The sequence below is a fragment of the Pararge aegeria genome, chromosome 8, assembly GCF_905163445.1.
Source record: "Pararge aegeria chromosome 8, ilParAegt1.1, whole genome shotgun sequence".
Classification (NCBI taxonomy): domain Eukaryota; kingdom Metazoa; phylum Arthropoda; class Insecta; order Lepidoptera; family Nymphalidae; genus Pararge; species Pararge aegeria.
Genome location: NC_053187.1, coordinates 19401999 through 19474087, shown reverse-complemented (window position 1 = coordinate 19474087; position 72089 = coordinate 19401999).

Sequence of the window (72089 nt, the reverse complement as noted above, 5' to 3'; positions counted from 1 at the left end):
AAAAATGCATTTATTTCAAGTAGGCCTAATATAAGCTCTTTTGAAACGTCAAGTCTGTCTGATTGTAGTGACTCAACCACCGGTTCGGAAGGCAGAATCTACCGAGAAGAAGCCGGCAAGAAACTCAGCAGTTACTCTTTTCCAACATCAACTATTTACGTTTCACATTTTACATTTTCTTTAACTACTATTGGCAGTTTTTTAATTTGCAAAAAAAAACTACCATTGACAGTTTTTTAATTCGCAGATTTAAAATACCATCCTATGATAGATACAGCATTCGAAGCATCCTTGCATTAAGAAGTTTATGATTTGTAAAATAACTTAACTAATAACTCAGGTCTATGTGAAAGTTGTTGACTCAACTAGTTAACTGATTTAACCGGTTAACTACTTAATTAATTTAACTGGTTAGTTTAAGTTAATTAGTTGGCTGCTGAACAAATTAACCTGGTTAAATTTTATGGCCGGTTCAAACGGCCAAATTGTACAGCACTAGTACTGTTTAATGAAACACACTTACAGCCAATTCACTAGGAAAAGAATTTGGTTACTTTTGTAAATTAATATTTTCGTGCTACCACCGCATTCGTACCTCCACGGACGAGGGATACTGATAAAAAAAATCGCTCGCAATGGACTGGTCGTGGTACATCATTGTTGCTTCCGATACGTGCTACCATCCGTGCCACCTCACCTTACACCATCACCCTTACTGCACCGCAATAAGTGCCAAATTCCCACGGCACCCGCTAATTAATGCCAAAGCCTCATATGAGACTTCCAACCTGGTCATTGATAAACTGACAGCCAGAAAAACTTATGGCGTCTCGAAAACTTTAATAAATGTTTATGTCTATTTTTTAGCCACGATCACGTACTGAATTATAAATTTTATAGTTTTTAAATTGATTGATATATTAGTTAACCGACTTTCAAAAGAGGCGAAAAACCTCAGTTCGTTGGGTTTTTAGTTTATATAACTACCTATACCGATTTGGATTAAATGTTTTAATTGAATAATAAAAAAAAAGTTCATCACAATAATATCTTGGCTTCCAGAAAGTAACGTCTGCTTCTATCAGATATTTTTATAGGGTCGTGGATAATATTATGGAGAATATCGAATTGATTTCATTAAAATTTCACTGAGTAGATAAAAAAGTAAAAAAAATAAAGATAAGTAATTTTGTTTGTTTGAATAAGCGTTCCAATCTCTGGAACGAAAAACAACATTCAACAAATCTGCACTTAGCCAGTGTGGTGTAAACCTTTGTCACTGTGGAAGGAGATCCAGGCAATGGGTCGATGATGATGATGATGCGAATACAATAACCAGAACCGAATAGGAGTAATCTGACGGCCGATTGGCGTAGTTTGCAGCGACACTGCTTTCTGAGCCCAAGGCCGTGGGTTCAATTCCCACAACTGGAAAATGTTTGTGTGATGAGCATAAATGTTTTTCAGTGTCTGGGTGTTTATATGTATATTCTAAGTAGTTATGTATATTATTCATAAAAATATTCATCAGTCATCTTAGTACCCATAACACAAGCTGCGCTTAACGCTGCACAGCAATCTCTTCCAGACAAGCAATGGTTTAAAAATAAATAGCTATAGATACATGTTATGTGGTAAAGTAAATATTATCCACACAGTTGTTTTAAACTGTTTCCCTGGGATAAGTTATGTTACTGTCAAGAATGAAGTTAATTGGTTGCTTAGTTTTGGTGTAAAGGAACGATAAACAAATAAACAAACCAACACACTTTCGCATTCATAATTTTAGTAAGGATAAGGATATATTTAGGATAGATTGACGCCTTTCGGCTTATTTTTTTTTAAATTACTTTCATGATTTTTATTATTTATTTCGTTTTATTTGGATTAAAAAAGATTGTTTTTTCGACCTGGGAATCGAACCCAGATCTCATAATCCGTAGTGGAACATTAATATTGAGAAGATTTTATGGTATCGTACGCTAAAGGTTTAAAAAATAACCCTTAGGTCATACCATTCGTTTTATTACCGTCCGTGCGAGTGATAGAGGCTTCGCAGAAGGCGCCTAATGAAGATCTTAATTGGGTGCGCGCGTGTGTCCTCGCCCTTATCGACTCGCTTGTATACACTAGCTCTGCACTGATGATACTTTCCTGGTACAACCTTATTTTGATCCATTTATCATCATCATCATCAGCTCATTAATATCCCACAGCTGGGCAAAGGAATCTTATCTTAATAAATAAATAAATAAAAATCTGTAGCAGATTTCTGATGAAATTTATGTAATCACTTTCACCTATGTACTTTAAAGAGCTTTTATACTAAATGAACACAAAAAAGGGGTTTATTTTGTAACGATAGTACAGAAAAGGTTGCTTTAATCATCAATGAAAGGAGTCATTTTGTAATAATAAATGTACAAGTAGTACAAGGGAAGTTCTATAACATTTTGCAATAAAAATATAAATATAATATAACTTTTTAATAAAAATGTATTAACAATCTGAAACGACAAAAACATAAATCGTTCTCTAAACAATATCACTGTGTATAGAGTAATACACGAATGTATTATCCTTCATGTTTGAATAAAGAATATCACGTTACGGCATGGTAGCAATACATTATAAACTGTACGGATTGCGCTCGCTGACACAAGCATACTCTGGCCCCGGGGACGGACACGATATAGTCTACGATAAGCAAAAAAATAACGAAAAAAACTCTTAAAACGTCACGCGAAACAACCATTACAAAATAACTCCGCCGTGTAGCTAGTGATTCGATTTACCGAACGCAAATAGGAGACGCGACTGACATAAAATCAATCCGCTGGCACGCGAGGCTTAACACCGAAATAATGTAAATTATTGCTCGTAAAAGTGTCATTTTCGACGTACGCGTGACGTCACGGCCAAGACTACCTTCCCGCCTGCCCACACGAAACACAACCCTAATACAATGCCAACAAAACTTAATATAGCTTAATACAATCGAAGTTTTCGAGAATGGAAACCAAGGAAAACCGTTGCGCTCCAAACTGCCCCCGCTTATCTTTGTCATCAGTAGACATATTTGCATGTCTAGCATATCTCTGTACCGAGTTTACTTTACAGTGTATCGGTATTATTTACGGTACCGTATCTCCACGGAAGTAGTCCTAGTGTATGTGGAACGTACCTACGTATCTTTAGACAGAGAGGAAGTGTTTAAGTTAACTTGAGTTTTTAATATGTCATGGACAACGGTTTTTACATCAACATCATTGTCACCACATTACCGCCCACTACAGGGTACGAGTATCCTCTCAGAATGATAAGGGTTGAAGCCTTAATCCACTACTGGCCAAGCGTGGACTGCACCCATGGACATGCAGGTTTCCTAAAGGTGTTTGTTTATACTTGACCGTCAAAGCAAATGATACTTAAATTTCTTAAACTAAAAAAAACTGAAGGACTTTTACATATTATGCATATATCCGTGGACTTGCAACCACACCTGTATCCCTAAAGTACATTTCATTACAAGCACATTCAAGTAGAATAAATATTATATTTTGTTTTGTATGGACGCCGTAAAGTTTTAGTTAAACATATTTGTAATAAACTGTCAAAATAAGAGAATTTCAGTAACATATTTATTACAATTTAAACCCGATTTCAAACACACACTACAGTTTAATCGCGAGATATGATGAAACCTAAGCTAATCGTATTTATTCACGCTAGATTATAAAGCAGGTATCTAATTTATATTATGGGTGGACCGTGGAAAGGAAATCCGATATTGCAAAGGCATTCCAGATCTTGGCGATGCGTATCAGAAGTAAGTAGACTTCTTATTATAAAACCCTTTTTTCCCCTTTCTTTTTTGTACAAAATAAGGAAAAACAGATATAACTACAATTCTAAAGGCCCTATCGCTTAATACCAAGCGAGGAATCCTTAGAATTTGAATAAAATACAATATTTGGAGACGCTTCGTAATTAAAAGGTAAAAAAGAGTTGGAAGAACGAGAGAAGTCGAATAGTTCTTGAGTATACTCGCAAAATATATTCTGTAGAAACCGATAAGAGACGTCAAAATATTGTGTTTAAAATAGGACAAAAGCTGTCAGGGCAGTAAACCTCAAACGTCGCGCATGTGTGTGTGTGAGGGTGTTTCGCACACAGGGATGATGAGACGATCATTTACATACGGCGGGGTGCCGTAGAGAGCGAGAGGGCCTTCCACCCGCGGGAGTTGGTCCTCCCTCGCGCGCAACAGAGATCACTATATTATTATCCTTTAGTAAAAAACGAAAAGTGGGCGGGGGATTACATTATAGTAGCGAAAGTAATCGATATTCTGTTTTAGTACGAGGCCGTTGTGCAGTTGCAGCCTAAATACGCAGGTTAGGTCACGGCACGGCAGGTCGGCAGGTGACGCGCCTGCCAGCCAGGCCTGCGCCGAGGGTGGCTTCCTCAGTACGCTTTACTGAATATTTACGACATGTGCCGAGACTCTAGTAGCTGCGGTTACGTCTGATGTAAGACGGGGCATTGTTTGAATATAACTTCGCTTTTTAAGTTCGATGGAATGAACTGTCCCTATCACGGCATGTCAATGGAAATTATATGAGCTACGAGTATGAAAGAAAGCGCTGTTTTAATTTTAATAATTACATTATTTACTGTTCAACTGTTGAATTATCAGATTATGAAAAACTTTAACAACCTCGTGTAACACAAGATATTTGCATGTTATCATTAAATAAATAGATTGAATTGAATTGAATTACAATTACTATTGTTTGACACAGCTTAGTTTGGATGTAAGTAACAATAAATTCGAGGACTATAAAAACATTTCTCTCTAATCTTATATGTTATACTTTATACCTTAATTACCTTAACTCTTAACCGCTTGAACATTGAACCATTTTAATTTTAAATACTTAATTAAGTTTACCCAGTAATGAATTGAACTTAGGACTTTCAACTGTAAACACTTAGTTCAATCAGAGAGGTCATCAAACGCTACATTATTTATCTTAAGTCACAAAATCGTCCCCAATTCTATCTATGAAACATTCAAGCAGAATGTAAAGGAGTTTATTAATTATTAACGTAAGGCGTTTTGGGCCAGTCGGATATCAAAGATGCACAGTTTACCAAACGATGCGTGCCCCATTTGCGCATAATTTCACTGTCCCTTGATAGGACCCATCGGTCAGACTATCGTTCAAAACGACTTAGATTTTATGCTACCCTGGTAGGTACTTTTCAGTTCCAATCGTAACGAAACATTAAAACTTTTTTATTTTCCTTTAGTATAAAAACGAACGAAGTCGTTTGGTGGAACCACCAGACAAATGGTCCGCCAACTCGCAATAGAGCAGCGTTGTGGGTTCTTTATAAATCCCTGCTAAGAATTAGTATGGCTAATGACACCACAATTTAGACAACGTATCTTAAAGTTTTCATCTTCTTAAAGTTACCACAAACCAGGCAAAACTTGAGAACGTGAAAAGATTATAGTTCCAAATCGATTTAGAATTATCAAGTTTGACTTTATATTTAGACTGCGACCGAAAAACCATCGCAAAATATGGCTATAAGATATCCTTGCCGAAATCTTAACCTAGAGACAAAATTGTGTCCAGAAGTAAATGGGCCGTGGGTCTTTTGCGCATAATTTCACACCTCGACCCTTCCCGGCCACTCGCTAAACGGACACAGACCGTGGAAGATAAACGGCTTGATTTTATGTCTTCCTAGTACCTAATCATAAATTTTAACTAGCCTATGCTCTCGCTTCTTCTCGCGCTGAATCTGGGTCAAACGGTATTTAGGTTCTAATTTACACACTTTGAAAGCAATATTTCAGTCTGATTAAGTAAATGAGTTTAGCCCGCTAATAACATAGCATGGTTTGTCTAAGCTTTGTGTTTCTCTCTACAACTAATTTGTCCTTTCAATTACTCATTAAGGAGGAATACTCATAAACATTCTTTTCGACGTTAAAATGAATTTCGACACGGCATAGTCTTTGATAAACACATAATCCTCACACTCTAAAACAAAACTCGTAAGTGTTGGAAAAGTTATTAAATTGCTAATCTAATAACTTGTTGTAAATATTTAGTGTTGAGCAATAAAATAATAAGTTATTTTACTGATAACTTAAACGAACATATAAGCGTTTACTTACGTTATAAAAAGGTGACATTACGTTGCATATAAATACGTAGCACGTAACACGTAAATCCGTGGCTACGTGACGTAACGCGGCGTGTCGTAACGCAAAAATGGCGGATATTTATATAGTGATAAAATCCATTTACGAGCCACGCTACAATGCGGGACGAACAAACTTTATTTCCATAGCTTTCATATCTAGAGGACCGTAGACGATAGGGATGGGACGATATCATCTCTGTGCTATCGATATTATCTATAAATATAAATAGGTTAGTCGTAAGAGTTACAATCTCAAAATTAATGTAAATTTACCAGCACTAAGTCACACAACTTTCTGTAACATTAAAATAAATCTTACATACGCTATATGATGAGACAATCAAAATAGGCTCAGTGTTTTTCAGGAAATTGATGGTAAGCCCACACACACACAACCGCGAAAATTTAACCGCGCAAAATTAACGCAAATCTCTCTCCGACGTGGCAAGAATAAATATAAACCAATATGACATATTTAGCATATGTCATATTGTTTTGGTGTTATAGGGTGCCTATTTATTTGCTTGTTACCCATGTTCGGCTGAACCTTGCTCTACAAACTGCGGTTTCATAAAATTAGCGCAAACATTAACTGTATAAAATTGTAAAGGTTTTGTTATTTCGTAAGCCATACCTAGATAAATCTTAGTCTATCCTAATTTTCAAATAGACTATCGATATTACGTTCCGTCCCTACCGTCTAAAGCCACCCTCAGTTTTTCCTTCAATTTTCCTTTTGCGATCTCCGTTCACTTAATTGACGAAGAATTTTGATTGGTCCGGGGTACCTAGCGGCCATATTTCTATGCATCCGCGACGTCGATTTTTTCTTTTCATTCCTTTTATACTCCGTCTCATTTATTATTCCGCTCTTATTTTAATGGTTAGGTTCGTTATTGTTGGGCTGCGAGGCCCGAGTCAGCATTATTCGCGTCTCTAATTGCTATCCGTTGTCGCCGGTTGGAGAGCTGTTGAATCGAGAGTTAGGCGTAGGTATTTTCCGTGTGAATTTTTAACTGTTTTTATTATTTAGCCTTAAAACACTGTCTTCTTTTTTTCTTCTTTTTTTATAGTAGTAATTAACGGCCCAATCAGTTGACCCGTTTGAAGGTGAGTGGAAAACCGTCGCTTATAAATGGAGTAACACTTTGCAGGGCATGCAAGGAACATGTCCTACAACGTGCCGCTATGTGTCTATCAAACTGAGGCGTAAGTGACAAACCTCGTGTGCATGTAATCACACTAAAACAATACTGATTTCCGGCATACGCAAATGAATCAGTATTTATAGGTCTATCGAGGGACCCACAGATATTTCAGTGGGTGCAAGTCCCTCATAGCTACTCCCAACGGTGTGGCAACCATTACCGCAACACATTACCCACTACAGATCACGGGTCTCCTCCCACAATGAGAAGGGGTTAAGGCCATAGTCCACCACGCTGGCCTAGTGCGGATTGGTGGACTAAAATTGTACTTCCTTTAGAATTGGGCGATTGATGGTAATAATTTTCATGTTTGATAAGTTAAAACTAATAATTATGTATTAATATTGGTTTAATTCAGGTAAAACCGATCATAATATACATGTTAAAAAAACAAGAAATAATAAGTATTTTAAAAGATCTAAATAAAGAATTAATAAATACAACAAAACTACCCCAATACACCTTACTCTTTGTGTTACATGTATTTCTTATTATTTAAGGTTCCCGACGGAATGAGGGTTCCAAAAGCGCCCTGATTTTGATTAGTGAAAACATCTAATAACAACTCCTCGCGGCAGACCTCGATACATTTAAATCCCCGATCGATCGCAGGCGAAGCCGCCGCAAGTAACATTTCAATCGCAGCACCAATTACTCGTCAAAGGCGGTACACTTGAATGGCCGGCTGATTAAACAGTAAAATGGCGGACGGATTGACAAAACGGCTGCGCGCGCGCCGATTCACTTGTACCCGCGAGGATGGCCTAACAAATTTTCAGTATGGCGGCCCATTGAAACGTCACGAGGCGCGTATTGTGCGGCTGTCCGTGCGCGCTGACTCTTACCCTTTGCGAATATCGATTCAAAACATTCCTTATCGTTAATTTATCGATTGTATCGCAACTTAAAACTTAAGACCCACAATTAAATTGTACTTTTAGTGACCTCGCTATAGTCCTTGGTACACTGTGACTGGATAAATAAGAGAAGAGGTTTATTAGGGAGAGTGTGGTCAGGAACTATTGGACCTTTACCATTTAAGTCGTACCACAATATATTCTAGGCAAGCGCGTCCCATAGTCGATGTACCTATGCAGTCATAACTTTGTTAATAAATATGAAATAGCCGGTTTACAATGAGACTATTATACGTCACTTTGTAAACCAGCTATATTTTTTATAAGACAATACCAATTGTGTAATATATAGGTATATACCTTTCTCAGCCGGTGTACCTATAGATATAAATAAATAAATATACTACGACAAAACACACATCGCCATCTAGCCCCAAAGTAAGTTATTATTTTTATGAATAATATTCATAAATACTTATAATTTACACATGTTGTGTGGTGAAAAATATTCATACACGGCCGAGTGGCGCAGTGGGCAGCGACCCTGCTTTCTGAGTCCTAGGCCGTGGGTTCGATTCCCACAACTGGAAAATGTTTGTGTGATGAACATGGTTGTTTTTCAGTGTCTGGGCGTTTATCTGTATATTATAAGTATTTATTTATGTGTATTATATTCATAAAAATATCATACAGCTATCTTAGTACCCATAACACAAGCTTCGCTTACTTTGGGGCTAGATGGCGATGTGTGCATTGTCGTAGTATATTTATTTATTTATTTATTATTTATCGCTATGTAGCGATAAGGCCACCAAATTGTACTCTCCTATCACAAAAAACCTTCATTCGATCCTATTATCATCCCACGGGCACCGGGCACTGGGCACCGGCGTCTACGGCATCGTACCGGTACAATCGCGTCTATAGCTACGGCCGAAACCTCTTAGTAGACCAGTGAAAAATCAGAAATTACAAATTTCAAAACTACTCCCGCCAGGAATCGAACCCGGAAACCTACGATTTATAAGACAACCGCAGCGCTCACTATTGCGCCAGTATTGTTGACAAATGTTTATTGACAAATAATTAATACCAAACAATTTTTGGCAACATTCATTAGTTCATTTTTGGAATTGAACCTAAAATATCGTAATTCTACAGCCAAACTTGTTAACTAAAAGACCAGGCTAGTATGAAAATCTAATTTGCAGTGCCCATACATTTGTCTTAGGGGAATCCAATTAACATAAAACCAGGTCAATAAAAGCTCTCCTAAATTCCAATATGGCCTATAAATGTCTCGCTGGAGGGGTGGCAAGAACTACAGGCTACGCGGTTCAAGAATCATTGAATTCTATATACATTAAGTAATTCGTTGATGGTCGGAGTTGACTTTTTATAAATTAGGCTTGCTTTTAACGTAGCTAACATGTTATTACGTAGCTAACCTGTGAATGAAATTATATTGTTAAAAAAAACACTATAAAACTTCAGTTCTATTTATATATTGGGCCCCATCATCATATCAACCATCTCCGACCCTCTACAGGACTCGGGTCTAGTTAGTCGGTTAAGTTCATCACGCTGGCCCAATGCGGATTGGTGTACTCCACACACCTTTGAGAACATTATGGAGAACTCTCAAGCATGCACGTTTCTTCACGATGTCTTCCTTCACCGTTGAAGCAAGTGATATTTGTATTGTTTAAATCACACATAACTTAAGTTAGAGGTGCTTGCTGGGATTTGAACTGCCCTCGAAAGTGAAGTCGAAGTCCTACCCACTGAGCTATCATTGCTTTTAATAGCCTATACGAATTCACTATTTGACTAAAGGCCTCTTCCAATGGGAGGGTTTGCCCATAAACACAACGAAGGCAGACGTGATGGTGATAGAGTAGTAGTAGCACAGAGAAAGCTGCCGCCAGCTCTGAGTTAGTCTCAGCCCTTAGTCGCCTCGTACGATACCCGCGGGAAGGAGGGTTTTTTTTTATTCCACTACAAGTTAGCCCTTGACTGCAATCTGGTGCTAAGTGATGATGCAGTCTAAGATGTTAGCGGACTAACCTGTAAGGAAGTATGGTAGTCATTTCAGTAATCGGTTTGTACGCGACATCGCACCGGAACACTAAATCACCTAGTGGCACGTTTTTGGTGGTAGGGTGGTAACTAGCCAAGGCCAAAGCCTCCCACCAGACCAGACCAGGGTAAGTTCAAAAATTATAAATTTTTAAATTGCCTCTTCTGGGAATCGCCTGGACCTCCTACTTCACAGGGCTCACCCTTGCGCCAGGGAGGTCGTCAAAGATTGGGGTTAACTCTTCTGATCCGCCATCACCAAGGCAATACTGTGATGTTAGTAAAATATTGGATAGAAGCAGGCGTTACTTTGCGGAAATCCATAATATATTATGTAAATGAAGCTTAACTTGCTAATAAAGCTTGGTGTAATTTATAATTACTTCAATCCGTATACGCCACACCAAACAGATCCTCGGCAATGTATCCTTTACGCACGTTTCGCACGAAACCGGAGCATCCTCAGGAGATGTTGACTTGACAATGAATAATTGTTAAAAATTAAGCTTAATTTTCATAGTGAAATATTGTTAACATAAGTCGCTATGCTAAAAATTTCAATTTCAGTTTGGACGAAGCCATATATTTACTAAATAAAAGCATTGCTCTATGAGGTATTTTTTAAATATTTTATTAAATTTATTATCATTTTCAGTGTTCCTAATACAAATAATACATAATAATATATACTTGGTTAGAATATATTTATTGAATGCTTTAACTTTTGCTTCACTAGGGAACAATGAAGATGGAATATAATCTCTACACGCTGTCAATGGCTTGGGCTGGCGCCACAGCGGCCGCGTGTCGAATGCTAATCGTGGCTAATCAGAACTGCGGGTACTGACGACCTGCGTTCATTCACAGAGCCAGTGTCAACAAAAACTGTTTTTAACACACAGCTACTTTTACAAACGAAATCTAAGTCAGCTTGGAAGAAAAGAAGCTCTGCGGTGGCGTTAAAACATTTCACACACAGATGGCCGATTGGCGCAGTGGGCCTGCTTTCTGAGTCAAAGGCTGTGGGTGCGATTCCCACAACTGAAAAATGTTTTGTGTGATGAACATGAATGTTTTTCAGTATCCTAGTTTTTAAATATCCTTATATTATAAGTATTTATGTATATTATGTTCATAAATTATGCATCAGTTATCATAACACAAGCTTCCCTTACTTTGGGGCTAGATGGCGATGTGTGTATTGTCGTAATATATATTTATTTATTTCACATACCTTAAAAGTTGTTTCGTGTAACGCAAGATAGAAAATATCAATTGTATGGTGTCAATACATAGTGCATATACACGGCCGTGTATATACAACGCGATAAATTGTACTCTCTTGATATGTATTTATATCTCTGTAACTACTTTTTTTCTTTGGTGTACAATAAAAGTGTATTCATTCATTCATTCATAGGAGACCTACTATTGTCCACCTGGCTTTAAGATTTTTCTGGTTAAAGATAAGACCGCTTTTTTCCACCTACGCCTTGTTATTTTTTAGCTCTGTGAGCGTGTGGCAAGACCCCATATTATAAATTATATTTGAATGAGTTGCGAGCATTCTGGGTTGTCAGTAAATCGGGTTGAAATTGAATTATTTTTGCAACTACCCGACTAAGATTGTTGAGGGTTCTTGTTAGAATAGAACACGCTTGCAACACACGTAGCTTTATGTTTAAGTTAACAAACGGAGATATCATTACAACCTCACAATTATACAAACATATATGCATGAATTTAAGAATTTGAATTTATCTATAATAGTCGAGCTGAAAAACGTCTTCGTAAAAGTTCAAAGTCTCATTTTGATAACTTTTTAAAGAACTTGAATTCGAAGTAAAAAAAAGGACATTGCAAGTGGAAAATAAAATCAGTTAAAATTTCCAATGATACCTCATTTCAACAAACCCAAAATTGTATTAATGAGATATATCTTAAATCCTAACCCTACACCAGGAGTTCAGAAAATACCCTTTTTAGCAGACTCTTATAATTAGCAAAAACAAATCCCATTCCCAAAATACATAACCAGTACCAAGAACAATAGTCTTATGTTCCGACTGGCGGGGAATATCGCAGCCTTCATTTCAGAGCTGAACTAATATTATTGCGAAGTACCCGCCGCGCGTCCCAGGTTCATTAACCCCTCCCCCCGCCCGCCGCGCCCCCACTCCAGCCTCCCCCCACTATGAGATAAATACCTAGTACGTTATTAAATGTGACTCGTGTTACGCTCTAGTTAAGGAGTAATGTCATATAGGTATCTAATGCTGTAGACATTATATACATGCACTACACAAATAAAAGCACTTCTTTTCTACATAAGATAAAGTATTATGTAATGATAATACATGTTAACAAATAGGTAAAGTGCATTTTCTAAATGCTTTTGAGTATATAGCAAATTGAGCTTAGAGTTCGTGAAATTCCGCAAAAACACTTGCTTTTATCAAAATGTGAGATGGTGATAACAAAAAAAAACACTTGGCCAAGTTTGTTGTGAGCTTCTTCTAAGACCAGGATGCGTTTGTAAAACTCGTAGCTTTAGTTTTAAGTTTACGAATATGGTTATCGCCATTATCTAACGACCGTGTATTCCTCATGTTATGAACGCATCAAAAGTGACACCACTTTCAAAATATGAAGAGTTAAAATAATCCCCCCGAATATCGTTGATATTTAAGAATCAGTTAGTTTTTAAGCAAAGATTTGCCGAATACTTTTGCTAGCTCGATATTACAGGGCTAACATCGCCGCCCACTGCGCCAATCGGCCGCAAAGCTGTTACAGTAGTTGCTGCGGTAGTTACAGGCATATGTGGCTTAACACCTACGCCTCAGATCGACGGACACATTGCAGGAGGAGTTCTTGGCATGACCTGCTTAATATTGCCTGCTTAATATGGCGCTGGTTTTCCACTTATCATCAGGTGGGCCATGGTACATCAACTATCACTATAAAAAAATGCCAATCAATGTCCCACTGTTGGGCACTGGCCTTCTCATAGCAGAGAGGGTTTTAGAGCATGGCGCCACAACTCTGCTTCCACGCAAACTGGCGGGCTTAAACGATTAGTTCAAGGTGTTAGTTATAATTACCAAAACCGACGGCTTAACTGTGCTCTATAGTACCTACCACAAAAATACTTAATTACCGCAAGCAAAGAACTCTTTGTTGAAATGGCTAGCTTCTAAAAAATCGTATCACGATTTTCCAGGGTCGATTACAACAAACGCCAGAGACACTGGCCAAAAAAACTAGTTTTATAACAAAAAATCGGAATAGAAGCCTGGAATCGGAAAATAACGGTTATTTGCCTATCGGCTCAAATTTCCGTTTCCACTAAACCTAGGCATCGCTGAAATCTAATGCCTAATAATGTAGAGATAGTAGAGATATCTATAGAAAAAAACGTTTCATCAACTCTTAGGATATAACTATTGGTGATAGGTTGATGTATTCCTAGGAATCTCCTTACATTAGGCGTTACTTATGTAGGCATTACATTGTTCGTCGGGCATAAATCTCTCTCTCCTATGTGAAAGTGTGCTCAGCATTGGGACTGAGAGTGACGATGAGATATCCGCCTGTCACCTAAACAGACAAATACTTCTCAAATTATCCGTATTACGAGTATCCGGCACTCAGTGGAGTCAAAAATATGCAAAGCGCCCGCCGAGCCCTTGACACCGGCCTACTTCAAGACTTCATTATCCCAAACAATGCCCGTTAAAAGTTGACACGCACACTAGCGCAACGAGTGTTTACAAACAAGTAATTAGGGTGTGTGGGGAGCGGACACAGAGTAGACGGAACAGTTAGACAAATGGAATCCACTGAGCGAATATTATATACTATTTTTGTCTTTACATGCTGACAGACGAACTCCATGACGCAGTGATAAACGCGTTGTTCCGATACGATGCCGTGTAATAACCAATTATGGATGTGAGTTAAATACAACATGTCTTATTACCAGGTGCGATTGCAGTCAAGGGCCAACTTGTTATTAAGGGAAATGGCATAACAATTTATCGCGAACAGAAAACACAAGATTAAAAAATGAAATTCATTATAACTATAGCGCATAAGCTTTAGTCAAGCTAGACGCTAGACGCTATGGCGCGTAAAACGGGTACCTCTCTATAGGATTACTCCATAGGTTTCTGTAGTGAAATCCATTAAAGAAGTAGATGGCGTAGATATTTGTTGTTGCTAAATGTTTGCTATAGCCAAATTTACTCGTCAACTCCTCCAACAGATTGGTTAGGACGGAACGATCCATGTGGTGCGAAACCTTTTTGTTCATTAGTGTCATAAAATGTACTCCGTGGTAATAAACTATTGGTTAGGGCTTCAGCCTGCCTTTCGGGAGGACCGAGTTCGATCCTTGGCGCACAACACTAACTATTCAGATTTATGTGAGATTTTTATTTAACCCTTCTTAGGAATGTTTTGAGGGTGGAATAACCACCACCAGTGGCATGCTCAGGGTTATTGACCAGGGTAGGCATAAAGAAGGAAAGTGGCATAAAATCCTGCACCTTTATGAGTTAAGTAAATTTTATATTGCTTGCTTTACCCGTGAAGGAAGATATCGCGAGGAAACCTGCATGCATTAGAGTTCACGCTAGCGTTCTCAAAAGGCGTGTGAAAGCGCAAGCGAGCGGACTACGGCCCTCCTCATTCCGAGAGGAGACCTGTGCTTTGACCCGATAATGACCTTATAATGATGATGTCTACAATACGGCCAATTATTTACCTTAAAATATGGTCAAGATTTGCATTTCTTTTTTTTGCTATGACTAACATAACATGTATTATTAAGTAGTTTAAGTTCTTTTAAACTGATGACATAAGGTTTAGCTCATTTTTTGCGCTACGGACCATTCTGTCTGTTCAACGCGGAAATGCAGGCAGCATTCTGGGCACACTTCCACGTGGGCATGACTTTGGACGAGTTATAAATTTTACTGTAACATTATCAATAAAGTATTTAGCAGCACTCAGCACCTTAAGGAAAGTTTATCGTAGCGGTGCGAACACGATCAGTCGACGGTATCCAGTGGTATGACTGCAGTAGTAGACTGTGCGCAAGTCGTGAGCGGCCCGACAATGGAGCGGGCTCATGTAAAATGCATAAGATACGTTCTTCCCGTCTCCGTCTTTCTACGCACAGATGTTGCGGTGAAAGCATTTTTGCGTGGCCGTGAAAACTTACTACTGAAATATTAATATCATACCATATTATGTGCTACTTCCTCGTTGTTCTAGCGGTTAGCGTGTTTTATTCGGATCTCAAGGTCCTAGAGTCGATTTCCGGTAGTTGCTGAAAATAATAAGTTAATACAGTTTGTTATTTGGGGTCCCAAAACCAAATCCCCAAGAAACTCTTTATTTTCCCGGAACAAAATGGTTTGTTTCCAGAATGCAAACTATTTCAATAGAAAATTTCATCAAGATACGTTGAGCGGAGAAGCCATAACAAATGCTATCCGCTAGTCCGCCTCTCAATCTGGTGACAGTGCCCTCACAGGGTTCCATTTCAAATGTAAGTATACATTAGATAGACATTCTCTTTTGAAAATATAATCATTAGATAATCTATATGACATTGTAATTGAATAAATAAATTAATAAATCTCGCATTTAACTTTTACCATCAGCTTTCCGGGGTACATATTATCCTACGGCCATCTTCAGCATGTCGCTTGCATCCTGAAGATGCTAAAATATAATAAAGGTCGGTGCAACGATTCATGTGTGCATGGATGCATGGATGCAGGTGCATGGATTAGATTTACTGTTCAAAAAACTCAGTGCCTATCAGAAATTAGGAAATAGGCTTTGTACATGAACGTACCTTGAAGAGCATGCCTCTTCGTTGGTTTATAGCATGCTTTATACATACAACTATTGGTGTCGCTTTTCACACAATATACTCCGTCCCAACGTGTCATATGACTTCCAAGCCTTATATCGTGATACAAAACATTCTATAATAAACAATAAGAATAAAAAAAGAACATCCGGCTAAGTGGGCTTCTTCTCAGACCAGGGTGCATTAGGAACCGTCGCGTCGTAGCTTTACTTTTAAGTACATTTTGTATGTAATAAACGCATCAAAAGTGCCATCTATGTGCCATCTGTGTTTGAATAATCAAAATTGTCTTTGACTCCAACTTCACATAGGAAAAAAATCATTTCATCATACTTTCAGACTGGTAGTTCCACAATTAGCACGATCAAACAGAAATACATCTACAGCTTTATTTTTGGTATCCTCATCATCCGCAGCCTATTAACATACTAATTTCCTAACTTCTCGGGATTCGTACCTAGGACCTTGTGATCATGCTTATTACTAGACCAAGGAGGCAATTTAAATATATATTTATTTATTTTGAGTTATTTATCTTTGAATAGAAACGGTGATAGCTTAGTGGTTAGGACTAGTAAGCTGCACTACAAGTTTCTTTTTACTTCCAATACCTATTTATATTGTTACAGTCCACTTTCTTTTTAAATTTTGTTGTATTTTTATGTGCATAAATAAAATTTTCAAATATATATTGATTATGCACCGTCGCAATGTTAGCTTCTTTAAATGTATCTCTTAAAGACTTCGTTAGCGCGATGCAGGATCTTTGTGGCGCCATCTAGTTTATTAATGTGGAGACACGGTGATAATTATTAAAACTTATGGGCATCGCATTGTATAATAAGAAAACAATCAATCAAATGACGGCCGATTTTTTTTTTACGCATTGGGCCGTGTCTTGATTTCTGTGTACAAGGTTGTGGGTGTGTGTCGATTTCCACAACTAAATAATGTTTGTGTGATGAACATTAATGTTTTTTCAATCTGTATATTGTGAGTATTTAAGTACATTATTCATAACTATTCATCAGTAGTCTTAGTACCTCGCCATACTTTGGGGTAAGACGATATGTGTTATCGTTATAGGTATATTCAATAGCTAAAACAAAAGTTGGTCATATTTAAATGACATACAGTGTGTAACTCAGTACTCAGTAGGTACACGCGACCTTATTTCTTGCGACCTTATTCCGGGCGACAAAAGTATCGCGCGCGGAGCGCATCCTAATCACAAGGTCGATGCCCCAGCACAACACCCCCTCCCACTCTTCCCCCACAAATTACAAAAACTGGGAACACGTGGACGATGAACCGTTATTTAAGAACCTCTCTTACGGTTTTCTCTAAAATACGAACTGGACTAGACTTAAGCGGTTCGGCTTTGACGGCAAAAGTTCTTGCGGGGTTATTGAGGCTTAGGATTTTTTGTAGGAATTATTTTTATTTCAAAGTCATAAGCTGCCTTTAGCACTAGATGTGGTATAGTCACATCAGACAGACAGACCTGATGTTTCAACGACCCACTGCTGGACAGGGCTTTTCTTTTGAAGCAGCAAAGTAAAGAGCATAGACCACCAAACACCACATTGCTTCTGCCTATTAAAATATCGAAAAATAATTTAACTCATGGCATGGGTCTCCTTCCACAGGGAGAAGGGTTAAGGCTAGTCCACCATGCTGGCCTAGTGCGGATTGGTGGACTTCACACGCCTTTGTGAACATTATGGAGAACAAGATCAACTCAATCTCAATCAAAATGAACAAAGTGATATTTAAATTACTTAAAACGCACATAACGTACAAAAGTTAGGGGACCGTGCTGGGATTCTAAGTGAAGCCGAAGTAATAACCACTGGGCTATTACATATTTTTATAGAACATCTCAAAGCGGTACTTTGCGAAACTCCACGATGTACCCACTATGAAAATATACTCGCCTCTAACTCGTTTTAGTTTTAGGTTTACGAGACCTGCTTCTATACAATACATGATGTTTTTATTAAGACTATATTCGTAACATATGCTTTTCTAGCTATTCTGCTAACGAAATGTGTCAATATCCCCAGCTATACCCACTACACACTTACGCCAGTGTGGGCGAGCAGGCAATCTCTCGATATTGCCAGCCGAGGATCCATATCGCGTTATCTCATATTAAAACGAGCAACACGATTTGTTCGCACCTTGCTTTTATTTATAAATATATTAACCAAGCTGTACGCGACATTGCTTTGCTGAAACTCAGCCTGGTATTAATCACGTTACCATGGGAACTTAGGGATAAAAATTATATCCTTGTTTCATAATGTTGGTATTAAAAGACTTAGATGTTTTAATTAGTTTTATTTTTAACTATAACATACTTATTCGCGTAACACTATGAACTCCATTAACTCATTGACATTAGTTTTATTTTTTAATAGACAAATTTTCATAAGCAAGGGTCTGGCACCTAGCTACCATAGATAATATACCTGTGTGGACCGAGACCTAGACAAACATGTAATAATGAAGTAGATACCGTTGAGAAATATCTACGGTTTATTTTGACGGCCGATTGGCGCAGTTTTCAGCGACCCTGCTTTCTGAGCACAAGGCCGTGGGTTGGATTCCCACAACTGGAAAAAGTTTGTGTGATGAGCATGAATGTTTTTAGTGTCTGGGTGTTTATATTTATATTCTAAGTATTTATGTAGGTATTGTTATTCATAAAAATATTCGATGGCGATGTGTGTATTGTCGTAGTATATTTATTTATTTTATTTATTTTATCGACAGTGTAAAAACCCTTAAGCGTGTTTCTGTCATATTGGGTTTTTAAGCCTAGTGATTGGAGGCTTGTTCTCCCCGCGGAAAGCACGCTAAGCCATTGCATCGGTCAGGATCGGCAGTTGGATCAGCATGATGGGTCATTGCTCTAAAGGCCCATTCACTCTTTGTTAGGGAAGAGGAGGCCTATGCCCAACTTTGGTATATTAAAAAGCTGAAAATGATTATTTTATGCTAACCTTTATAATTTTCTAAAGAAAAACAATAGAGGTATATTGTATAGGATCAGGCTACTGAGAAAACACGAAACGGATAAAAAATCTGTTCTGTTTCTCTATTGTGCTTTTAGAGAATAAAAACGATTAGAGAGTTACATCTACGGTTCTAAAGAAAACACAAAAACCAGATAGAAATGTTCATACAAAAGGGTATTTTCTCGCGGTATTATAAAATGTAGGGCTACAATGTTTAGGCCGAGTGTTCACATCTGCCGCGTGACGCGTAACGAATAGTAATAGCGCCACTTTCCAGTGTCACACGGCCGATACGTACAGGAGATTTCTTTGTCACGGATACAGTCCGCCGTATCAGTGCAGGGCATCTGTTATGTTATCCTAATGGCGTTATAACATATTTTTTACTAGTAGTAGAGCTTAATGTGACAGAACTCCTCCGGTTTAGTACTACTACTATGTTTCTGCTCCCAAACATAATTATAATTACAATAATGATAATATCTGCGAATGGTTTAATCCCAGCAGGCCATCTTAGGCGACTGGGGTTCCGTGGCTGCTCACTGGCAGCCAAGATTCAGAAAGTGGTGTTGCTGGACTCGGCTGGGATAGTCCGCCGATTTCTTAATGTCGCCCCGACCCCCGGTCACCGTCTAATGCAAATATGTATTTATGTAATGTATATTTATTTCTATTAATCTCTATGTATCTAAGTAAGTATATTAATGTTATTGTGGCTCACTATATGTATTTATTTTGTACACGGGCGTGAGAGTGAATCTCAATAATACTAATAATAATCATTTATTGCAAAATACACGTCAATAAGGTTTTACATATTGATTTAGGGTACAGTGTATTGCCAGTAATTTGGCATGCAATGTTACACAATAGTTACATACACCAAGTTAATTGATGTCAAAAAAAAAAAAAAATATTAACACTTAGACAGATGAATGAATTTCTGTGGTGGTGGTTGGCTTAAAACTCTGGTTGATGGTCACTAAACGGCACGTTGCTGGACGTGTTCCTGGCATGCCCTGTGGAATGTTACTATGATTATAAATGCTGGTTTCCAATAAAAAAAAAAATGGAAAATAAATAGAATTTGACTCAAAGGTTTCCTTTTTTTTCTTTCTCTGCCAGATTTCTGGGTTCCAAGTCTATTTGCAGTAGTTTGTATAATTTCCTTAATATTTATTATAATACTAGGCTAATGTCCGCGTTATTCCTGCCTGCATTTATTACGGTTTTTTACAAATCCCGTGGGAATCGTTTGTTTCCCTGGGATAAAAAGTATTTTGTGTTACTATATTACTTTTCGTTCTTTCAACTTACTAACAACTATGCGAAAAATCCAGTTAATCGGTTGCTTAGTTACAACGTAAAGAGAATCAAACACACTTTCGCATTTATAATATTAGTTAATGGTAAACGAGGACTTGTATTTCATTTCCAAATGGGCTCACAAATTATCAGTACCGCTAGGTATAGGTATAAATACTAACTTTCTTTTTTTGTTTCAGAAAACCTGGACCGCGAAGAAGTTAACAACGTTACTAATAAACTCCGAGAACTAGAAGAATAGAAGGATGGTAAATAAAGCAGTACCTAACTACTAAAGGCACTCTAATTTTCAGTATCGTATCTCTGAATTGTTAAGAGGTGTGGTTTTGCCAATAGGATGTCAACCAAGCGAAACCAAAGCTTCAAATAATAATAAATAAAATAAATAAATATCCTACGATAGTACACAAATCGCCATCTAGCCCCAAAGTATGCGTAGCTTGTGTTATTGGTGCTAAGATGAGTGATGAATATTTTTATGAATAATGCACATAATTACTTATAATATGGATAAACACCCAGACACTGAAAAACATTCGTGTTCATCACACAATCATTTTCCAGTTGTGGGAATCGAACCCACGGCTTTCGACCCAGAAAGCAGGGTCGCTTTCCACTGCGCCAAACGGCCTTCAAGCTTTGAATCAGACTAGAAATAATCTTAATGACATTTGACTTATTTTGGATGGTTTTCGAACACATACAGACAGAAAGAGTGTTGGCAGTTACTAGACGTTTTGGTAATTATACCCAATATCAAAATTTATTCAGCAAGGAATCGGTACTGGTATGATACCTCCCACATAAAAAGCATAAGTTCACGCCAATGTGCCAAAGATTGAGTCTTGTAACCATACTATGTGCTGGATTCCAGATTGTCGTCAATTGTAGAAGATTATTATGAGAATTACGATTAATTTGCAATAAGTATTCCACGAAAACCAGGAGAATCTGTGTGGTGTAATATATAGTTTCTTCTATCTTTATACTCCACGCCGAACAACACTTTGCCAATGTACCCTCTACCTGCGACGTTCCGACACCGGAGCATCCTCAGGAGATGTTGACTTTACAATTATTTATTTTAAAGTCAACACGAAACGAACAAAACGTGCGTAGATGGTACGTTGCCGGATATCTGTTTGTTGTTGAGTTTAAGGATTGAAGAAATTGTAAATTAAACCATACAGATTCTCCTGCTTTTCGCGGAGTGTAGCAAATTAAGCCTAATTTTCATTATAGGTATATCATGGAATTCCGCCTGCTTTTATCCAATAATTTTAGAAGACAGTACTATATTTCAAATGCAAATTGTTTGGTAATTCAGCTGTAGTCTTTACAAACTCTTAGTGTTTTTGAGACCCACGCATCATTGCAACTCATAAAAATCTACATGTCTTCTAAACGTTCTTCAAACTGCGATGACCAACGCCAGCGTGGTTGGGAGAGACTTTTAGTCCGTTAGCCGTGGACTGTTATATGCTATTGATGAATGAGTTTAAGGATTTTCCATTCTCATTTTTGTTTCAGGCACCTCATCTGTATCGTATGCGGATGAAACGGCGTCAGGACAGACCCCCATCCAACAGAAGACTTCTCAAGACCTACATACAACCAACTCTTATTAAATATACCTACAAACTAAACTTTACTGTCCCGATGGTTTAGTGGTTTGCTTGTTTAACTAAAAAGCGTTCCGATTCCCGAGCAAACCCAAAATTGATTATACTTGTTATTTCTTCAGTATTCTTTATTGTTATAAACAAAACAGAGAGAACGTTGAGTGGTAGTCAGTGGGAGTGTGATAATAATTGTTAAACACCACTAATAGACAACTAGACCACTAAATCACTTTAACTTTTCGGAGTTATGTGCCTTTTTAATTTAAGATATTTAAAATATTCCTTGTTTTAACGGTTAAGAAAAAAATCGTGAGGATACCTGTATGCCTAAGAGTTCTCCATAACGTTCTAAAATGCGTGTGAAGTCTACCTATTTGGCCCGTGCGGTGGCCCAAGGCCTACCCCTCCTCATTCTGAGAGAAAACGCATGCCCTTGAATGGGCCGCAAACGGGTTGATCATGGTGAATGAGTTAATGCTCAAAAACTCTAGCTCCTATAAGAGAAACCTCACAACAACACCTCAAAATATTGATAAGGTGGTAACCACTCGTAGCTACGGCTGAAGCTTTCCTCCAGACCAGACTAGAGAAAATTTAGATTTTGTAAATTCCCAAATTGCCCCCGCTGGGGAACCTGGTACCTCCCACATAAACCTACAGCGCTGACCGCTGCGCCAGGAGTGCGTCGGAAAACCAAAAGATCCAGAGAAACCAGAGAAACAAAAGTCAAAAGATCTATCAGTTTCGGGGCGCGTATCAATATCGGCTTCGCGTCTCAATTAAGGCGCGATCACACGCATCACAACACCCAATGCACAATTAGCATTTCCTCAAACATGCCACGTTTACAACGAACCAGAACAAAATCGCTAAAACTTAAGGGGCGACGACACCGCGCGCCGAACGCTCCAAATGTATTCAAATATATGCGCGATTAATTCAGCCGGCATAGCCAACGGGACGGTGTTAGTAGTGGCAGCCAATCTCACTTTCTACGCGGATCGATGAGGCCGTGACCTTCGCAATGCCTCTTATTTGCTTCTGGATACCTTTTTTTGGGCATTCCAGACCTCTTTTGGCTAGATTCCACACCAAAAACGGCGTAACTACGACCAGGGGCTGCCGCGAGAAGTAACGCTTGACTATTTGATGGGTATTACGACATTTTTGCTTAGATGGGCAACATATACGTCTTACTTGCTCCTGGATACCTCTTTTAGGCATTTCCTATTTTGGGTAAATTTTGAACGAATTTTCATAAGGTAAACATAAAATAGAACCACATGTGTGTTTACAACTTCCTCCGCGAAACCTTGGTTATTTTTTGTAGATCAGATGCTAAAAACTATGACTTTGTTCGTTCGTGACGGCCGATTGGTGCAGTGGGCAGCGACCCTGCTCTCTGAGTCCAAGGCCGTGGGTTCGATTCCCACAACTGGAAAATGTTTATGTGATGAGCATGAATGTTTATCAGTGTCTGGGTGTTTATATGTATTTTCTAAGTATTTATGTATATATAATTCATAAAAATATTCATCAGTCATCTTAGTTACCCATAACACACGCTACGTTTACTTTGGGGCTAGGTGGCGATGTGTGTATTGTCGTAGTATATTTCTTATTATTATTATTATTCGTTGCATCGATAGGTAAAATCGGACGGGTAATATTAAACTCTGTCAGAGTCATCTTCAAACAATTAGTTAAGTCAGAAGATCTAATATCTGTACTTTGTAGCCGTCCATTTTTCTTACTCTGTTATATTTTTGTAGATATTGGTATAAGATAACTTAAGAATCAATTAATTCTTATAATCTAAGCCAAACATTTTCAGGAATTAGCTGATCCATGATTATAATTGGTCGGCAACTTTGTTATTTAGGGCACGTAAAATAAAATTTCCGATAAATGACGTATAGACTGAATGCTGTTTTAAACATTGGTCATATCTGGAAACTGGGGTCTTAAAATCTTATAAGTCTCTTGTAAGATTGAAGATGTCAGGAAGCATCATCTTAGGTATCTATTATAACCTACCTAATCATAATTATCATCAGATTATCATCAGATGATGATAGCTATTATGAAACGATTACTGGCCCATTGCAGGATCCCAATGTTGTACTTAGTAAACTTCTTTCGAAGAGATTTCTGTGTCAATTTATACTCCATAAATATGTAAAAAAAATTAATCCTTACTTATAATATAAATCCGGAAATGTGTCTGTTTGTTTGTCCTTTACGCCTTTAATAACCAACTCAATAACTTTATATTTTGTCGTAAACTTTGTTGAAAGATGTGGTTGATGATGGACACTGGAGGGGTGTAGAGGCTGAGGACAACCTTGGGGTCGGTGGAGTGGTGGAGTTGAGAGGGATATGAGGGTTCTGGGAGTTCGGAGCTGGAAAGAAGCAGTTTCTGACCGCCTCAGATGGAGCAATATGCTTGACCAAACCAAGGTAGAGCTTTGATTATGATGATCATTACTTGAAAGGAAGGCGTGTAACAAAGTCGGGATTTGTAAAAACCCTAATAAACGCGGTTTTTACTATAACATTGTATTTTCAATACATCGCAGCTTAATTTAAGAACATGTAAGATACCTATTCGGGATATTACATCAAAGAAAGAGCGGAGAGCGTTGCACAAAAATCCAAATCGCATCAGTAGGCACCTACCCCCGCTTTATTACAGCTAAAAGCGTTACAAGCAAAGGTTCGCGCTCAAAGCGAGCGCCCTTGTAAAATTCCTTTTCAGTCTCCGAGGAATTCAAGACTCGAGTACACGTAGAAGTGGTACACATAAAAATAGATAGTGTGGAGCGGGGCGTTCTGCGCTGGTGTGCGTGCGACGTGACGCAAGCGGCGCGCCTGTGTGGGTGGAATGCGGTGCACGGGAGTCGGTGTAGCGCGACGCGGGACTTCGAGAGAATTTGTGACGTCATTTCTGCTGGTTTTTTTTTCTAAAAACAACACAAATGACGACCTTCTTGGCACAGTGAGCATGGGTCCTTATGTGGGAAGACCCGAGTTCGAACCCCGGCAGGGGCTATAAGGCTCTGATCTAGTCGGTAGGCTTCAGCGGTGGCTAGGTACTCATGATTCTATCTTATATTTTTTAGCGAACATAAAATAAAATTTTGTAATGATTGCACCTGACATTAATATTATATTTTATAACCTTTTTATATTATTCTAAATATTTTTTTAAACTTCTTAGACTCTTTATTATTTACTGAACATTGTGTAGCATCATTGCATTTAGGTATATTTATACTAATTTAACCGTGTGATCTTATTACCTATATAAATTTGAAAATAAAAAAATAAGATGGTTTTTTACTTTATTTTATTTTTAATTATTTTGAAAAGATTACTCTATAAATATACTTTTCCTCACCGTTATAATTTAAAGCGTTCAGATTATTTAAAGTCATATATGTATATAATTTTTTCCAATAAGATTTCTTTTTTTTACTACTGATTTGATTCTAGACCCATCCTTGTTAATGACAAGTATAAACTTTCTGGTTTGTAGAGACTTTAAAGCAAAAATAGTTTTATAAGTACAAAAGAGCCTACTGAATAGAATTTGAATCATCCTAATCTTATGATACCGCTCTCTTAGTAAACCGTTGTGCTGTAAAGAGGCTTGCAGAGAGACTTGACTTGAAGAGAGTTCTGAAAACGTTCTTTATCAATTTCCCAACCCACTATCCTTTCAACCCGATCGCGGTACACACACGCACACAAAAACAATGCTACGTGCCGTCGTCTTGGCAACGGGACGCATGCGTGGCGCCGCCCACCGCCCCCCCCGCGGCCCGCGCGCCCCCGCCCCCGCGCACTTAGTGCCAAGAGCACGGACGACGCGAATCTATCCTGTATGATTGGTCATTGAATCAGCTCTACCATACCGTCGCAGGCTTTTTTCCAGCGCCGTGCGACACCGGCCTTAATTGACGGCCATCATTAAATGATTATTGTGGATTTATTGTTTTAATCGATCGCTCATTGATAGGTGGGTGCAGTGAACAGTGCATCTACTATACCTTACGTACAAACCAGCCTATGATAATACATGAGATTGTCTAATGAATAAAGTTGATTAAAATAATAATATTTCAAAGTAGTCATACCACTACCGTCTACTTATTTAAGGAGATAATACAATTTTCAGTGTTAATGACAATCATTTACATAATTTACATTTGTCATCAAGTGGTCAATTTTAGTTTATGCTTTATTGCATACATATCACGTCAAACAAAACTTCAATAAAAAAACTTTTGAATTTTTATTCACTTTGCTATTCACAATTGATCCGTTTGAAAATAAACAATCCTAACTGATTACGATATTTGCCACTAGCTGGCGTATAGGTCAAGAAGCATGGAGTAAATGACATATACTTACGACCAATCCAAGTTATTATTTCCAGACAAAAAGCCAAAATCTGAGTTAATCTCTAGTCGCGCCTAAAGAAGTTTTACTTATAAAACAAACAGACTCGCACAAATAATATTGAAAAGTAGCGACTATACCAGTGGCGTGCACAGCGTTTTGTGACCAGGGTATGCATAAAGCAGGTAGATGGCATAAAATGTAATATTTCCCCTCCAATACGAGTTATTTAAAATAATTTGGGTATGCAGTGCTTTTGTGCATGTATGAAGTGCACGCCACATATCATTATTTAACTTCTAGTAGATAGGTAGCTACATTTCGGTACCTATTGAAAAGTAGTTTACATATTCATCACCTCGAAAAATGCCCCACCGACTAATAAATATACTAATATACTACGACAATACACATCGCCACCTAGCGCCAAAGTAAGCGTAGCTTGTGTTATGGGTACTAAGGTGATGATGATAAAGCAGTAGCCTGTCAAAATATGCCTAAGTTTACCAGATAGGACGATGAAAAAGAATAAATTAGGCGTAATAAGTTGGTGATCTCGGTTATTTTACATAAAATGCAGCCGCTCGACTCACGATTCAAGGTTACCCATAAATTATAACTTTTCTCGTAACATTTCACTACAATTCCACAATAAACATACGCTTTTACAAACTGAATGTGTTTTACTCCTCTATATTCCATAACCGCATTTACAAAACACTGCTAAGTACAATAATGGACTTTTGAACAACACAAGATATCTATAACATAGTACCAGGAGAGCATGGCGACATGCGTTTACACGAGTGCGAGAGGGACGGCGGTGCAGTCTCACACTCGCGCAGGCGGGAAAACCTCACGCACACAGAGGTGGTACGTAGGAAATGGAATGTAGGTATCCGTCGTCAGTTGCTAACGATTGAATGTACGGTATGATTTCATCCCTCGACTATTATGTGGAAGGGTTCCAGTGATTTTCCATTTACTTGCTCGATAATGGGAAATATTAATTTTAAAGGGTTGAAGGGCTGATTATTATTTGTATAACGTAGATAGCTAGGTTGGTGGGTTTTATCGAGGGGGTGGCATAGGTGTTTAAATCTTTTTATTATCTGAACAGATAAATGCTTCACCAAATTCGATCCAAATGCAGATGTCTTTTTCCATAATCCGTAAATTAGGAGTTCTGAACTCCATCAACTTCATTATCTCCTTAGTTGGGTCGTAAAATGGATCTTGACAAATGTGTTATAGATAATTTAAAATTCTTAGTGAAGATTGACAATTTGACGCGAGCAAAGTTGCGGGTTGTTAGTAGATTTTGAACATTTAGTGAGTGCTTTTCAATTATTCTATCATTTATCATCTCTAACTTTTTTATTTATGTATTGCAGATTATTAATTTATATCTATTTTAATCATTAATTTATTCGTTACTTATGTTAATATATAATAATCGTGTTAATATTATATACCTAAGTATATAATATTTTACAAACGTATGCTTAATATTTGTGCCTAGGCTTTCTAACTGCAATGATGTAGGATATTAGCATAAACCTTTTATTTTAGTTGATTTATTAGACACCAACCGTTACTTTTGACTTCGATTGCTCAGTATTTCAATTTACTCTTTGCCCTTAGCCTTAAGATGCCAACAAAACTTATTATAAAGTCCTAGCCTGCCTACCGCACCGAATATATAGAAATCCGTTCAGTCTTTCAAGTCTTAAAAAGTAACCTTAATAACGCCTTAAAAATACATCTGCTCTAAATGTAAAAGTTATTTCAAAATCGGTTCAGCCCTTAAAAATATTAGCTCAGACAAAAAGCCAGATATATATTTTATTCGTGTGTTATTGTAGGCTCTGAAATGGTTGTTGAGCCTAAAAAAAGGATTTATTTCATAGACAGACAGTTCTATTTAGTTTATTTGTCTAAAAACTTAACATAAATAATAAGTAAATTTTTATTTATTAATAAAATACGAAGTAATAAGTACCGCTTAAACTAATTAGGAGACACCTCTCCCTAATGACCGTACCTAAATCAATTCCAACCTTTGTTCAAGATTGTTTAGTCTGCCTTTAAAGAGTCATTGCCCCGACACCAACAAAATAACATTGTTCCCTCAACAAATGAAAAGTTTTTACTACTCGGTTTCATCTAGTAGCATAATAATTTCACTACCAAATCAAACACCGCCGTATTCAGTCGCATAACGGCATATAAAATAAACACCAAACTTTTATTAAAAATTTCTACGCGTCTCCATTACGTGGTCTGAGTGAAAACGACATCTGTAAACACCCGAATTCGATACACCCAGCGCCATCTACCGTTGAGTAGCGGAACTACCCCAACGCGTGGTTCGTTTCGAGGTTTATGTAAATGATTAAAAAACCTCTAAAATAAATCGAGTAGTAATAAACGTTTATTGAATATTCCTATAGTTACATAACGAGTGGTTACAAAAAGTGGAAGCTTCATGAGCTGGCGTAGGAAATAAATTCAAATGACCTTGCTTCATTAATGCAAGCACATAAATTATACATGAGGTAGGTAGGTACATTATCATTGTTGAACGTTGAAGTTTCAACTGGTTTTTCACAGTGCTTTACTACTATAATGATTGCGGGATCTGACTTAACAGTCTTAACACTCGGCGTTTACTTTTTAATTGATTTTTTTAACGCTATTATGTTAGTGATGACGGACTGTGACGTAACTTCTTGGTTATTTTAAATGATTTACATTTAATAGGTGTGCTTTTTGTTCTCCCAGATCAATTAAACACAAATGTGATTAGATCTTTATAGTATTATTATTATCTCCATCGTTAAATCGTTTTCTAGAACATAATATAAGTAGATATTTATTTATTTATTGAAAATGGGATTTATATAATTACTAGCGGAACCCAGCGCCATCTGTCGGGCTAATTTGTGAATCTAAACCATCCAGAGTTCCACACACAAATATCTACCAAAAAAATTCATTCAAATCGGTCCAGCCGTCTAGGAGGAGTTCAGTGACATACACACGCACACAAGAAATATATATATAAAGATTTAACCCCTGAGGGAAAAACGACGTGGTAGGTATCATAATTTTGATGTGTCTGTGTGTTTTTTTTGTTTATGCTATTATCTATATTTTTAAAATTCAAAAATTCTTTATTCATGTAAGTCTATCACAGGCACTTATGAAGCGTTCATACATATATGTTTGCATAATTGTAAGGCGATGGTGACAACTTCGTTCGCCAACATAAACTACGAGGGTGCCAAACGCGCCCTGGTCTGAGAAGAGCCCACAAACTTGACGGGTAATTTTTTTCTGTCTCTCACAGTAAATAATATTAAGCTGGCTTGCAGGTTTCCTCAAGATATTTTCCTTCGTCATTAAAACAAGTGATATTATAACTGGTTAAAAAATCCAAAAGTGCACGCCTCACAATCCATTACAATAAAATTGAGATTATTTGTAATAGGCTTCTATTCCTCAAAATACTGAAGCATATAAAAAAAGCCAACTCGATAAGCGAAGTATTTCGCTTGTTATCGTGACCACAAGATACAGGATCCAAGACATAACTTTTTTAAAAAATTTTTTAATTACTTTAAATAATAAAAAGAGATTTAAAAATATCATGAGTGTTAAAAATAGTGTTTTTTCTCAACATTTGTCTATTTATATTCACTTATAAAAGCAATAAAGAATAAAAAAGTGACATTTTAAGTTGGAGAATCACTCAGTGTGCGTAAACTGACAGTAATACCCACCTCAACCCTTCGCTTATGAGGCGTGCAAAAAAAACATTTAACTCTGAAATGTAAAGGTGCGTGCCGGGAATCAAACTCGGTCCCCCCGAAAGAGAGGCCTAAGCTCTAACCACTAGGTTATCATCGTCATCTCCAAATATAGTAAATATATATAATAATAAATAACCTACCTACAAGGTGTAAATAAGTATACCTATAACTATACCAACATAATGACTTGCCAGCCCCGACAAAGCACATAAGGTGACATTTTTAAAACGACTAATTTGCACAGAACAATGTAATGTAGCATTTATTTCTATAACTGAAGGGTATTAAATTGCATGCCACGGTGTACTAGTTAGTAAACACCATAATTGCCCCATGTTTTACCCCATAATGGTTTTCACCTAATGGCAATCGGAGTAAGGTATTATTTTTTGGTAATTATTTAATTTTACGCTTGTTTTCGTAACATTCTTTTCATGCAATTTTACGCTTGTGTTGTGCGTGGAAAATATTAATTTATTTATTCATCATATCAACTGATAGACGTCCACTGCTGGACACAGGAATTTATTCTGTGCCCCTTGCTTCCAGCGGCTCCCTGCGACGCGCTTGATGTCGTCTCTCCACCTCGTCGGGGGTCCACCAACGTCCATGATATATCATGGATTTCCTATATATTATGAAAATAAAGCTTAATTTGCTATACTCCGCGAAAGCAGAAAATCTGTATGGTGTAATTTATACTTTCTTCTGTCCTTATACTCCACACCAAACATATCTTGCGCAATGTACCCTATACTCACGTTTAGCTCCTTAACCAGAGTATCCTCACGAGATGTTAAATCTACAATGAATAATTGTTAGGTCGTAGGAGGTAAACTTCTCGTATTCCATGTCCCCGTGCTTTAGCAGGTGGACAAATCACACATCTCACGCGATATAATCGGGGGATATAATTTATGTCTCCTGTCTATGCTAGCTCTGCAGACAAGACCAGAGCTAATTCAGAAATTATAAATTACATAATTTATCTTGCTTGAACCTTGAATTTACACTAATAAGGCACTCACCAATGCGCCAGGGAGGTCACCACAATCGTGTGGTGCCTCAAGTACATTGTATTTATGCTGAGCCCTAAATAGGTAGGTACAGCCGTGGCGCCGGCCGCTACCCGTTCATTTCACGCATCGCGGTACCAACAAATCGCTCAACGCACCGCCGATACCCCTACCCACCTACGTGCATATAGGTATCACCAGGGGCTCACTACCATCGCTTAGAGCAATAATAAAAATAAATAAATAAATACACCACGACAATACACTCATCGCCATCTAGCCCCAAAGTAAGCGTAGCTTGTGTTATTGGTACTAAACTGACTGTTGAATATTTCTATGAATAATACACATAAATACTTATAATATACAGATAAACACCCAGACACTGAAAAACATTTATGTTCATCACACACACATTTGCCAGTTGTGGGTTCAGAAATCAGGGTCTCTGCCCACTGCGCCACTCGGCCGTAATACTAAAGTAATACTCCTACTGACATTATGAATACGAAGGATTGGATGTTTTTTTAATCCTTGCAAAAACTACTGAACCAACTTGAATGAAATTTGGAATGGAACTAGATCTGACGGCGGATTAGCGCAGTGGGCAGTGACCCTGCTTTCTGAGTCTGATTACGTGGGCAGTGACCCTGCTTTCTGAGTCTGAGTACGTGGGTTCGATTCCCACAACTGGAAAAAGTTTGTGTGATGAACATGAATGTTTTTCAGTGTCTGGGTGTTTGTTGTATATTCAAAGTATTTATGTTCATTATTCAAATGAACATAAATACTTTGAATATAGTAATATTCATCAGTCATCTGTAGTACCCATAACACAAGATTTGCTTACTTTGGGGCTAGATGGCGATGTGTGTATTGTACCTATTTATTTATTTATTATAATATAGGAATACAGATATTACATTCCGCCATCAGGCTGTCAGATCGATCCCGGGACCTCCTTCTTATAAGACCACAGGTTACCACTGAATCATCACTATACGAGACTGCAGTCAAAGGCCAACTTGTAGTGGATAAAAAAGAAGTTCTAAGTTTTATAGCTGTACAAACTGTCACCTAAAGCTTCCAAAGCAACCAGTATAAAGTGAGCACGTTATATATATTATATACAACGTACTTCCCTACACTTTAAAACATCGGGCGACAAGAGTTAGCCCACATGGCCACATGGTTCCCATCGACCCGCGCGTGCGCACCCACCGTGAAATGAACCGCATAACCGCCTACTGCACACGCGGATGCATTGCGTGTGTGTGTGTTTACTAAATTCACTAGATGTGCCTGCGGTTTCACCCGGCTACAAAACGAAATTTTTGTCGCTGGGAAATGCATTTTGCTGTTTCCCGAAGGGTATGTAGTGTAAAAAAAAGGGTTACAAGTTAACCCTTGACTTACCTGTTAGGGAGTGTGGCAGTTATATTAAACTAATTCCCCTGATCGGTTTCTTTGCCACATCATACCCGAACGCTAAATCGGTTAGTGGTACGTCCTTGTCGGTAGGGTGGTAACTAGCCACAGCCGAACCCTTTCATCAGACAAACTCTGATCCATCACAGGATTTCTTTCGCATGATACTGTGATGTCTGCACTGCAACACCCTGGCTCTGGAGTGCCCCACGTCCTCTTGCCATGGGCACTAAGTCAAAGTCAAAAATAACTTTATTCAAGGCCCATAGATGGCTTATATGCTGCGTACATTACATGAGAAGTACACGGTAGTAAATGATTGATATGACCATATTCGTTAACTTAAAACTAAAGCTACGAGGGTTCCAAACGCGTCCTGGTCTAAGAAGAAGCTTACGGCTTCGGCGTCACTTTCGGGGGACCGAGATGGAAACCTGGCACGCACACTACCTTTTCGGAGTTATTTGCTTTAATGGTGAAGAAAAGTATCGTTAGGAAACCGGGATTCCTGAGAGTCCTCCGTAATGTTCTTTCTTTTCTTACTTTAAAGGCCAGTGAAGTCTATAAACCCGCACTTTGCCAGTGTGGTGGACTACGGCTTAAACCCTTCTAATTCTGTGAGGAGACCTAGTGGACCGGTAGTTGGTAGATGATCATTAGCTAGCCCGTAGCGATGATGCAGTCTTAAATGGCTAACCTGTATGGGGTCTGGCAATTCAAACCTTAATCAGTTCCTTTGGGGCTTCCTACCAGTTTCTACGCTCAATCTATTGGGGTAACTCTATCTCGGTAAGGTGGAAGCTAGACACGGCCGAAGCCTCCCAACATACCACCTCGCAAAACCACGTAACCCTAGTAAAAGTTTAAATTACCAAACTTCAATTATACAGAATACATAAACAATTATACGGGTTTTAATTCCATCAAATAGTCGGCTCACGAAATATGAGTGATACGTATAGGAATATAGGTAAATCTGGGTGTCGGTGAATACAATTAAGCGGGGCCCAATCCGGGAATTATGAATTCCCTGGGAAAGGCGACAGGTGGCGCGCTAAGCGCTTGAGCTCGAATCATACCCGGCCGTCGCAGAGCACCCTGGCGGAACAGGTTTAATGGGATGTTATATTTTCGGTATATTTTTGATATGAAACATGTATTGGAACCTATACCTTGAAAATCTGGAAGGGTAAGTAGACCTCTTTAAGATGCACGTAGGACTAAAAATTTGGCCCCTCAAAAGCTTGCTCATCTAAGCTATTCGTATTTTGTATAAAAAAGATTATTTGCGAGGTGATTGAAAGTAAGTAAAGTTTAATTCGAAAAATTCTTACTCTAAATTTCATATTGCTACATACTTTCTTGTTAGCAATGTTCAGTGCTATTTGAGGGCTAAGGATGACAAAAGGTTGCATGTTCCCGCCAGTCACTCGCATGCGTATGGAAATTGTTTTACAGTCAAGGTGGTTATACTCTGGAATGGATTGCAAAGGGGCCTTAGACAGTCTAAATCATTAAGCATCTTCAAAAGTCGTTTAAAAGAATATTATTTATCTACGGAGTCATAAACTTATATATTTGCTCTGTATGTATTTGTATATATATATATATATATATATATATATATATATATATATTTATATATATACATTATTTGTATTTGTATTAGCTATTTATGTATTATTTTTATACATAGTAGATATATTTTAAGTTATAACATATTTTTATAATTGCACTATCCCTTTTCCATACTCCTTTTCTTCTTTCATTAAAGGTTGTCTGGAGGAGATCGCTTAAAGCGATAAGACCGCCTTTGCGCATTTTTATTCTTCTTAAATTTATGTTTTCAATTTTTATTATCTTAATCCCGTAATTGTGTGCAATAAAGAATTTATCTATCTATCTATCTATTGCGATCTTGGGTGGATTGTATGTATCATTTGTTTGTATCCAAATCTCTTTTACTATTTAATTAAATATATTTGATTACCCACATACAAAAGGTACAAGTAAGACGACATAGAAAAGGGAGACATACAATATGCAATTTATCCTGACATGCCTGAGAAAATGCCTTTTCACTCTTGCCTTGAAGTTAAAGTGAAAAGTGTGTTGGTGTGTAAGATGATATGTAATAAAAATTAAACTTTTTTTAAAAAACAAACTGAAGGTAGTACCTTCTAAAACAGGAGCATCACATAGTTACCAGATGATCTGTCTGTCCATATATTACATCATTATTTTGTTTTTGCCCTCCATTCTTCAATCTCAGGCGGTGACCAGGACATGATGATGCTCTCTAAGGTAGTAAAGGTCTATCTTACTAGGGGTATTGCAGATATATACCAAATACCCTTACGCCAAATCGCTTGTCAGTACGTCTTTGTCAGTAAGGTAGCCAGCCACGGCCGGAGCTCCCACCGGGCTAGCTCAGATATTATAAATTCCAAATTTCGAACCTGGAATCTTATAATAGCATAGTTCTCTCCGCTACGCCAGCCAATTCGTTCCCCATAATCATTACACCTATTAATTTATAATATTGCTTGGAAATTGGTAAAATTCTTAAGAGTCATTACTCTGTGTATCAGACAGAATGACCTCCCTGTGTATTAAACCTGTACAGTGGAGGTAGGTATATAGAGATAGTTACGGGAGCAGATATCGCTCACATACTCGTACCTACCTGCCATGCCATATCGATTACTTTGTTACTATTTATATAACAAATTGTAACTGATAAAGCTCTGATTTGCCTATGGCGTAACGAGTACGGCCATGACACCCCGCGAGCGTATTCGCGGGGAAAAAATATAATTAACAATTTATGTCAACAAAATAGTATTAAACGTTAATAGCTCAATAGGTAGGACTTCGATTTCACTTTCGGAGGGCCGAGTTCGAATCCCAGCAGCAACTTTTCTAATGTGCGTTAGGCAATTAAAATATCACTTGCTTCAATGGTGAAGGAAAACATCGTGAAACCTGCATCCTGAGAGTTCCCCATAGTGTTGTGGAGTACAATACGCACTGGGTCAGCGTGGTGGACTACCACCACGCTGACCCTTCTTATTGTGGGAGGAGACCCGTGCTTTGCAGTGGGCCGATGTTTATATGATGATGATAAAAACCTTTCATTTCTCCGAAAATAAGATGTTTTTTGGTTGAAGTTGCTAATTTCGAACAGCTTAGAGCAGTTTTAGTATTCTTCCACTCCTTTGCAGCAAATATAAGCCCGCCGAAGCGCTGTCGCGTCGACAGAAAGTAACTGTACCTAAGTACATACACGAAGCAAGATAATAATATGTGCTGTGGGGGCTGGCCGAACCAAAAACAATAGGCAGCGTTACCGCTATCTGGCGGATGTTATTTCACGTCGCGCTGCGCAAATACGACCAATTATGTACACGACGTACCGCCCGTATGTACCAGTGCCGCTTGTTTATTTGTTGATAGCTAGCTTTATGAACTGTTTACGATAAGTTTAATAAGTTATAAATTAAATTGCTATAACAAGTTAATCATAGACAAAAATCACACATCAATCATGCTGCACAGTACGTATTCACACACACACACACACACACACACACATACTTACACTCCTGGAATAAGCGATAATATAATGTAACAATATCGTCATTATCATTTGAGATTTTTCGTTATAAAGTTAGAAAGACAACAAGCTAAGCTTATTGTGTTTGCTTAAGACTGCCGACTGGCGCAGTGGGTAGCGACCCTGCTTTCTGAGTCCAAGGCCGTGGGTTCGATTCCCACTACTGGATTGTTTTTCAGTGCCTGGGTGTTTATCTGTATATTATAAGTATTTATGTGTATTATATTCATAAAAATATTCAACAGCTATCTTAGTACCCATACATACAAGCTACGCTTACTTTGGGGCTAGATGGCGATGTCGTAGTATATTTATTTATTGTATTTATTAATTATGTTGTGACTAATAACAATACCTACCTAATGTGTAACAAGTTGTCCTGCTGGTGTTCAAGAATCTTTCTAATTGACATATATTACGGCCATTGAATTAAGACCATACAGAATCCTCATTCAGCCATTACTGTTCGCAGTGCATTGTGTCAAAACAGTAAAAACGCACGAGCACGTCTCACTTTACACCCGCGGAATGTTGTTAGCTCACAAACTTTTTCCCATTCTCACATTTTATGGTCAACGCTTAGAACATTAGATGTAAAATAATTACTTACATGTGCCATTTCCAATATTCAATCATTCTGCAATCTATACATTTATTACTTATACGTTACTATATCGTTGTTATTAACAAAAAAATACCAAACAATTTATACCAAATAGCAACTTTGCTTAGCAACTTATCAACAGACTACAGAATATAGAAAACGGACGTAAATGTTATGAAGTGAAAACCGTTTGTTCGTGAAACCATTCTAAAGTGAAATGGATTTTGATGCTTCAATATAAGTCGTGTAATATAAGTTGGTTTCTGTATGTTTTTAATTCTATGTTTATGGCAATACAAGTTCACACTTGACTTACCTGGTGGTGAATGATGTTGCAGTCTTAGATAACGGGTTAGCCTATTAGGTCGCGTAAAAACTGATTAGGGGTACGGATTTATTATTTTTATTTATTTTATTTATTTTATTTATTTATTTGTGAACAATAACATATCTTAACCACTAATGAATGAAACGATGATCACTGTAAAAGTATGAAACTGCGTAACACCGATCACGCCCACCTCCAAAACTTAAAATTTACCACTGTTCACTAGGTATTTATCAAAAAATCTAAATAGATTCAAAAATATTAATTAAAGTAAAATAAGATACAAAAATAACAACGATGAAAAGGGATACATGCAACATATTAATCTTGATTTCGATTGTGTGTGTTAGAGTATATGTTTTTGTGTGTAAGCGTGTGAGTGTCTGTCTGTGTGTGTGTGTGTATGTGTATGTGTGTGTGTGCGAGTGTGTGTGCGTGCGTGTGTGTGAGAGAATCTTTGAATAGAACTTATTTCAAAATAATTAAAAGTTTTTCCGTCTCTTCATAAGATAGTGATTGAAGCCACTTTAAACATTTTAACTGTAACTGTCAAATATAACTGTCATACCCCTGTTACAGGTTTGTTACCCGTTACCATCTTAGACTGCATCATCACTTACATACCACCAGGTGAGATTGCAGTCATGGGTTAACTTGTAGTGGAATAAGAACCATATTGCTTCAGCCAGAAATCCTACGCGAGACGCTCTACTTAAAAGACCACAGCGCTCAATTCTGCAACGGAGAGATCGACTAAAAGTTGTGTGAAAAACTTTGTTGAAACACACACATGTTTCCTTTTAAGTTTGCAAGTGATATTAAACTGGTCAAAACGAACATAATTTTAGAAAAAGTTAGAGGGGGGTTCAAACCTGGTACCCAAAAAAAAAAAACCCCCCATGCCTTACACACTGGACTATCACATCTATACTTAAGCCATCACCAACTTCTTATTCTGGAAAGTGACTTAATTCCAAGAAGTTAAAACCACCACGTGCATGATATACTGAAAATCGGCTATTAATTAGTTAGTGGAACATAGAAGTGAAGTCAAAGTCAAAGTCAAATATTTATTTATTTACATAGATGGCACTTTTTATCATTTTCAAAAATATGTTAAACTTAAAACTAAAGCTACGAGGGTTCCAAACACGCCATGGTTTAAGAAGAAACTCGCAACAAACTCAGCCGGGTAAGTGTGGGTGACATTGCGCCTAACAAATGCATGGAACAACCACCTTCATTCGCCCGGACGCCCGACAATTGCTCCCGAGCTGCGTGTAATCATACAGCGGAGCTATAAATACGAGATTTTCTTACAGAGGTGTAACAAAGATAAATGGAGGCTGTTTATAGGCGGTAAATCATGGCGCGGCTGATCGAGGAACCAAATAGAGGAACGCGCGTACACTTGCGACTATGGCTCTGTATCAATTTTGTAATTGGAACATTTCGAAAACCGAATTTCAAAATATTCCAATTATAAATTTTTCAACAGTATCGAAATAGAGCCGCTATTAGGGACGGGTCTTCATATACTAATGCATATAAAAGGCAAGGGAAAGCTGTATAACCTTTAATTACAGTTATAACCTTAGTTATTATGCAGCTTAAGCGCTATCAAAATCGTCTCGAGCTCATCTGGTGCCATAAGCACTAAAAAAACATATTGGTTAGAAGCAGGCGTTACTTTGCCGAAATCCATAATATATTATGAAATTAAGCTAAATTTGCTATAGGTACTCCGCGAACAGCAGGAGAATCTGTATGGTGTAATTTATAATTACTCCGTATACTCAATACCAAACATATCCTCAGCATATCTAGGTACGTTTCGCTCCGAAGCATCCTCAGGAGATGTTGACTTTACAATGAAAATTTGTTGTCTTAACCTTAAAAAAGCATATTTTTTTATTACTGTAGACTTGGTTGTATTAGCTAGATAACTTTACCTATCTAACTTTAATTTATATTAATTCATTTTTCTGATCGTAGATACGTTTTAATAAGTCATTTTTAAATACGTAATTCAGATCTCCAAAGTGGTCAACCATCGGATTGCCACCTAAGGTGAACGTTGCAGTGCTAAATTTAATTTCCTATTTCCTATTACTGGTATAAATGAATAAAAACCATATTACGTAATAATCATTTTAGGAAGCATTTACTTATTAAAAAGACGGGATACAGATCAGCAAATCAACTTTATTCAAGTCCAGACATAAGTGAGAATATAAAAGGATTGAAAATTAAAATAATAACCCTTATTATATTACAACGCCACAAAAGTACCTGTTATTTTAGAAGTTAAGATTATTATTTTTTTGATAATGCTCTTAATAAATAAATACATAAATAAGCCGTCATCTCATCAGTCCCCGGTTATCAGGATGCTATTTCTGTTCAAAATTTCGTCAAGAAGATTAGTTGCTAAATCATGCAACAGTTATTTATTTTAATCCTACGGACACGCTTTTATATACCTGTCTGTGTGCGAACTGTCTGTGTGTAAACCATCAAAACGCTTTTGGTTTATGATATTAGTACAGATACTCATTGACCTGTCAAAGTCGTAAGTGTGCGCTTGCTAAGTAGGTATAAATAATAGGTAAGTAATAGAGTCAATTTGTAGGTAGCGGCTGGGAGACGCAAGGACAGACCGTGTTTACGTAAAAGTTGTTTTCTTCAATGTTGTAACACATTATAGCGCAGTGCCTGCTCGTACCTACGGACGAATTGCACAACGTTCCGATTATCTACTCCCGAGGATTCGGAATTCCATTTCAATGAATTTGGTTTCTTAAGGCCGTAAAATAACCTAATAAATGAAATGGATGATATTGCTCTTTATCATTCTTACCATTTGTCCATCTATTCATATGGCACAACCTTATTAATTTTATAAATTTAAAATGCAAATAAAAACTAGTTTCGCAGGTTCAAATTCTGTCGGTTCCGAAAATTTTTATATGCATTTTAAATTTATGAAATTCCCCCAAGTGTAGGTAAAAACACTTATAAAAATATAAAAAAAAACAACCTTATTATTGGCAAATCATGAAATTAATTAACTTAAAATTGGCATTTTATGTAAAAAAAACTCAAGTTGTATTGCTAACCTAACATGTACTTTGTTTATTGAAAGTAGGCTTGGATATTTTGTAAAGTCAAGTCGGTTTCTTAGTGTAACTCTACCGTATACCGGTTCCGACAGTAAAATTTTTCAGGATGGAGCCGGCAACACATATATTTTTGCTCTTTTCCGCAATAAAAAATTTAACATTAGGTACCGTTATTTTTCTTGAGTAGGTGAAAGCAGACCGACTTCGAAGCAACTCTTTGCCATTAGGAAATTCGTCCCTATACAATTTCTGTACTTTTCCCAAAATATAACGATACAGTTTTTTGACGATTTCTATTTGATCATAAGTCAATCTGGCCTCATATATCTGAGTTATTGTTATCTCCTTGTGTTAATTTGGTTGTTAGTTAAGGCCAAAGCGTGATATTGACTCAGCACTTAACAGTTCGCAGTTGATTTCACTTCATAAAACGTATTTTTAAATGTACCGGCGCCATCACGCGAGGCGAGTCCTTTGAATCCAACATGCATGTTTTAATTGTTAGCGGTTTGGGCTGAGGTCGGAGTGCTGTACACTTATTTACCATGTAATGTGGCTCGTTAATGTTATCGTCTAAATAACCTTACAGCATGCAATAAACGTTACCTATTATATTTTTCACGCTGAAATGTAACCCCGGACTCAATAAGGACGTGTTGTTATAAGTTTGACGTTACTGTGTGTGTGTACGTGAGTGTGTCTGACTGTGTCATTGTTTTTCCCGCACAGTAGCACCGAGTTTGATTGTATTTTTTGCTTGAAATGCAAATTAATCAGAATGTTTGATGAAAATTGATGAAAGATGGCCGCCGCCGGCGAATGGCGGATTACATGTTTTTACACAACATCCTCAATTTTGACTAGTGGGCTACGATAGACTATGATAAGTTTCAAATCCAAGATGGCCGTCACTACATAATGTCGAAGTAATTTTTTTTCACAATTCCGTATATTTCCGCATCTAATAAAAGGACCTTACTAGTAGGGTACCTAAAGTACACTATTAAAGTCGGAGTTTTTTTTTAATCTTGGTCCTAAAAGTTAGCCCTTGAATGCAATCTCTCCCCTAGTAAGCAGTTTTATTGACACCGGAACGCTATTATATTAGTATCGTTCCTATCCGTACTTTAATCCATACATTTATAGTATAAGTATAGTACTAAAATTATAAATGTGAAAGATCGCATGGATATTTGTTACTCTATCACACGCCAGAACGGCTGTTTGAATCCAGATGATATTCGGTACGGAAATAGATTATACCTACAGTATATCAAAATGTGTGTATTTACTTGTTTATTTCATACCTATGTTTTGCTAAAGCACTTCACCGATTTTAATGATTTTTGACAAATATATAGTTTACATCCTGGACATAGACATAAGATACTTTTTATCACGGAATCTTTTCTTTGTGACCTCAATATGGCGTCAGAGCTTAACCGATCTTAGTCATATTTGACATCGAGATAGCTAACATCCTGGAGACGGAAATAAAATACTTTTCATCACGAGAAAGAGAACAGTTTCTAATTTCAAAAAATCCTTAATAATCTGATTATTGCGAAAATACTAAATGTTTGTGTACTTTTTTGTTTGTTTGTCCTTTCTTTACACCATATCTAAGCAACCAATCGGCTTGGCTTTTGGCATAGGCTACTTTATATGCCGATAAAACAGACGGTTCCCACGGGATTCGTAAAAAAACCGTAATAAACGCGGACGAAGCACGCGGGAACAGCTAGTAACTATATAAACGAAGTTGCGTGTGACAGCCAGTGGCACAATAAATCTCCAAAGAGGTAGTTACGTAAGACGTCCCTAATTGTGCAGAGTACAGCCATTCGCACCGAGCCTAGCTACTCCATTTAGCAATAGATAGCGTAGTCTAGGCGGTGGGCATAACCATCTATTACTGATTATTTATAGCCGCGTCCGCTTGCCTAATGACAACCAGACAGTCTCTTTACGGATAAACAGCTTTGCTCCTGCTTGCTTGACCGCACTTAAGATTTGTGATTAAGAAATTTGTTTGCGCTCGATAACGGAACAATACTTATATATAGGGAAGGACGAGTATTTTAAACTTAAATTTTCGCGGTTATAATGAACATTTTTAACAGACTTACAAAAAAGGAAGAACTCTTCAAATATTATAATATTTGAAGAGTTCTTATTTTTTATATTTTTGGCGTGGTGGAAAAGCGGCAGGACGGAGGTTATATAGGAATGCCCCCTCTAAAGGGGGTATACCCAAAATAAAAGCCATGTCGGCATGTCCCTCCAAATGATGAGCAATTTACATTTGGCTATATAAACTTATAAAATTGCAAATCTAGCTACATAAAGCGTGATAAAAATATTTTTGACAGAAAAAAAAACAACTTTTTCACACAACTAAAAAGCAAGAAATAAATATTTTGAAGTCGGTGCCAAGTAAAATGTAGAAAATTACTGGTACTTTCCTTGCTACTATGTAAAAGGGCATGCGAATATGTTCTCATACCTTGTTATTTTCTACGTTATACTTAGCACCGACTTACAATGAATCTTGTAGAAAATATTCTATTCCAGCTTTTTTATCATTTTTTTCATATTTTTTAAGAACATAATATATTTAATACGGAAACGTAATTGATAAAGAATCGGTGGTAGCCTAGCGGTTAAGACATTAAACTCACATTGGGAGCAAGTTCAATTCTCGTCACGCAGATTAAGGTAGCCTACTGTGCGTTTTTATCAATTGAATATAACATACTTTAACGGTACCTAAATTAAATCCTAAAAACATCTTGAGAAAAACTGCATGCCTGACATGTTCTGTATTTTGTTCTTAAATAAATGTGGATTAGGACCGAAGCCCTTTTCATTCTGATAGGAAACCCGTGGCCTGAAGTGAGCTTTGAATGGGTTATAATGATGATGATAAGGCACTCAAACTAAATATATAAATATATATATACATACTACGACAATACACACATCGCAAAGTAAGCATAGCTTGTGTTATGGGTTCTAAGATGACTGATGAATACTTTTAAGAATAATGTACATAAATACTTATACAATACAGATAAACAACCAGACACTAAAAAACATTAATGTTCATCACACAAATATTTTCAAGTTGTGGGAATCGAACCAACGCCCTTAGACTCAGAAAACAGGGTCAAATCAAACCAAATCAAATCAAATATTTTATTTCAAAGTGGGTACCTAGCTGTACACTTTCTAAATGTCATACAAATCTGTCATTATTTCAATAATAATTTTTATTATTATGTGAAATTACGTAAAAAGTGGGTCGCTGCCCACTGCGCCAATCGGGCATCTTTTTGCTTTTCTGTACTTGTATGGTTTGCAAAATAACGTTATTCAGCATGTCTGTAACTCTGGTATTTCTATGATTCTTGTAGGGATCTCTTATAAATATACTTGTAAAGATTGCTTACGTTTTGTTAATCACCAAAACGGACTCATATAATATTTGTTAATGTAGGGCATAAAAGTCATAAAACAAAGCTCACAGAATGCAACCGAACTGCATTCAAACCTGTATTAATGCAAATGTATGGAAATGTATGTATCTCGCCATCGGGCCACTTCCTTCCGGCGCTAATTATGCGTGCGCGCCGCGCGTATGACGTAGCAACCGCGTATAGTCGCCAGTCCTTACGCACCTTTCCGAACTTCCTCCCGCCAAGCGTTTAGTTGACCTCTGCTAAAGGTTGCGGTCAGAAAATGAACGTTTTATTCTTATCTACTAACTAATAGATATCTACTACTAAGTTAAATGTTATTTAAATGTTATGTGCAAGAATTGTTATGTTTTTGTGTAATTATTTGTCTAAGTTTCTGGAATGGCTTTGAATCACGTTAAGGCCGACGGCTTTTCCGGTTATAATCACTAACATATTGTGTTGATAATCGTTTAAGCCCACCGACCCTTACTAAAGCAGAGTGGATGGTGAGACTGGGATTGCCTGTGGCACTGGGATAACTAATTAAAGAAGACCGACTAACTGATAAGCTGACTTTGATAGTAATAATGTGATGAATGGTAGAGCTGAATTTAAGTTAAAAATATATTTTAGTATAATGTCGTTTAAGCGTTGATAGCACAGTGGTAGGAGCTCGGGGGACCGAGTTCGAATCCCAGCACGCACCTCTAACTTTTCTAAGTTATGTGCGGTTTAAGTAACAAAAATATCACTTTTTTCAACGGTGAAGGAAAACATCATGAGGAAACCTGCATGCCTGCGAGTACTACTTAATGTTCTCAAAGGCCCTTTAGTGGGCCAGTAATGATTTTTTTTATATATTGGCGTCTACAATCAGTCGCTATAAGTAGATTTTTTGTACTTCTTATTGTCTTTGCAGTTTTGAGGGCCAGTGTCCTCCAGTCTGTAGAGTATCGAGCACTTCTTCTCTCCGCTTCAAACGTCTGATTCTTTCCACAGTCAGTAGGTTGTGTGCCAGTGGATTGGAGTGTTTTTGCCAGTTGCCAGATATGATGACGACGATGATAATGTCGTTGGAACATGACATTTGGTCGCCCAAATAAAATGAATACCGAGGTTTTTTTCGTTTTTGAATAATTCAGTTGATTGATTTGACATAGGTATATATAAGATTACATCACTGACTATTTAGGTAAATATCTCTAAACGGGTTGCTGCTTCTTTGTTTTAGTGTCCAATTGCTATTTTTGCGCTGTTTGCATAATGCTGTTGTGTACAATTACTTAATACTATATCTTTATCAATAGTTCTAGAGACACTCATATGTTACATATGGTAGGTACATTAAATTGTGGCAAAATTAAACTTTGTTTTGAAGGATAGCCAGTGTGTGACGTACCTATGACAATATCTGTAGTATGCTTTACCGCAAAATAATTCGAAATATTTTGCACCTGCACATTACATAATTTTCATTCTAAATAAGAAAATAAAATTATTAGAGAGCGCTAGATCACAGATTATATGTACTTAAAAGCAAGGTCTAATGAGTATAGAAACAAACACATCTTGACAGACAAAATCAGTGAGTAGAGTTTGATAGAATTTTTGAATCTGAAAAGTTTTCTTGATTGCACGAATATTTGTCTGTGTGTGTGTGGTAAACAAATTGTAGATTTACGGGACGTAACCTACACTAAGATTACTGAATTACTTAAATATAGTTAATAGAAAATGAAAAGCCATTTTTAGTAATAGGCTGTGAAAAGGGAAACTTTAATAGCAGAAAGGAAACACGTAATTAACGTGCGTGACGGTTACCACCTACGAATGAGCTAACAGTTTGTAGGCCGAAAAAGTTACCAAAGAAATATGAAGTAATCTTTTCTAATGACCGACATTTTTGCCAGCCCTATTATAAAGGCCTTGATGAATGAAGAGAATTTTTCAAATACAACATATCAATTAAGTATAAAATTTAAAAAACATTTCCTTTTTATATAGTGTACATTATTCAACTAGTCAAGTTTGATACCCATGTTGAGGGAGTTAAAAAAAATTCGCTATTTCTTGGTGGATCTTGGATTTAAAATTTATCATAGTATTCTACTAGTCATGCCGTTTCATTTGGTATATAAGAGCAGACCATTTGGTGATCGCAGTAAATGGTAGTAGCAGCACAGAGGACGCTGCTAGGCGTTCTCAGTTATGCTCCCTTAGTAGCCTCTTACGACACTCGCCGTCTTAGCTAACCGACAAAGCACGAATTTTACTTTATTATTTTATTTTATTTTAGGTTTATTTCAACATCTTTACACATGAAATGTTACCTAACATAATAATATGTATAAATTTCAATTAAATGACTTAACATTAAATCAACATTAAAAATATTTGAAACAAAACTTTAAACGTAGAGATATTTTTTTGTCTGTTACGCTAAGTCGGCCCCCGGTTGTAATTGTATATTATTCGTGTAGGTAAAATTTTCCACAACGGATCACATAGTGTTCTGGGGTCGATTCCCGATCTTTCATCATCAACATATCAACCCTTTACCGGCCCACTACAGGGCGAGGGTGTACTCCATAAATGAGAAGGGGTTAAGGCGTAGTCCACCACGCTGGCCCAGTGCGGATTGGTGGACTCCACACACCTTTGAGAGCATTATGGAGAACTCTCAGGCGTGCAGGTTTCCTCACGATGTCCCTTTACCATTGACACAAGTGATATTTTAATTGCTTTAAAATAATTAAGGAAACCTTAAAAGTTACGAGGCGTACAAAGATTCGAAATCGGTTTCTGTTCTTTAGAATTTTCTCTGTTCTGTTCTATACACAATTCTAAATTGACTCTACTGCTGTCCGAACCCCACGTGTGAAACCATAGCACCACTGAACTAGTTTATCTAAGATTGATTTCCGGTATGGTTTAGGAAACTTCAGCCGTTGCTGCATCCTTAGTTTTACAGGCAAACCCGTGCCAAAAAGCTGCGGTCCGACACCATGCAACTTGCAAACTGAGTGGTGGGTTTAATAAAACGTTTTCAGGTTAACTTACAACTTAACTTACCATCAGGTAAGATGCGACAAGTTAGTGCGACTGATAACGTAATGTTACTCTAACGCGTGACGTTAAGTTAATCTACCTTTGTGACGTCAAGTTTAATCTTTAGAGTTAAAATTAACGTCAAAATAATGTTAAGTCGTCAATAGAAAATTACGGGTGGCGAAAAAGGTATGACAGTGAATCCAGGTTTATAAATGTTTTAGTTAAAATGTGAAACGCTAGAACAACAAAAATAACGGTTGAACTAGATCGTGTCCAGTGTCCCGCCAGCCGCGTGTGACGTCACAATCACGGGCTACAACTATCACTAACAGTTTGTTCATTTGTCCGTTCGTTACACGTACCGTGGACGAGTGCAGTGCCCTAAGCACGAGTTGGCACACCTCGTAAACGTCCGTGGTTTTCGAATATCGAAACGAGATCACGTAATAGACATCATTATGTCTACCAATGAACGTCCACTGCTATATCTATTTTGTTTTTAAATTCCATTAACTTGGTCTCTTGCATGAAATGTATCTTAAAATGAAACACTTGAACACAAGGTGAAGATAATTCAATTTTTCACACCCATGAAAATTCTGGAAGTACTGAATCTTAAAGGTTATTTAAACTGTAATAAACCGAGTAACGTACCACAATATCACTGAAAAATTCACAATTTATACATGCCACTTGATGGCTTTCTAACTATTAAATAACAAGTTGTTGTCAAATATTACTATAATAAGACGATGAGCTAGATATTTTCAGAGTTAGATTTTTTTTCCACTTAAACTAGTTGAACATAATACTTACCAGCTTCATAAGTATTAAAACAAAGAACTTTAGTTGCATTTAGTCATGTTTTATATAAATAAATTGTCGTAGTGAAGGAACGATATTTAGTTATGTACGGGCCACACCATGGTTTTAGTACTGTAAAGTAGCAAGTCAGTTATAGTTAAATATATCTGTAGTCCGCAACAATGCAATGGGCTTTTTTGTCGTGCAAAGATAGAAATTGGTTGTGATAATTAATAGCAAGAGTAGCAAAAGATAAGCAGTGTGAACTATCCAAATTATGCGAGTGGCTCGTACATATTAATTTAATTTGACTCGAAGGCTGTTGACGCGTGCGATGTGTTTTCCTCGTGCTAAGGGTGGTGGGCTGGTGGTACCGTGTCCCGTCATACCGCCATGGCGCGGGGGTCGCTCTTATAAATATGCATGAGCAACGTAACGTCCATATGCCGACGGTGTACATTTTTCTTCGTGGGAAATCGGTTTTTGTGTTATAGACATTGATGTGCACCAAGATACTCAGTTAACTAGCTCAACTATTTTTGGTAAACTTCATATTCGTCCGCCGAAGTGCTACCGCCATGCTGCCCAGCAGCATTGCTGTGTTCTGGTCTGAAGAAAGTAGTTGCTGGCAGTGGCTTGCATAGAGGGCATGCAGTTGATGTATGACCATCTCTTGTAAACAGTCGATTTACAAGAAATGGTCATAAATTAGTGACATCTGCTAAAGGTACAGAAGTCATTTGTGGGATTGAGTACACGCTTTTATAATATGATTCCTAAGGTAATTTTGGAACTACCAATGCATAAGCTTAAAAAATAACATATTTATTACACCGAGGTTACTATACAATTGATGCATTTCTTAATGACAAGGTTGCTTGGATCATCTCTCAGTAGATAGAAAAATGTATGTTAAAATGTAAAATGTAAATTGTTGATGTTGGAAAAAAGCAACTGCAGAGTTTCTTGCCGGCTTCTTCTCGGTAGAATCTGGAAGGCAGATTGTAGAACCGGTAGAGTCACTAAACACAGACTTGACGTTTCAAAGGTGCTTATATTAAGGCCTACTTGAAATAAAAGAATTTTGAATATTGAGATAAAATGCAGAAAATCTCCAGTACGGGCTACAAATACTTAGGGTAGGCTTTTTATTCAACTCTTACAATGCCTATCCTTAAATTTTTATTTTAGCAAGAATCGACTAAAGCTTACGGTCACATATGGCTAGATAATGTAAGGAGTGCATTTAAAATTCAGAGCCATCTATAATCAGGACGCTGAACTTTTTGCAAAGCATTAAAATGGAGCAATTAGCAAGGAGTTGGGTGTCTTCGGTTTACTTGATCAATGGTCGTGGCCAAGAACGTCTTGTCTGCTAGTGTTTTAGTATTTTATGAGTGACCGTTTGACCGATAAGAGTTATCGTGTTAGTAAATCAAAATTGCGGTCATTATTATTTATTTTTGTTTGTTTTGTTTTCTTTTGTATATCAAAATATACAGATGTCTTTAACGGTAATGTTTGTGCTGGCGTAGAGTATATTAGACGATTCATCATCATCAACTTCCTGTAACAGCCCACTTGGACTTCTCCTAACAGTTTGCCCATAATACTGCCATGCTTATTTCTGCTGCTAAGCAGCAATGTTACAATGCTGTGTTCCGGTGTAAAGGGCGTGGTTGGCAGTGAAATGGCACATAAGGTTTAACCTACGCCTCAGGTTGCAGGTCGAATTTCCCGCATACCCTTATATATATATATATATACCCTATATATATATACCCTATATATATATAAACAATATTATTGAGAGTTTTCTCAGTGTGTCCTGAACTGATCCATGTTATAATGTAGGTAGATATCATATAGCTATATTATGATTACTTATATTTTTATTTGGTTTACCAGCTTTAAATTTCAAAAAAAATTAAACTAGCTTACAACTACACAAACAAGATAAAAGTAGGTATATCCTTTGTAGGCAATGTATACAATTTCATTCAGGCCATCAAAACAATTTGAAAGATGCAGTACTGCTATTTTATGTTACCATAAAAAGCTAACATTAATTAACTATATCAAATTCAAAAAGAAATGACCACAAATACTAAAACATCTTAAGATGAACTTTGCTATACTCTTAACAGATCATCATGTTTAATAACTTATATATTAATAATTCACATAACTTAATAGCTGCGCCCTGAACACAGAATATTTAGTATCTAACATAGTAAGCTAAGCGGTGATAGATAGCTCAGTGATTAGAACTTTGGTTTCACTTTCGGTGAGCTAAATTCGAATCCTAGCACGCACCTCTTTATTTTCATTGCGTTTCTTGCGTTTTAGGCACTTAAAATATCACTTGCTTCAACGGTAAAGCTAAAAATCGTGAGAAAACTTGCATGCCTTCGAGTCCTTCATGATGTTCTCAAAGGTACGTGGAGTTCATAATCCGCACTAGGCCAGTGTGGTGGACTACGGCCTAAACCCCTCTCTTTGTGGGAGGAGATCCGTGCCCAGTAGTGGGCCGGCAATGGGATATGATGTTTATGATAGTAACTTTAACTAGACTACCGTAATTATTAACTAATTAATTACCACAAAAATATTTATAAAACATATATGCCAATCCTCATAAAGCCAAACATATAGGTCGCAAATCAGAATTCATAACAAAAGGCCTAGTTATCAACTTAGAACTTAATTATTTTGAACCAATTTTCTTTTTAAATTCCCTCGTATATTCATTTCTTCAACTATGATTTATTTCTTCGTTTATCGTTTATTTCTTTCATCAAAGTTGCAAATATAATGAGTTGACGAACTGGCTATCCTAGCTAGATTTTATCTGTGTTAAGGATAACCAGCCCTCGCCCCCGGTACATACATAGACAGATTGAAATTAAGACATTACTATTATGTAGCTTTAATTGTAACTTAAAAGAAAAAAAAAGGAAATAAGAAAAATAGTTAGTAAAGTGTGTGTGTGTGATTTAAAATCTGCAGCGACTAGAGAAGAAATAAGAATTAATTATGATTAAATTATGTAATAAAAATATAATTTTTATCAGTCAAAGACACTTGTTATCAATGCAATCATTCCATTAAACAATTATTAAGAATCCCAGTATACATTGTTCTTCCGGCTTTTATACCTACTAGAAATAAATTAGCTTGTATTAACTGACTAGACTATGCTAGGTAACTTTGACCACATTTGGCCGAATAATTAAATATTAATCATACTTATGTATAATCTTTACCTGAACTTTTATAATTTGATAATGATACGATGTAGTTGAACCTTCAGTAAATTTTATTGACATTAGAACCCAACAGAATATTTTCGAAGATTTAATATTCTACATATTTTTTCCTTAATTTTTAATCATATAACTTACATTTCAATATTGTCGCTTTATCGATAGCAGCGCCATCTAGCGTCGAATAGCCGAACTTTATACTTGTAGAGTATTTTATAATAATTAATTCTTTATGGATAGTACAAAAATGTACAGACTACAAATCACTTCGTTAGAATTAATTGCGTTTTTCATTTAATCTTGTAACACTTATAACTATTTATTTAATATAATTGTATATTTATAATATCTAAATTAAATTCTTATTTCTTTATGTCGGTTATTTCTTTGCACCAAAGGAGATAATAAAAAGAAAAATCCCGAATAAATAAAGAATTAAAAAAAAGTTTAAGGTGTTTCTTCTAAAATGAATCCTAAACCAAAACCTAAACATTTTTAATACTTAGTAGGGAGATATAATAAAACAGTAAATGCCTAAAGCATAAGCAGGCCTTTACCACAACTAATTTAACCAAGACAAAAATGATTTTAAAAGATAAACCTGTGGGCAGAATGTTACGGATAATACAGCGTGCAGGATCCAGCGTTTAGTCAAAACAAAAATAAAGCAAAATTATAAAACTGCAACAACCGTGTCCAGAGATGCCCCGGGGCCAGGGCACCTGGCGCAAATAAAACTTTAATACGCCTACATTAAACCTTTATAGATTAACTAACAAAACCCTCCGGCCCGCGTCACTATAAAACAAAAAAAAATAGTTTGGTATAATTGGTTTGTAAAAACATTTTATGCGCTGTTTGAACCTAAGTGGAAGATGTTTAAGAATACTTTCTATGAAATAATTTGACTGATTTCGACCGATAAACTGCCTGGATTCGTTTCTAGGGTCGGGCCTGTCAATGTAAGGTGCTAAGTTTTTTCCGCTTTACTGGAGACAGACATAGGCGTCGTGGAAAACTTTCTATAGATTTATACGAGTATATATTGATCAGCCTGCCTATTTCCAATTTCCTTATAGTTGAAATGTTATATTTCAAAATAAGATTTTAATCGCTATTAATTAATGTGACAATTTATTTATCTGACTAAGTGTTATTATTATATTCTTTTGACATCATTTAGTTGGGCTGTTGTTACTATTGTGTAACATCGCATGCCAAATTACTGGCAATACACTGTACCCTAAACCAATATGTAAAACCTTATTGACGTGTATTTTGCAATAAATGATTATTATTATTATTATTTGCTGTAGAAGTTGCTGTCTTCTACTTCTTCTTCTTGCGGTGCCTTTCCGACTAGCGAAGGTTGGCAGTCAGCTTCGTAAATTCTTGTCTACTGTTCGCGTGGCGAAATCGAGTCAGTCGAGGCCGGTTATGCACTTCGGGCGCGTTCAATAGGTATGGCGAGCGCACGAACGTTTACCTAGTTCCTCGCCTTATTAATGAATTACCCACTGATGTACGAGACAATATTAATCCTCGTAATATTAAGAAAAAACTGAAGTCCTTCTTTTTAAGTAACTTGTGATCATTTTTATACACAACATGGTGAACTGGCAATAATGTTCTGTAGTAACGTACCTAGATTTAATTCTCTGTTAGCATATATTACAAACCTGCGTGGTTTTCTGATGCTAGCTATAAGTATTTTTTATTTTTTTTGGAAACTTTATGTAATAATAAATAATAAAATAAAATAATTCTACGGCACTCGCGATTCCAGTCCACTCTCTGATTTTACGAAGCCAGGACTTATTTCTGCGACCAACGCCTCTTCTTCCTGCAACTTTTCTCATTATAATAAGTTGAAGGAGCTCAGATATGCAACTTTCCTGATCTTGATGGTGTGAAAAAGTTCGCGTCATTTGCTTAAGCCAAGTCATCTACTATTATAGTTTATTTACATTAGTATTTGACATTTACAATGACTCTTGATACATATAATTTAAGCATCAATGTAATATATGATGTTATGGAAGGAGTCACTACTACAATTCCGTTTTTATAGATGGCAAGACAGGTGTACTTGAGAACAAAGCTTTTATCAACGAATTACCGGCCAACTAAAGAGTACTGGTATCCTCACAGATTGTGAAGGATTTAGGCCGTAGTCCACCACGCTGGTTGGTGCGGATTGCTTGACTTCACACGCCTTCGAGAACGTTATTCAATCTCTCAGGCATGCAGATTTCCTCACTATATTTTCTCTCATGCTTCCAGCAAGTGGATTTAAATTACTGTAAATTATAAACGCACATAACTTCGAAATTTAACCATTATTCATTGTAAAGTCAACATCTCCGGAGGATGCTCCGGTTTCGGAGCGAAACGTGCGTAGAGGGTACATTGCCGAAGACCTGTTAAGTGTGGAGTATAAGGATTGAAGAAATTATGAATAACACAATACAGATTCTCCTGCTTTTCTTGGACAATAGCAAATTAAGCTTAATTTTCATAAACTTCGAAAAGTTAGAGATGCGATCGAAAGATGAGGCCGGGAATCGAACTCGGTCACTCCAAATATGAGGCCGACGTTCTAGCACTTAGGCTATCACCGCTTTTTTTTAAAGCAAAAGTAATAAAGGTAATATCCATTATACTATAGGTTATGTTTCGCTAACGATAACGCGAAAATAATAAACATAGGCAAGAGTAGATTTCAGCCAAGCTTTACAATATAATAATAATCTCCCGAAAAGATCCAAATTAGCCACTGTGAGAAAAGACCGCGGCCGTTGGAAAGCGAAATAGGGGAAAAAAAAGTAAAAACAACGGTTTTAAAAAACCGACCCATGTGCGTCTAATTTTATTCCCCTGCTCAATGGTTATGAAATATATGCAAATTTATTCGTACAAGTAGATACCTATATCGGGTGGCATCGATGTGGGACGATACGTTTTTGTGCCCTAACAGCCTATTTTAGAAGTCGGTAAAAAAATAATTAGACCTATCATATGCGTTATTAATGTTATTAGCTACAGATCAACGTAATAGCATGATGAGATAGTTTGTTTTGATAATGGTTGCTTTATTTTATTATCCATAGACGACAGCGTGTAGATGACTTTTTTTTACCACAGTAATATTACGAAACTTTATTTATTTATTCTCAAGAGCACGTCGTACGATACAAGATACATATTTTACTATTTTGAATGTAGCACACGCACAATTATATGCACTGCCTAGCGCCCGCGACTTCGTCCACGTTTGTTATTGGTTTTAAAGCATCCCGTAAGGAAAGTTTATTTGGGAGATGAGTGGCATTCAATTAAGGTATGGGTTTTACAAATATTTTTACTTATTTGTACTTATTTTCAAAATCTGGTTAAGTTAGGTATCCTTAGTCTTTAAATTGTTTAAACTCGCGATAACTCTAAACTAAGTGTCCAATTGGAATGAATTAAAAAGTATTTTACTGTTGTCTTGTCATTGAAATTTCTATAGCACTTTCGTACATGTTTTTTTTTTTATTCCACTTGATTGCATTGCCCTTGATTGCAATCTTACCTGGTAATAAGTGATGATGCAATCTAAGATGGTAGCGGGCTAACCTGTTAGGGAGTATATTATTAAAAGTGCACTAACCGCAAAGTGCATTGAACAAGACTTTTGGCGTTCGTGACAAATTAGACCTTGACTACAATCTCAGCTGATGGTTGGTGAGGAAGCAGTCTAAGATGTTAGTAGGTTAACCTGATAAAGATATAAGTTAAGTTAAGTTTATACGCTATATCGTACAGGAAAGTTAAATCTTCTGTGCGTTTTATCGGCAGGGTTCTAAAAAGCCGCGCTAAGAGAAAAACCAGACTAGAGAATATTCTAAAATTATAAATTCTCGAACTGCCCCCGCTAGGAATTCAAATCCTGGAAATCTAACTTATAAGATTTAACATGTTAACAAATATATTTTGAAGTAATATGAGAAACCTAAAAGTAAAATAAAAAGAATTAACATACCAACGTTAAATAAAAAAGTTTAGTTACTCATTTCTAATGTCTTCGCTGATACCTACTGACTTTGGGGCTAGATGGCGAAGTGTTTATTCTCGAAGTTTATTTATTTAAATATCTGTTAATTGAGGTTAAGGTCCGAACGCACTTGTCTAAAAAATGCCTAGTCACTATTGCCTTGAAGGTAATCAATAATACGTGGCAGGAAATACAGTTGCCTTGAGGGCGTTCCACCTCCAGAAACCTCCTCATTTCTGACGTGGGTTTAAATTAAGAGGCATTTGAAACACCAACTCGTCTGCTAACGTAACCCACAGAAACATTAGGTTTGAAGAAAACCACGATAATAATAAATCTTAAGCTGCGCGTAGGTATGCTACCGTGTATCATGTACGGGCACCGGTCGCTCATCGCGCATAATAAGTATCCCCAATTGTTTCGGTTGGAAACCGTTAAACTGACCACTCGCTTTGTGCCACAATCTTGATTCAAACTTTAAACACGGTTAAAGGTATTTATAGATGACCAACTGTTGTCCGCGACTTCGTACGCGGTGTTTTGGTATTTCATGAATCCTACGGGAGCCGTACATTTTCCCGGGATAAATCTATCTCCATTCCAAAATTCAGACAAATTGATTAAGTAGCTTTTGCGTGAAAGAGTAACATCCATTGATCCATCCTTACACACTTTCGCAGTTATAATATTAATATTTCACATACCCTTATATTTAGAACCTAGTTGAAGGTTATCATAGTTTTTGACCTGACTTTACCAGACGTTGGGAGAGTTCGGCTGTGGCTATCTCATCCAAACAAAGACGTGCATTTAAGCGAATTTTCTGCCTCGAACTCTGAACTCTTGGTGTAGTGGTGAGCAATTTCGACTGCAAGTCACGAGGTCCAATCCCTGGTCGGACTAATGAATGGTATTGGGTTTTTAAATCCAGAAATTCTTAGAAACAGCTCGGAGATGGACAATTGGCGATAATTCACCCTTGTGCTTTGAGCACGTTAAGCTGTCTGTTCAGCGTCTGATCTCTTTCCGGTCGTGTTGGATCTGGAGGGAAAATGGAGTTCACCTGTGTTTACACACACAATTACACACTATAGCATCTATCTCCCACGTAGTTGGAAAAATCTCTCTGGAAATCGAGCATCGTGGATGAAATCAGTCTGGAAAACCGATTTTTCTAAGCGATTTATGTTCCAGTACGATGCCAACTACGAGTACAAACCAATTAAGTGTTTAATATTACCTACTGCCATATCTTAACAGGTTAGCCATCTACCATATTAGACTGCATGATCACTTACCACCAGGTAAGATTGCAATCAAAGCCTCACTCGTAGCGAGCTACCTTACACCTACTAACGGAAAAATATGGAGAGTGGCGCCCGCCACGCAATTTTAATTAAGACCATCTACCTTTCGACCGCTTATTTTCAAATATTCAAATGAGGGTAGAAATAAAATCCGTACCGCGGACACTCGGAAACTTTTCAATTTAACAGCGGACACGGAATATATTACGAAGCGTCAAGATGGATATTAATAAATGCGAAATTAAAAACAAACCGGAGGGATGGCGAGCGGAAACTTTTAAAAATTACCGCAGTATATTCAAAAAAAAATTAAAATGCCGCATCGGACTGTCAATTAAAGTGATGACGGACAGAAATATATATCAAAGCCATTTTAAAACTTATTACCCTCGACAGCTAATGAAAAAGAAATTTACTTTCTAGATACTTAGTAATTAACAGTTACTTTTTTCGAAAACGACCCCTTCAAAGAACCTTAAAAATATTTTAAAATACCTAGGACGCTTGTCCGCTGACACTTAGGAATTAAAAAAATAGTTCTGTGTATTAAGAGAGAACTTTTTTTTACTTATTTTACTATTCGTTTGTTATAAGTGACGATTCCTTCTAAAATGGAAACGAGCTAAGAGCTGTTTGAATTATGGCAGTTTTATTAAATCCATACGCATAATCGGTTTCTACGTCACGTACCGGAACGCTTAATCGCTTGGCAGCACGTTCTATCGGTAGGTTAATAACTAGCCTGGACTAAAACCTCCCACCAGACAAAAAACTAAACTATAACGTAAATAAGCATTTCCAAAAACAACTACTTATTTAAAACACCGAAAGTTATCAGTTCATCCTCTCACCGAGAGAGGTCGCCAGTAATTAGCAAGGCGACCCCAACGCAATAAGCATAGCCTTTGATTCCGGCTTAAGTAAGCTTTTTTGTTAAATCTCCTTAATTTCCTCGGCGAATTTACGAGACACGAAATTTTCCTCTTTGGAAACGGTTCAGAAATCATGAATATGTACATTAGTTTAGCGCGGTTTCAAAGCAGCGTCGCTGTTAGCACACGAACCCGCCCAAAACAGACTACGTAGGTGGCTTGAAGCTTAACAAGGAACCGCTGTTTTCCTGTTTTTAGGTTATGGTAATTACTAATTTGAACCTAAGTTGTCATTTCTCATGAGTCTATATTTTATATCACCTTTTAAAGATATCATTTTATATTTTTATTCTCCGCCAGCGACAAAAGATAGGCTCATTATGATACGGCTATATTATTGACGACCACGCAGTAGTAATGCTTTGGTCTCATAAGTGAAAGGCCCAGGTTCGATCCCCACCTAATATAGATTTGGTCTGGTTACCATTGTACCAGAAAACACTATACGCCGATTTATCGTTCGGGCAAACAACAAAGAATTCAAATAATTGTCGCTAACAATCTCAAGAAGTTTAAAGTCAAAAAATATTTTTAACTTGAATAAACTGCCTATTGGAACAGTTATAAGATATGAATACCGGTGAATATTTTTAGCTGCGCTGATTTTATTGCACGGGATAACACGGGGTAAATTTAACGTACTTCGGACAATAGTGGTATACTAAATGAACACAAATAATACTTAGTTAAGGAAATTGTTTACTCCGGCGGGATAGCAAAAATGCCACGTAAAAATCAGAAGAAAGTTATCAAATGAAAAAAAAACAACTGGTAGATCTACGAAATGGTAGATCTACGAAAAAGTAGAAATCACAGCAAACTCTCCGAAAAGCAAACGCAATGCAAATCTAAAGACATTAGCGCGTAAGATAAGAAACGGGATTAAACGTCTTCATTGTAAGCGGTCTATGCAAATCATTCCGTTAATTGTTGCCAGGCACTTTGATACTACTCATTTTTACATTTCCTTTATCTTCTATAATGGCTACTTGAGCAGGTAGTTCGTGATAACCGTCATTTTTTTCTTCACCTCATTGTTTTTCTCCGACACTGTACCTAATATCATGAAATGAACAGATTCCATTTCTCTATGAATGAATGAATGAATGAATGAATGAATGAATGAATGAATGAGTCCAGTTTATATTGGATAGAAGTAGGCGTTACTTTGCTGAAATCCATAATATATTATGAAAATTAAGCTTAATTTGCTATACTCCGCGAATAGCAGGAGAATCTGTATGGTGTAATTTATAATTACTTCAATCCGTATACTCCACACCAAACAGATCCTCGGCAATGTACCCTCTACGCACTCCTGTTTTGTCTCTCTAGTGACGTGAAGCCAAGAGGAAGATAAGTTAAAACCCTTTGATTAAAACGCGAGGTTATAAAAGGTACATGTATGTCACGGAAATTCACAGGATGTGTAGACCTCTACACAGGCAGTCGACATTGTCCTTGAACCACAAAATATCATATATATATTATAGAAAATATAATAATATAAGATATTTTATCGCACGGTTACAATTTACAACAGACACAAAACATTAACATTATTACTTTACGGCAGCAACCTTTAATATTAACAATTGTTAACGGCTTTAATTAAATATCTATATCAGTAGGTAACATTTCTAATTACCACCACAAATTGCTATCACCTGTCGAGGAAAAAATTACAATTATTTACTAAAAAGCTACAATATTTACCACTATTATTCGTTTAAATACCAAGCAAAAGGAAGGAAGAACTTTTTGACGAACTCCCTGTAGCAGCGTTACTCGTTTTCGTTTTAAGTCGGAGGCTGCGGGTTCGAGGGAAATTGGGAATTTTAAATTTCAGAATTTTCTTTGGTCTCAACTGGTGGGAGGCTTCAGCCGTGGCTGGTTACCATCCCAACGACAAAGGCATGCCCCTAAGCAACTTAGCGTTCCGGTACGATGTCGCTTTAACACCGATCAGAGGTTTGGGTTTAAATACAAATGCTACAACTTTAACAGATTATCCAATTACCATCTTAGACTGCATGCAGTTACCATCAAGTTAAAATAGCAGTCAAGGGCTAACTTGTAGTGGAATTAAAATAAAACTTCATACGCGTTATTTGTATTAACTTTGACAAGGTTTTGTATAGCATTTTGGACGAATATTACTTTCACTATATCTTATTATCATGAGAAAATGCACAACTTATTTCCACCAAGACCAGCCAGTAGCCACAATAACCAGAATGGCTTAGCACCCTCCTGCATTTTATCAATAACCGCGACCAGAAAAACGAAGGCATTGATAATAATATATCTGCCAAGTGCGTGCTGTAAAACGAATTTGGGGTTCCGTAATGCTAGTGAAGTGACTTTTGTTTCAGAAGATCTAAAACTACTTATGAAAATCAGTTCCTATTTTTAACACACACTGGCATTGTTTAGTTACAGCTACCATATAATAATATCTTAAGTATAAGAACAGACAATATACATCAGGCATAAGGTCAAATGGTTTACTAAACCAATCATCGTCATCACATCAACCCAACAACGGCCTACTACAGAACAGGTGTCTTCTCCCACAATGAGAAGGAGTTGGTGGACTCCACACACCTTTGAGATCATTATGTAGAACTCTCAGGCATGCAAGTTTCGTCACGATTTTTTCCTTCACCGTTGAAGCAGGTGATATCTTAAAACGCACATACATAACTTAGAGTTACAAGTTAGAGGTGCGAGCTGGAATTCGAACTCGGCCTCCCGAAAGTGGATTCAAGCTAGCCTACCCCATGCGCTATCACCGCTATAATATTATAGAACTATACAGTAATTAGGATTTCTTAACTGTTTCGTAAGCAGTTTTAGTACCTACACCGATAAGCTTTTTAAAACTGTTTTTAAGGGCAACAACTTGCACTGATTGTTAAATCAGTTAGCTTTGGCGTTAAATCTTGAGTTTTGTCCCCTTTTAAATTAATACATTAATGTTAGTTAATGTTGTTTATAATTTTGTACTTTTCTAAATTACTTCAGATTTTTTAACTAAACTGAAAGATACTCCGCTCAAAATTTTTTGGCCCATTGTTTCCAACTTATAGAAGTACGATATTATTTTTCACAGTTTACCTATATTAAAAGTGGTATTTGTGCGAAGTTGTAGTTTTACTGAAGCTTTAGTAGTTTCTGAATAAAATGGCTGAGCTAAACCGACGCGCATCACGAAACTATACGGATTGCTTATTTGCCTACGGAACTCCGAACAGACCGGCAATAACAATAAAACATAACGGGCATTGAAGTCGCCGGGACTCTATAAATTTCCTTTATTTTCTTACCCTGGCCAATGTCCAGGGCAAAGTATCCAGGGTGCATATCAAGTAGCTGTCTAATCCTGGACCAAGATGGATTGGGCGAGTAATTTATCACGTATCGGCTAGTTTTGTTTGGGATCCTGTTTATTGAATAACATATATTTCCGTTTACTTCGCTGAGTTGTACCTTATTGAAAACTTCCTGAATCATTCTTAATACTGTTTGGGATACTGTTTCATTTGAATCGCTTTAGTATTCATTTTTTATGGGGAATATTTTAGGGAGTTTAATATTATTTTCATTTCTTAGATTCGTACAATAGAATTCTAGTGGCCCATACCGCACCTAAAAATCCTGCAATTTGAATAGTTATTTAACTTACTTTGTCTTTCATAATATGTTACAAAGTACTTAATTAGAATTCAATTCAATTAAAAATACAATTATTTCAAGTAGGCCTAATAAAAGCACTTTTGAAACGTCAGGTCTGTCTGTTTGTAGTCTCTACCACCGGTGCGGAAGGCAGATTCTACCGAGAAGAAGCCGGCAAGAAACTCAGTAATTGCTCTTTTCCAACATCAACTATTTACATTTTATATTTTAACATTCATTTTTCTACCTTGCGAGAGTTAAAAGCGGAGCGAGATGCTTTCAAGCAACTCAACCAAATAAATGTCAAATCAACAAAATAAATGTGTTTTAACATTAGTATTCTTAAAACTTATGCATTGATAAAGTTAAAAATTACTTTAGGAATCATACTAAAAAAGTGTTTACTCAACCCCACAAATACTTTTCGCAGACGATATGCAGATATATATCCACTTTTTGTTTATGCAGACTAATATGGTGTCTTACAAATACTATATTATTATAATTATATTGTAAAGCTACAGTTAGTATATCTATTTCTTATAACTTCTCACGGAGGAATTCGCGTGGTTTAAGTTTATATATTGATCGTACAGCTCTTTTCTGTCGTAATTAAATAAAAACTTACAAGGTATCTTATCTTATCCTATACTACTTATATCATAAATACGAAAGTTTGTATAAATGGATGGATTTTTGCTACTCTTTTACGCAAAAACTACTGAACGAATATGACTGAAATTTAGAATGGATATAGATTTTGCCTTGTATTAACAAATAGGCTAATTTTTATCTCAGAAAAATTTACAGTTTTTCTGCTACTATTTTATAATCCTTTGTTAAAATTAGGAATGCTTAAATCCTAAAAGTCATTATAGGTCTCAATTCCTAGTCGTATCCTGTATTCCTAGCATTAGCTTTATAATCTTTTTTCCTAGGTATTTCCATATTCCGTTTCTCTAAAATAATTTTTAGTAAGCTTAAATAAATAATAATCGTTTATTTATCGTATATTGGTCAAGAAAAAACTGGATTTTGTATAAACAGATTTTCTTGGGTGATTATCAAGCAAATACCTATAAAGAAAAATGTTGTAGTACTCTTTATAAATATTTAAAAGTGAAGGTACATACAGTAAACAAATGCTTTGATCAGCGGAGCACAATCCCCAAGCACCGGTGTGTAAATAGCCTTTCGGTCCCTCTAAACTATCCGTGTTTGAAGTCTTCTGTGTTTTGCACTTTTATTGGAATTTTAAAGAGGTAGGTGTAACGCCTCAATTTTCCATCACCTATAGGGATAGGGTAGGGGTAGGGGAAAAGATAACTCATATTAGGTACTTCCGGAATTTTATATTGTGCGTGTACTAAATACATTTTGCAATTAAATATAATAACGTTTTAGTTTTATTTCTTTTTTTACATATTTAAAAAAAATTAAATATGTTCTTTGTAATGTAAAGTATTTCTTTCGTTTCAATAATAATATCAATGTAAACTTTAGCTATCAATTGCAAACCCGCACAGGTACTTTTTCAGATACGCATGCAGGTTTTCCAGTAATTTTGTTCTATAAATTTATGTTTCTCAATGTTGTAGTTCCTAAGTTAGTTTCAATGTATAATATTATGTTTGCGAACCTAAGAAGTAAAATAAAATAAACTCAATGGGTGTAAAGTTTAACCTCAAACGTTAGGTGGCGCTTTCACCACTTGTGTTAATTAATAATAGTGCTTAAATAATGATATAAGCGCCAGGAAATGTTTGGTATTAGTGGCATAACCTGAATATCGGAGGAGGTCTTGTAATTTACATCTAAGATCATCAAAATCTCATCTCGGAATGAAACAAAATCTGCAGCTGAGACACCCCTTTAATTAAAGCAAACGACGTGCAAACTGTAGAGGCGCAAGATGCGGATGTATATTCCTTTATCAAACCATTCTTTCTTTAATCTCCGCGCACTGTTGCCAAATTCTCCTAAGAAAACCACGCCGAAGCCTCATTACAGCGGGTCATCAGTATGCATAATGAATGAGCTGAGCGCCATCTAACGGCGCGCGGATGAACTAAATAATGGTACAGAAAATTCGCAAGATTGATTACAGCGCGCCGGTGAATGATGGCCGGCGGAATGAGAAGCAAATGTTTATTCTAATATAATATTATTTGTGGATTCGTATAAATATTAACACATTCATTATTTACAGGCAGTTTTAAAACGACAATTTGTTTGACTGTAGGTCTTGCTTCTTAGAAGAAAGAACTTTGATTGCTCGTATAAAGTCAACATTTTTCACTATAAAAATAAACATTTTATAATTATAGCGCATTAAATGCAGATGAAAGTGAAGCCAATTGTTTTGAAATATCTTTGTCATCAAGAAATGTACATACCTAAGGTGTTAAATATTGTAACATAGATATTTCTTTCATTTATTACCATCTCATAAAATTATTTTGTGTAGTACATTGTATATTATATTAGGTAGGTATATTGTGCTCTATACCAAAAAGTATAGTAAGTTTCCAGTTAAAAAATATTGAGATAAAAATAGTAATTTCCTAATGTCATGTCGCTTGTATTGACGTTACCGTTACATTTTAGTGCTGGAGAGGAGCCAAATCATATTTTCCAAGTGCATAGCAAATTATAAAACAAACAAAACATTTACAGATTTACTCCCTTGTCCCAAGAAAACATAATTAAATCGCAAATTTATCATAACGACGACATAACCGCGGCCATTACTGCAGTGTTGCTACAGTGTCTCCCTTCGTCTTCGCCAAAGGTAACATTTAAATGCATTCCAGAAACTACGTCTACATCCCAAATGCACAGACTTAAGATTTATATTCCAATGGCAACAATAGAACTGAGGGTATTATAAGTTTGTCGCGTTATACATAAGGGGACTATAAGTAACAGGCGAGAGATGTCGCTAGTAGTCGATTTATCACCACTCTTGTGACAAGTGGCCTGTCTGCGGCAGACGCGACGAAGATGCTTTTTACTATCCACCTACAAGTTTTGGGGTTTGGTCGCGCATAATTTTAGAGGTCGCGACTGTATGAAGCAAAGTCGAACTGTTGAGGGGATAAAGTTGGGTCTGAATCTGGAGTTTATGAATGATATTTACTTATTTATTTATACCTACTCTTTATTTGCACACTACAAGTTAAAAAAAACAGAAGAAGAACATAAAAAACACAGAGAGAAGCAGGATACAAAAGACGGCCATATCACTTAGTTGTGATCTCTGCCAGGCAACCTCAGGATAAGGAAACAAGAGGATAGCAGACTGCAGGTAGTGCATAGATAAAAAATACATTGAATAACTACATACTAATGCTTGCTTGCTTAATAGATTACACAAATAAAATAATACAAAATACGAATAATAAATATTTATACAAGTAAATATAGTAATACAAGTCGTTATGAAACATAGTAATTTTTGACAGCTTTTTTTGAGTATATCAAGAGATTTACACCGCCTTATGTCGATTGGGAGCGCATTTCAGCAGCACAAAGGCTTGCACTGTAAACGAGTGCTTGTAGAACTAAGTGCTTGTAGAACGAGTGCTTAAACTCATACCGTTTAATATAACATCCTTACCCCTAACAGATTAGCCCGTTAACATCCTAGACTGCATCATCACTAGCAGGTGATGTTACAGTCAAGGGCTAACTTGTAGTAGAATAAAAAAAAATGCTTAAATTTAATCCAATATGTACTAGATCGGGTATGTACGTAGTATCGATTTATACATTGTCTGTTTCATTTTAAATTGAAATGTAACAAAACATTAAAACATCTGTAAATATTACCAACCAGTCGTAGGTATCTCACACCGGCCGCGATCTCATCTCATTGAGATACGGTGACCTGGGAAAATCGCGGTGCCACCCATATTATCATTTCCCTCCCCCCCTACCTTCAGCTGAACCCCCATTCCCTCCATTAATGTAATTGCGCCACCAGTGGCCGCACTTATGCCGGGAAATTAATTAACTTTATCTGACTGCTCGTGCGGAAAGATTTTATTGCAGTTTTACTTAATAAAAGAGATTGGTGACTATTGTTATTTTGTTGTTCTCTGCGTGGGCATTGTAGGTATACGCATTTATGACTCCGCATACGTAAGTTAAAAACTATCAAAATAGTTCATCATAGGTATAATATTATATTAGTCCTGTATGGACTCAAACGATGCAAAGATACCTCCCGGTGTCTTAGTTTTTATTACTAAATAATCATGTTTTGATATGAACTTTATTAATAACCAGTATTTTATATAAAACTAGCTGTCCTGCCAAACTTCGTACCGCGGATATTTTTTTTTTGATGAATGTTATATTTTAATACTCATTATCCTATTCCGGTCTAAGAGGAATCCAAAAAATCAAATATCATAAAAATTGGACCAGCCGTTGTTGAGTTATAAATGGTTACACCATTTACATTACTAACACAACTTTCTTTTATATATATAAGATATTAAGTGATTAGGTTGGTATATAAGCTTGAAGCGGCGATAGCAGAGTGGGTAGGACTTCAACTTCACTTTCGGGAGCCGAGTTCGAATCCAAGCGCACACCTCTAATTTTTTTTAAGTTACGTGCGTTATAAGCTATTAATATATGACTTGTTTCAACGGTTATAGAAAACGTCGTGACGAAAGCAGCATACCTGAGAATTCTCCATAATGTGTGGGAGAAGAACCGAGCCCCTGTAGTGGGCCGGGAATGGGTGGATGAATGAATGAATGAATGAATGAATACACTTTTATTGTACACCAAAGAAAAAAAGTAGTTACAGAGATATAAATACATATCAAGAGAGTACAATTTGGTGGATGATGATGAATATAATATAAAAGATGGATGGTTTAACTGCCCATTCAAAGATGATCTGTCCTGAAATGTAGTGTATAGTTTTATCCACGCAATACTATTTATGATTTTTTTTTCTTACTTTTTATAATTATGTTACGTTACTTCTTACAATAAGGATGGGGTCAATCCGTAATCCACCACGCTGAGCCAATGCGTATTGGTGGACACCTTTGAGAACAGTATGGAGAACTCTCACGCATGCTGGTTTCCTCACGATGTTTTTCTTCACCGTTGAAGCAAGTTAATAGCTTAAAACGCTGCGTGCTGGCATTCGAACTCGGCCGAACGAAAGCGAAGTCGAAGTAAGTAAAAGTAATTCAACATTGTTATTAATTTTACCATAATTTATGAATTTAAAACACTGCAATGCTGAGTTCCAGACTGAATGAAGGGCGCGGTTGCCAGTAAAATTCCTTTACACCTTCTTCTAAGGCTTTACACCTTCCCTTCACATTGATGGACAGAGGATGGCACGTTTCAGGACGTATTCCTTGCCTTACTTTTGCTTAGTGATTCCCTTAACAAAAAAATAGTATCATGCAGAATTATGAAACCGAACTTCTAGTTATCAATCTTACATAAACATCTATATAAACCATGACGACAGTTCGAATTAACTGATCAAGAAATTACACTTTCAAATTCATACGATTTTTGCACACAGACGACAAAAATATGAGAAGAGACTTCAAAGAAACATTACTTTGAAGTTTAAATAGGTGGTTCTTTTCACCAGCATGCCAAATATAACAAGTAGCCAAGCAAACTTTAATTTTACTTTAACGAAAGTAATTAATGTACTCCTATATATTCAGAAGGTTGTTTTAGAGAACGGTGTCGTTTCACTGAGTACTTGTAAAGTCAAGCCATGAATCTGTTGGGCTTGAGGCAGCTCGGAGAGACATGAATAATCATGGAAAACCGCGGGCTTTCATTAGCGCCCGCCGAGGTCTGTACCTATTTGTGTTCTCACCACTTTTAGCGTTCTCATGCGGAAAATCAACGTTCTAAATAGTCAGCTTTATAGAGTTCTAAATGAAATGTTTTGAATTTTTTAAAATTGGAAAAATCATCACCATCTTAATTACAGGACGTCGACGTCGTGATAGACATGAATCTTTGCTTCTGCCCAGCTTGTGGTCTACGTACACTGCACTTTCCAGTGTTTCCACGGTTAAGTTTGTTGTCGGCTCTTCTTAAGCCATGTCGCGGTTTGAACCCTCCGAGCTTTAGATTAAGGTTGAAGAAGGTAATTATCAACATCACCTAACATAAATGGTAACATATTATATGCATGAACTCTTCATACAGGCCTGTGATAGGTCTGCATGAATTAAACATGTCTGAATTTGAAAGAAAGTGCAATCCATAGTATTGGGTTTTTCTATCAAGAAAACCTTTGTAGCAGCCTGAAGTTTCGACCCCTTGGCTCGGAGAGCACGTTAACCGTTGCACGAGCACGTTGTCGGTCTTGTGACTGATTTATTTCCGGTCGTGTCGGAGCTGCCTTTCTTTCGGACTAAGAGAATGATGGAATACAGTATGCACCTGTGTTTGATCACATACTCGAATATCTCTGGAGATTAACTACCGTGGCTTTGGGACTCGTCCATCTAATCTATCGATTGTATTAATAGTCTGAAAAATGTGTAGGGACAAAAAAAGGGTAATAATGAAATTATCCATGTAAAATTTACCCAACTCCTGAAACACCCTTTACCACATAAAAAAATTACATAAAGCCTGTTAAAACAAACAACCTCTGAGTGGAAATCGACTCAAGTATGGCAAATAACGAAAATAAGTCCTGATGTAGTTTTTTAATTTTTTCAAGCTATAGCCAAACAAAATGGCTAATAATGAAAAACCAAAACCGGATATACTGGAAACTCTTTTACTCATCGAACTCTTATATTATATATATATATATATATATATATATATATATATATATATATATATAATATAAGAGTTCGAATATAATATAAGAGTACATACATATATATGTCCTATATATGTATATTTTTTACACCACTCCAAGTTAATTATTTTTACTACAAGTTTATTTATTATACTTCCTTAAGTATTTGGCCACACCTCATTCGTTTTACTCGCACGTCCGAAGGTGTGCTGATTTAGCATTAAGTCCGCCTTTTTTAGTTTTTTTTTGGTTGTGTAATAAAGTGAATAAATAAAAATAAATAAATAAGTTAGCCTTTGACTACAATTATTTATTTTTGTATATGTTCTTTTATCAGAAATGAGAAGGTAGATAAATAAAGCCATGTGGCAAGAAAAAGAAAGTTTTTATCTAGATGCTTCAAGATGTACGTGCATATCGCTGTAGATGTGTAAAAGACACTACCTTCGTGGGCGGAACCAACCCCGCGTCTAAGTACAGAACGGGCTAGGGAAGACGCGAAGTCACGGTTCAAAATATCTCCTACTTAATAAAGAAATCTTTAAAACTGGCTAGCAAAAAATGTAAGGTTCAACGTAGTGATTACAGTATATGGTAGTAGTAGCACAGAAAACGCTGCTGTTCGTTGTCTCCGTTTTATTTCCTTCGTCTCCTGAACACACATGAAAGTGAAGGGTATTGGAGGGCAAAGTGATAATTTATATTTATTTATATTAATTAACCCCTTCTCATTGAGGGAGCCATGTAGTGGGTCGGTAATGAATGAATGAATACACTTTTATTGTACACCAAAGAAAAAAAAGTAGTTACAAAGATATAAATACATATAAAGAGAGTACAATTTGGTGGCCTTATCGCTACAAAGCGATTTCTTCCAGGCAACCAATGGCGTAAAAGGAAAATAGGTAGGTGAAAAGAGAGATAGAAAAGAGGTAGATGGTGCAATAAATAAGATTTAAAATTATACAAATATATAAATAAAATATATATATATATAAATATTTTACATATAAATACAAATAAAATATATAACATAAATACCTATATAAATATATAACATATAACATCCTCAATTTATATGAAATACATAAATAATTAAAATTACACACTTAAAATGATCCATTTAATGTAATGTCGATTGTTTGTTTATTAGTAATGGGTTGATTTGACGGTTTATTTAATTACAGAATCTTCGACGGCTTAGACAGGCATGTCTGATGTCATTCAGGCCATCACTACACTGTCTTGGCTTCGTACATTCCATTAACTGCCTCATTCCCCGAACTCCAATTTCAAATTCCAAAAAGTTTCAGCTACAGTCGACGACCTCTTTGCTTGTTGTAACCATATGGCTTACACTCCTCTTGCAGCTTGCCAAAGTTCACAACCCCAGCTGACTAATTTTCCTCTGATGAGGAATTGAAAGTTGTCAGTAATTTAATAATTGTAGAGCTTTCTATGACAGAGCTTGTCCGGCGCAGTACTACCGCCATGACTTGTTCCAGTCTGAAGAGTGTGAAATTGTGTGAATTGGTGAAATTTCAGACACTTATTAATTTCAGGCTTATCACCTTCATATGAAATTGATGGACACAGGGCAGCATGTTGCAGGGCGTGGTCTTGTATTCCCCTTCTAACCGTTATGGTGTCAATATTATTGTCATGTTTATAGAAAATATAAATACTTAGATAGTAGTTATAGGTATCATCATCATCATGTCAACCAATCGACGTCCACTGCTGGACATAGGTCTTTTGTAGGGAGTTCCACAATACACGGTCCTGAGCCGCTTGCCTCCAGCGGCTCCCAGCGACTCGCCTGATGTCATCTGTCCACCTCTTTGGGGGCCGACCTACGCTGCGCTTACCGGCGCGGGGTCACCATTTAGTTCAAATTCAAATTCAATTTTTTTTGTAATATATAGCTATGAATGTAGTACAATTCATACCCAAGCTTTTTTATCGTTCATTACCTTAATAATATAATAGGATTTTTCTATAAAATTTCGTCTTATATAAACTTTAAATTCTCAAGAAAGACATCTTAAGGATTTCATCTGGTTATTGGTTATAAGATGATATACAATTACCCATTCTATGTAGCCTAATAAACTGCACTACAAGTATATTTTTACTACTTATGTTAATATTGTTACATTCCATGTGTTTCATGTACATATTTTTCTTTTCTCAATAACCCTTGGTAAAAGCTTTCATTGCTTTTTTTCAGTTAGAACATATAAAATAACCTGTCTTAAAAAGCTAAGGAAAAATACTTTGTAGCTATTGATTTTCTTTTTTCTATTTCCAATGTTTTCACGAAAATAACGAACTGAAGCGCAAAACACACAGCGAGAGCCGACCCTACCAGCGGACACCTCCCACGCAATCGTTGTAACAGAAAGAGGCCTCCCCACCTCCCCGCAGCCTCCCGGCCGAGAACACTCCAGATCCCGATTGTTCATGTATGAATTCACCACATTAGGAGTCAAGTAGGATAAAACAGGACGCGGGGAGAAAGCTTTGAAAAATATCCGAGCATTGAGCGATATTCTTAAGTTACTTTTTATTTCTGCCACTGCTGAAATAAAGGGCGGATGTAAAAATAAAGGACAGATGTCCGTCAGGGCCAGGCGGGGATAAGATCAGCTGACGCGCGATGGATGTTTGTGGGCTACGAATGACGGGCTCGTGTCTATCGAGATCGGACGGCAAAAACGATATACTAAGTAGGTGAAGCCTGATTACGACTGACGACAGCTATTTTTAGGAATGCGCCTTTGCTTTTTGATGTGAAATGTTTTAGGGGCGCCTCAATAATTTTTTTGGACACGAATTAGTTTAAACACATTTGAATTTACGAGAGAAAAAGAAGATAATGTTGACTAAGGGGGAAAAAGTGCGCTATACATTGTATTGAACAAGGTTCTTGTTTTAGTTTTTGTTTGTAATCGATGAACGCGTTGTTGTCTTGTAGTCCCGAATTATATCCCCGTCAGGGGAAATTGTCAATTTTTGTTTTTTGAATTATCTTTTGTTTGGACGCTTATCAGCAAACACAGCAATTTAGCGTTCCGGTACGACACCTCGTGGAAAACAATGAGGGTTATGGTTTTAATAAAACTTCCTTACCCCTGACCTATTACAGCCAGCATTTGGGCTACCTTGTAGTAGATTAAAATAACAGAGCGGTGTTGTGGGCTCACTCTTCTATAGGAGGCTTAGGAGGTTTCCATTAATAAGGCTGATATCTCCCAAACTGCCGATTGGCGCAGTACCCTGCTTTCTGAGTCAAGGCCATGGTTAAAATCCCACAAATAGAAAATGTTTGTGTGCCGTACACGGATTCTTCAGTGTTTGGATGTTTATCTGTGCCTATATTATGTATGTATTTATATATAATATTCACAAAAAAAAATCATCAGTTATCTTAGTACCCAGAATACAAGCGACGCTTACTTTGGGGTTGTGTATTGTCCTAGTATATTTATTTATTTATTATTTATTACTGTATCGATGGTTTAGTTTAGTTACCTACGTGTTAACACATGTTGTCTACGGATCACAAGGACCTGGGTACAGTTTTATACTTAATTCCACAGCAAACGATTACACTTTTTTTTTAATTGCCCTAAAGACGAAAAATAACCATGTACTGGAATCTCCCAAAAAACCCCAAATAAATTGTGAACAAACAACTTTATTCTTCTCACCCCGTACAAACCCATACGTTTTCCATACCTACGCTCAGAGTCCGCTTGGAATAAGGATAAAGACATAAACCCCGCAATAAAGGCTTATTACACCTTCCTACCTAATTAAATTGAATATCTCATATTCACTCCGCGGGAGTGTATTATGGTAATTCACCCTTTTACGTGTTCCTCCTTTTTTACGCATTGCTATCAAACAACCCATAGATACTCACTGAACTGATCCCAGAAGTTCTTCAATTCACTTTATTTCTTAAATTAGAGCTGGTGATAACCTAATGACCGGACTTAAGCGGTGGTTCACGAAACTCTATCCCTGCCACGAACCTCTTAAGCAATTAAATATTTCTTGATTTGACGGTAAGCGAGAACATCGTGAGAAAACCTGCATAAAGTCCATCATTTTGCACTTGTTCAATGTGGTTTACTACCAACTGAATCCTTCTCTTTCAGTTTTTAGA